The sequence below is a fragment of the Emys orbicularis genome, chromosome 5, assembly GCF_028017835.1.
Source record: "Emys orbicularis isolate rEmyOrb1 chromosome 5, rEmyOrb1.hap1, whole genome shotgun sequence".
NCBI classification, from domain to species: domain Eukaryota; kingdom Metazoa; phylum Chordata; order Testudines; family Emydidae; genus Emys; species Emys orbicularis.
In genome coordinates, this window is record NC_088687.1 from 137215450 (window position 1) to 137287538 (window position 72089).

At 44.2% G+C, this 72089-nt stretch overlaps 1 protein-coding gene across 3 annotated transcripts; it reads right to left on the reverse strand.

Annotated features, from left to right (window-relative positions):
- Positions 1-1268: 1268 nt before the first annotated feature.
- On the reverse strand, positions 1269-36480 carry SMOX (spermine oxidase). Of its 3 annotated transcripts, XM_065405383.1 has the most exons (7): positions 36273-36480; positions 28747-28973; positions 17016-17189; positions 14890-15106; positions 14407-14778; positions 4699-4859; positions 1269-1472 (listed from the first exon to the last, which is right to left on the reverse strand). In XM_065405383.1, exons 1-7 carry the CDS (start codon positions 36478-36480, stop codon positions 1335-1337), a joined length of 1497 nt encoding a protein of 498 aa, XP_065261455.1. In that variant the 3' UTR covers positions 1269-1334. The 3 variants fall into 3 exon arrangements, with proteins under 3 accessions (XP_065261455.1, XP_065261453.1, XP_065261456.1); XM_065405381.1 differs by having other exon boundaries at positions 14407-15106; XM_065405384.1 differs by lacking the exons at positions 4699-4859; positions 14407-14778; positions 14890-15106; positions 17016-17189.
- Positions 36481-72089: the final 35609 nt, after the last annotated feature.

A 72089-nucleotide genomic window follows, 5' to 3' on the forward strand; every position in this document is an offset into this window, starting at 1 on the left:
CTGTATTCTCATATGGGTACCGCCTACAGCGTATGAGCAGAATATTCCTTCTCACAGAGCCAAGGGAATTAGAGATGGAACAGGCCGAGGAGGGAAGCTGGTCCCTCCCCTCTGAGGATATGCTGTCTCAAATGTGCACAGGTAGGCCTGGGATGCAAAGCTTGGATCTGGCCTCCTGATGGTTAGATGCTTGGGATCTAGCTCAGGTCCATGTCTACCAGTGTATTTGGAGCATTCAGAATACTTTTAAAAACACCTGGTTTTGTTATAACATGATTGGACCCAGCCATCCACAATCCTGCAAACAACTGCTGCTGGGCATGGCCTTTACTATTGTGAGTAGTAGTCTCAGACTTCAAATGACTTTGGTCCCTTGTCTTCTTTTGTTTGGAAAGCGTATCTGGGGCACTGCCACCAAAGAAACAGAATTAAGTATCTGTCTTCACTGCAGAGTTAGCCTGGGCTCTTACACGGGTGTTCCCCCTGACCCTGCTCCCATCCACATGCAAAACGCTCTCACCTGAGTTTGGTGGTGCTTTAAACCCAAGCTAGCTGGGGATATAGGCTAATGCTGCTTTCACTCAGGCTGATAACCTGACCACTTTGCCCTGTGGATACAGGCTAAACCACTCAAGTACTCGAGGGCCTTCCCACAATTCCCCCCAGGTGCCCAGAAGGACAGACAAGTTCTCCCACAATTCACTGGGAAAAATCATAGAGCTCAACTTACGGCAGCACAAAACCCCATGGGATATGCCCCCAGAAGTCCAATGGGAGTGCAACACCAGTGAAGACACAATAACTTGGGCAGAGCTTTGCAGTGTGACTGCTCACACCTGGGCTAGGCTAAGCCGTGCCCATCACCCAAGTTAATTCTGCAGTGAAGACACACCTTAAGAGAAAAGACCCCTCCTATTCAAAATCCCATGGCAGGGAACAGAAATCCATAAACTTTTTGGAAAGAGAAAAATAAGGTATTGAGCAGAAGCTCCCAAACAAGTGCACAGGATGTACCACACCACTCAGATATTTTATTACAACATTTATTTTAGAAGAGAAGGCACTTACAAAACAGAAAAAAATTTTGAAGAGGCACTGAAAGTGCAATTAAAATGACACACACACACACACACACAAAGTTTACCATACAGAAAGAGCACCCTCCTCTGTTAACAATACAGTAAAGGAAATAAGCTACAGGTGACTATGTTTTTAAACAGTTAGGGCTTTTTTATATAAAAAGATAAAAATTGTTCTACTATTAATTTAAAAAAACCTACACACAACTGTAAAAGGTATCACGAGTTAGTGGTTCTTCTCAAACATTAAGCCTTTCAGTTCCTGCATTGTAAGAGGTCTTGGTACATTTCAATGAGGTGAGCAGCCTCTCTCTGGCCAGAAAGCAAAGCACCATGGGTAGTGGAATAATACTTCCTATGAGTGGCCTCCCCCGAAAACATCACCTGCATAGGCTGGAGATAAGAAAAGAAAGTCAGTGGAAGTTACAGCGTTCCATCCATTACAGCTCTGGGAAAGAGCCAAACATTCTATTGCTCTTCTACACTCAAAATTAACACCCAAATTCTTGTGGGCATCAGGGGCGAAATTTCCAAAGGGATGTGCCACAGCTACATGCAAAACATGCAGTTGTGAGTACCAAATATGTACTGGCTAGCGTGACTGTGTAGTACCATCCTCTGAGGGCATGGATACACCAATGCAGCTGTACTGGTGCAAATCATTTTTTATCCGACTGCAGCACATCTACACTAGAGGAGGTTTGAAAGCTTTACCTTCTCCGCAGATTCAGTTTCTGCTTCTTTCATCCCACACGATGCCATGTTCACTGTATTCTTTTTGAGAGTTAAGTTTAATTTTTCCCCAGTATGACAAGATACATCCCAAAGCCACCAGATTCCTGGACTAAGAGAACAGTGGCATCTCTCTCAATTTTATAGCGTCTCTCACCACAGTATCTATGTGCTTGTTAAGGGGATCGCATATGAAAAAGCTCTGCTTCATCCAGAGATTTTATTAATTAAATTCCCCCACACATGAGAGATATGAAAGGGGAAAAGGCTACATGGGATTTGAAGTGGTGAATTCCACAGGAAGTAGAGATGTTCACAGAATTTAAATGATTCAAAATCTCAACTTCCCCTTTTAATAGGCACCTCTGCCCCTCATAATTATACAAAAAATGTATAGCCAAAAGAAGAGACAGGATCACGGAAGTCAGCTTGACAAGTCATCATCTCTCTAGGAAGGGGGTCTAGACCAGACGTGGGCAAACTCTGGCCCGCGGGACCATCCTGCCCGGCCCCTGAGCTCCCGGCCGGGGATCTTAGTCTCCGGCCCCTCCCCTGTTGTCCCCCCACCCCCGCAGCCATGCCGCCGCGCAGGCCGCGCTCTTGCCCGCCGCTCCTGCTGGGCAGCGTGGGGAGCGCAGCTGGCTCCGGCTGGGTGTCGCGGCTGCAAGCTCCTGCTGCTGGTAAGGGGGCGGGGAGCGTGGGGTTGGGTAAGGGAGCGTGGGGTCCTGGGGGGCAGTCAGGGAGGAGGGGGCGGTTGGATGGGGTGGAGGTTCTGCGGGGGCGGTCAGGGGATGGGGAACAGGGAGGGTTGGAAGTGGGAGGCCTGGGGGGCCTGTCAGGGGGTGGGGATGTGGATAGGGGTCAGGAGGGCAGTTAGGGGACAGGGAGAAAGGGGGGGTTGGATAAGGGGGTGGGATCCTGGGGGGCAGTTAGGGGCGGGGGGTCCTGGGAGGGGGTGGTCAGGGGACAAGGAGCAGAGGGTGGTTGGATAGGGGGTGGGAGTCCCGGGGGGGGCAGTCAGGGGGCATGGGTGTGGATAGGGGTCGGGGCAGTCAGGGGAGAGGGGGGTTGGATAGGGGGCGGGGGTCCCAGGAGCGGAGGGGGTTAGTTGGGTCGGGGGTTCTGAGGGGGGCAGTCAGGGGGCAGGAAGTGGGAGGGGTCAGATAGGGGGCGGGGCCCAGGCTGTTTGGGGAGGCACAGCCTTCCCTACCCGGCCCTCCATACAGTTGTACAACCCCGACATGGTCCTTGGTCCAAAAAGTTTGCCCACCCCTGGTCTAGACCCTGAGACAAAGTAAGTAGCCTGGGAAATTGCACAGACATAGTGGACACCTCACATGTCTTCTTAGCGCCACATTCAAAGAACTGGGATTGCCTGAGAAGAACATTTTATCACACAGACTTGAACTCCCAACGCTTGAGCTTCACGACAAGGGGCAGGATCTCTTTAATGTACTAGCACAGCCACAGAAGGAGTTCTCAATACACATCCTGAGGGCTAATTCGGAATATGCCAGAGCAAAGTCACAACTGAGGCCATGTTTAACACTCATTCAGAGATGCACAGAGTCTAAGGCCGGACGGGACCACTGTGATCATCTAGTCTGACCTCCTGTATACACAGGCCATGGAACTTCCCTAAAATAATTCCTAGAGCAGAGCTTTCAGACAAACATCCTCTCCTCATTTAAAAATTACCGGTCTCCAATGGTTAATTACCCTCACTGTTAAAAATTTACACCTTACTTCCAGTCTGAATTTGTCTAGCTTCAATTTCCAGCCTTAGGATCATGTTACATCTTTCTCTATTAGACAGAAGTGCCCTTTATTATTATTAATATTTGTTCTCCATGTAGATACTTACAGACTGTGATCATAGCTCAGTGGTGTGAGCATTGGCCTGCTAAACCCAGGGTTGTGAGTTCAATCCTTGAGGGGGCCACTTAGGGAACTGGGGTAAAAATCTGTCTGGGGATTGGTCCTGCTTTGAGCAGGGGGTTGGACTAGATGACCTCCTGAGGTCCCTTCCAATCCTGTGATTCTATGATTAACCTTCTCTTTGTTAAGCTAAATAGATGGAGTTCTTTGAGCCTCTCACTATAAGGCATGATTTTGTTCTAATCCTTGAATCATTCTCGTGGCTTTATTTCTGACCCCTCTCCAATTTATCAACATCCTTCTTGAATTGTGGGCACCAGAACTGGATACAGGATTCCAGCAGCGTTTGCACTGAACCAAATACAGAGGTAAAATAACCTCTCTGCTCCTCCTCAAGATTCCCTTGTTTATGCATCCCAGGATCACATTAGCTCTTTTGGCCACAGCATCACACTGGGGAGCACATCGATCATGACCCCCAAATGTTTTTCAGAGTCACTGCTTCCCAGGAACACTACGAAAAAAGGGTTGTGTTTTAAAATGAGTAAACGATCGCTATTTAACACCCATCGTTTCAAACGGGACTTGGCATCTAGCATAGACAGAGAAAGTAGTGTTTAAAAATGCATCAGCCAATCATGACCAACCTGAGATTCTCTTTTACAGGTGCCTGCCCCGGCTGACGGGGAGCAAATGTCCAAAGGTCCCTCTCTGTGTTCAGTGCCCCCATGCCACCCCCAAAACCAGTAGTAAAAAGAACAGGCAGGTGAAGCAGGGAGGCAAAACCTCTCTGAATAAAATCAGCCCAAGAACAGGTTTAAAATATTTGAGGGCAGATTTCCAGTAGGTAAAAGAAACAAAGAACTGCAAGGAGAGGAGAATAGAGGCCCGCACAGATCAGTATAAATATTGTATCGAAAGGAGGCTACAAACCATGGAATCTAGCGAGCCCCCTTAATAAAGTCATAGCCAAACCATCTCTCTCTCCATCCTAGTGTTCAATACTTACAACCGTCTTGGAGCTTTCCGTATAAGGCAGTGGCTTAGCAAGCTTCTCCACGTCAGCCCCGCTAGACCCAACCTGGGTGTAAGAATAGGATCCTCGGAAGTTGGGATTGCTGCCCCAGGAGGACCGCAGGATGCGGCGAGGTTTCGGAATGTTTGGATTCCCTGGGTCAAAACCAAAGGAGAAAACACAGTCCAGAGAAAAGCGGCTGCAAAATCGGGAGGCGACTACTGGGGAGCTCTGCAACCTGCCCAGGCAGTTAGTTATTTCTTCACATTTTTAAAATACAACTATAAGGGCCTAACCATAGTGAGCCTGACAACCATATGTAACAAGCCTAAAATAGTTCTCTTGAGGACAGGGGCTGGTTATTCCTCTGGTTACGGCTCACCCCTTGTATGCTTACAATGCTGTAAGAATATGAGGTGGGCGTACAACAGGAAGTTCCTCCACAGAAGCGTATGTTGTGGCATAGTGGTATTATTGAACTGATGACCAATGGGACTAAAGTATAGTACAGACGGACAAATAAGCAAGACCTTTATTCTTGAACCTGCACAGTCAAGGTACATGTATGCAGCCATTTGTAGGTTTTAGTAAAATTTCAAGGATAAAACAAAGGAATTAAAAATATGCTCTTCCAGGAAAATTAGGAGCAGGAGCAAGACCAGCAATGGTTCCGGGCAATGACTTGGGTTTGAAATGAAAGGCCCGATAAGTGTCTGAGTTGTGCAGAAATAGGAAACCACATTTTAAGATATCAGATTTGTCAAGGAAATTGCTGTCACATTTTATTTTGAAAAGGTTGAGCATCAGCCCAAGGGAACATATGGCAAGTGCCATAACACAATGCAAATACTGTTGTACTCTAAAGGCTTCTTACAGAGCACATTCCAAAGCACTTACACAAAAGTCACACAATGTATTGTACAGTGCCAATCCAAATAAGAGGAGGTGGTTAGAAATGAGCCTTTGTTGCCCTCACATTGTAAAGGGTGCATGTTCTCATTTTATATTGTCAAGGTGCCCAGAGGTCTTTAGGTGCAGGCGTCAATACATAACAGAACAATAATAAAAAGTTGATAACGCTGGGAACATGACGTTGCCCTTACCAGGACTGAATTTTAAATTGAGAATCAGACAAAAGCAGGGACAGAGATTAGAAAGAGATAATTCAGAGGCTGTTAGGGAGCAGGCAAACATATTACAGAACCCAGGGAGCTACTGAATTTGTGAAAGGAAGAGAGTTTGGGGTCTCTCTAGCCTGAATGGCAGTTGTCTAAAATCAGCGGGCTTAAAGCAATGACTCAGATACTCGTGTAAAAAACAACTTTGTGTTTCCTTTTTGAAGATCTCCAAAAGTACACCCTCACGAGTTAAGCTTCAGTCCTTCTGTGACTGAAGCAGCATCATTCCCATATCACTAACTGGAAACTGAAGCACAGAGAGATAAAGTGACTTGCCCCTGGTCATACCGAAGTATCTGTGGCAGAGCCAGATGCAGATCTGAGACCTCCTTACTGTCAGCCCTGTGCTTGTGCCCAGACCATCCTCCTCTTCGCAGTACAGTGGAGGTGTAGGTAAAGAGCAGTATCTATTATGCATTTGACTGTAGCATTCACGCCACTTTAAATATTAGAAACCTGTTACATTTGGGGTGAGAAATTGTGGGGAATGCTGGCCAAGAAACAGACTATCCCTCAACTTTGCAATAGAAATCCTATGGTGTCTTTAACTTCCAGCTGGCCAGTCACGGCAGACTGATAGAGGGAGGCTCCATTTGAGGGGAAATAGACAAACTCTACAAGCCACAATGTTGCAGTGCTCCCTTGTAGGGGAAGAAAACCAATTAGAAATGCTACCTCCGCCTGGCAGGGAAGCAAAACTCAGCTGAAAATCTAACAGGATACTCTCATAACATTTTTTATAGATAACTGGATATTCGGGCTGCTTCTGTTTGTCCACAGATCAAATAAATACATTGATGTGGATGTGGAAACCCCTAAGAAAGGATCACAGATGCGCTATTCAAATAGAGAGATGATGGTTGTGCAAAGACTTTGGCTATCATTAACATAGGAGTGTGTGACCCTAGGACTTCTTGCTGCCAACTGGCAGAGGGATGCAGAAGGGTTAGAGGTGTACCCTGGGTGTGGTATTTACATACCACTCCACTGAAGAGTATCACTTCAGGTCTCTACTGAAAGCCTGTGTCACACTGGTCATCCTAATCTTTGCAAAATGTATGAGTGGATACTATGTAAGGAGACGTGTATATATACTGCAAATTATGTTCTTAAATGCTTGGCTGACCATTGTGTATTGCGTGTTTTACAACAGCAGTCTGTTTGCATACTGACTCATATGCTAACAAGGAGATTGCAGGAACTTCAGAAGAAACGAATTGGAAGAACAGCAGGGGGAGAAATCCGTTTACAGGTGAAAAGCAAAGGACTTGTCTGTTACATGGAGGGGTGCAGAGAGACACCCTGGCATCCTCCATCTGGGGAGACAAGCTGCCAGTGGCCTTGGGCTTACAAAAGGCAGGTGCTCAGCCATCCAGTTGAAAAACACTGTGAGAAGGACTTTGGGTGAGGAGGACAACTTGCTATTTATGAGATTAAGCTCTAGAATGCATGTTATGATTTTATTTTATTTGTAAACATTTCTTTCCATTAATCCTACTTGCTTCTTCTCCCATCACTGGTCCTTGTCAAATGAACATATTCCTGTTTGCCCTATAAACATATCTAAGTGCTGTGTGTTAAGTGGAGAAGTGACACTGATAGGCCGGTGCATACTGTTCCCTTGGGAGTAGTGGATCTGTGAATTCTGTGAGCGCCCAGTGGATCAGGGGCTGGATACTCCAGCGGATGCTCAGAGAACTCAGGGACTGGCGTGTATCTATCACTAATCTGCAAAGGGACGACAGAGCCTGGGTAGGCTGAGAGTGCTCATGCTTCCTGGGGCTGGCAGTGTCCAGGCGTTGACTCCGAGCAGCCACAGACAAGGCTCCCTCATGCTCAGGGCAGGTGGTAGCGAGGTACTCCTGGGAAGCGTCACAGAGCGTACCCATTATTACCCCACCAGGGTTCATATTTCTGAATCTGTGGAGGGGGAATCCATGGAACCCAAACCAGCCTCTCTTTATTCTGTTTTCATAGTACTAGTTCTGAGGCAAGGGTATGTGGATTTACAATACACAAACCAGGGTATCATAGTTTTAGGGCCTGGTGAGGGATGAATGTGTGTGCATGCACATAAGTAAGTAACTCCCATTGAAATTGAGTGGAGTTTTGCCTGTGTGTTTTGCAGAGTCAGTCAGCCTTGTAACTTGCTTAAGAGTGAGTAGGCAGAGCTGATTTACTTCCTTTGGATCAGTTCCTCCTAGAAATGGGTCTAGAGCTAACTTCCTCAGAAAGTTGGGTAGTGTTCTGATCTGGGGATTTAGGGCTCACTTTAGTCCACAGAAAGCCTCATTCATATCAGTGGGCTTTATATCAAGCCGTTTGTTTGGTCCATTGTAGAGTTAGGAGCCACCCACGAAATACAGATCAGGATCCAAGTGTTCCTGAAGACTGAGGGGTCAAGCTTTTCAGCTGTAGCTTGGAATATCTTTTGGGTCTCCATGCAGGTTGTCCATTATTGCAGGAAGTCCAGTCATGTTCAAACCCTAACCAAAAGTTAAACTGAAAAGCATGAGCACAGCTGAACGTTATTTTAGATTTTGCACTTGCAAACATTGTGAAAATGTGGAAGTCTAAAAGCTGAAGCATGTATGATGCAGAAAGAACAAAGCACATTTCACAGGGAGGTTGCAGATTTAATACAGCATGCGTCAGCATTAGAAAAAACGCTGCATGGCTGAGTGAGTGCCTTGGCCACAGGCTCCCAGAAATCCAAATTCTCAACACTGAGAGCTTAGCCAACACTGTAATGGGTACAAGGCCTCAGACTGTCTAGAGCATGGGCATAGTTGGGGGGCGGGGGGAGACATTGCCCCCCCCCCAAACAAGGCCAGCCTTATAGGGAGGCGCTGTAGTGAGGGGGAGAGGCTCGGTGCATTTAACTTAATGCACCTAGCTGGGCCCCTGCCAGCAGCTCCTGACTCCCAACTTTCTCCTCCTTGTCCCCCAGCAGCCCTGGGTACTGGCTGTTTGGTGGTCCTGGTGGGGCCCACGCTGCCGTGTGTCTCTGTGCGGTGCAGCGGGGAAGCGGGAGCCCGACATGCCGTGTCCCCTCGGCAGCAGCACCAGCCCCGGCAGAAAGGCGGCCACAGCAGCGCCAGGAGTCACCAGAAAATGGCGGCATCAAGTCCAGCGGCAGCAGCTGGTGCCAGAGTGGTCGTGGCTCCCCCGCTCAGGTCAGCACAGCAGACAGCATCAGCATCCAGGGCTCCCCTGCTAAGCTGGCCCACCCCACCCCCCAGCACCGGCAGCCAAGGTAGTGCGCAGCCCGTCGCAGTGCCCACCACTCCAGGAGCGGGAAGAGAGCCAGCGAAAGTGGGGCGAGAGGGAGAGAGAGAACATGTCTCTCCCTCCCCCGACACACACACACGGCCCTATTGGCCTGGCTGGAGCTGCCTCCCACCCCAAATACAGCAGTCAAACTAGGCCTATGGGCTAGAGGCAGCCTGTTTTAATCAGATTTAGAGGACGCTACATTTTTCAGCTACCCAGTTGTGAATTACTGGAATTGTCAATGGTTCTCAGGCCAGCAAAACCTAGAGGGCTTTCACAGCAAATATAGATAATCCACTACTCTCATTTACATGTGAAATTTAAGGTTCCAGAGGCAGATAATCTCCTCTTCTCCTCCTCCAAGAAGCATACCGAGAGCAAAATTATGCTGAGCCTAAAATAATAGAACATGAGCCTGATCCAACACCCACTGAAGTCAATAGGAAGAGTCCTACTAACTTCAATGGGCACTGGACCAGACCCTGTAACTTAAATGTACAGCTGAAGAACGGAGTCCTAGGGACTCCTGTATTCTGTTTATAAAGGCGCATGAGATAGCACTGCACTGTCCCTCAATGCCCATCCCTGTGTGAAAGCTACCCAGAGGTATAAAAATCAACAGCATTAATGATGGGGCCTGATGGAGCAGAGGGTTATGGTTATTTCCAGATTGCTGGTGGCAAGTTCTGAGTTAGGTCACAAGTAGTCCTATTCCCTGCAACAGTAATAATCATTTGGACTTATAGAGCATTTTCCTCTGAGCATCTCAAAACACTGATTATGTCTCTCAAGTCTCTTGTGAGGCAGGGAAGTATTGCAGAGGGGTGCAGTCATTTTAAACAGACACAGAGTGGTTAAGGCCCAAATCTCCAGACTTGGGTGTCTGAAGCACCTGAATAAGTCGTTTGACTGTGAAAAGGGTGAGCTTCAACAGTGGCTGAGGGAGCTCAGGCTGCTTAGTTAGCTATCCAAGTATGGGTTTGGAGCACCAAAATTCACCCAGCAAACACCAATGAAAAAAACGCCCTGTTATCCCAGGGAGGTTTAGAGGAACAGCTATGGGCATTGTGAAAAACTTTCTGGCAGATAAAAAGACTTGCTTGGGGGGAATGAATCAAACCATGAACATTTCACCGGTGGAACTGGACACAAGGCATAATGAAAGTGCTCCAAGAACCCTCTTTTCCCTGCAGTGATGAGTGCCCGAGAGAGAGATCAGATCAGTTTGGCTGTGGGGATCTGGCAAATGTAACCAGAGATTCTGACCCAGGATTAGATCACTACACAGCACGAAGATGGGTCACAGCTGGGATGGTTGAGGAACCTGATGGACACTGAGCAAGTGTTGGATCATGCAGAACAGCAACCGTAGTGGACACCGAAGATCCAATTTCAAACTATTTTCCCCTGAAAAGAGGAGTGAGAGGGAGGAGAGAGAGTTCGGTAACTAACTTTACTTGTAAGAGGGTAGGTGCAAAGTAGGAGAGGGGGAAGCTAAAGAATTTAGTTCCCACCGAATAAAATAATTTAGAAAAAGAAGCTCAACAGTTTTAAATAGGAGGAACGATGGCAATCAAGATTATTTATAAGATTTGGAAAGCATCATCGTGGAGCACTAAGACAACTTGATGTTAAGAAAAGAGCCTTCTCTTGTCTTTATGGAAGGTTGGAGCTGACCTGCTGTAATTAGTAAGAACAGTGATTTCGATTCAATTTATATGGATGTTTTTAATGTACCACTGCACTCTTGTTTATAATCTCAGTGGAGGCTAGGATGGGAACAAGAGAAGGGTGGAGTGCAGTGGAGTGGAGTTCAGGCTGGATTAACCTTGCAATTCGAAGGTCCCGAGGATGGAAAATTGAGCCTTGTAAGCATTTTCCCCCTAAACAGATGGAGGTGGGAAATAAATAATGAGTTGCTCAGACTTCACTGGGCCCCAAGCAGGACCTTTGTCTTGCTTGCGCTTAAGGCAGTTCTGGCTGCAGATGGAGTCAAAGAGGAGAAGGAGGAAGTGGTGATGATAGTTGGTGTTGGTCCTACTTTGAGCAGGGGATTGGACTATATGACCTCCTGAGGTCTCTTCCAACCCTAATCTTCTATGATTCTATATCACAACGATTCAGGGAGGCAATGTAGCTTTAAATCCCTATTTAAGGGCATAGTATTTTCCAGTACCACACATGACTGTTTTTAATGCTGTGCATGATGAGAAATGTTTCTTGCCATGTGAACTTTCAGACTGCTGAGCAAAAGGTCATAGATTTCTCTTAAAGTTAAAGTTGCCACAGGAATTTAATCTACTGCCAGAAATGGCTCTGAGGTATCCTGGTGGCTCAACCAGCAACAAACCACTGGCCAAGAGAACGTGCTACAGTACATGCAAAATAAAGCAACTAAGTCATCAGTTAACTTCTGCCCTGTTATTGTCAGTAACAAGTCCCACTTATTATTAGAGTTAACAGTTATTGATTTACATTGGTGTGGGTATCAAGATTTAGTTCCCAATTCAACTCCTATTGACTTCAATGGGCACTGGAGCTGGAGCTCAATGACTGGAGGGATAAGGATTGACAGAGGAAGTCTAGGCCAATATTTATCTTGAGGAATAATAAATCCTGACCCTCAGTAAAATTGCAAGTCAAAATCTGTATTGTTAAATACATTCTGAATGTCTTCACCTGAAGTGTTGGAGAAGGTCTCTAGCCAGGGATTTTAAAAGAAAAAAAGAGTAACGGCTGTCCTTTTCCGCTAAAAAGTCTATTATGGGAATGGTGAGAAGGTACTCCATGATGTACAAAACTAAAGAGGAGACATGGGGTGAAATCCTAGTCTGAATGAAGTCAAGAGGAGTTTTGCCATGGACTTCCATGAGGCCAGGATTTCACCCCAGGTCTCTACCCCAGGAGTTTAGACTATACGTCTACATGTGCAAGTGAGGCTACATCCACAAGAAGCTATTATTTGCCTCTTGAATGGAAGCAACTAATTAGCAAGTACTCATCAGCATAGCTGATCCAACTAACATTGCTGAAGATCTGAATATGGTTCATAGCCAACAAACAGGTAAGAGAACTTTGCTAACTTGTCATCTTCCTTCAGCTAAGCTGTAAACCATGATTGGCTGGTATGCACAGCAGAAACCTGACCGTTCATACCATGTGAAAACACAAACTATGTTCAAATGTCTGGGGGTCAATAGAACAGGGAGACATGATGGAAGTTAATCAAAAACTAAGGTTTGGATCGCATGGGATGGATGTGTGGATACGAATATGTTAATAATAAGAGAGAAGCTTCTGGAAGCATAGAAGGATTTCTCATCTTTGATAGCACCTCTTTTTTAAAAAAAAATATAATTCAGTACGGAGTAGTCCCTAAAACCGAAAATCCTTGGACCAAGAGGCATTGTTCTGCAATGCTCTGTTCTGCATTTCTGCAAAGTATTTTTCATAGCTTCCAAGACTAGAAGGGACCACTGTGATAATCTAGTCTGACCTCGTCTATAACAAGGCCATAGACTGTCCCACAGATAATTTCTAGAGCAGAGCTTTTAGAAAAACATCCAATCTTGATTTAAAAATTGCCAGTGATGGAGAATCCACCACAACCCTTGGTAAATTGTGCCAGTGGTTAATTACCCTCACTGCTAAAAATTGACGCCTCATTTCCCCTCTGAAGTTGCCCACCTCCATCTTCTAGTCATTGGATCAAGTTATACCTTTGTTTGCTAGACTGAAGAGCCCATTATCAAATATTTTTCCCCATGTAGATACTTATAGTCTGTAATCAAGACATCCCTTAACCTTCTCTTTGTTAACCTAAAAAGGTTGAGCTCCCTGAGTCTATCACTGTAAGGCATGTTTTCTAATCCTTTAATCTTTTGCGTGGCTCTTCTCTGAAACCTCTCCAATTTATCAACATTACTGCTGAATTGTGGACATGAGAACTGGACACAGTATTCCAGCAGTGGTCACATCAGTGCCAAATACAGGTAAAACAACCTCTCTACTCAAGATTCCCCTGTTTATACATCCCAGGATCACATTAGCCCTTTAGGCCACAGGATCACCCAGGGAGTCCAAGTTCAGCTGATTATCCAACCATGGCCCCCGAATCTTTTTCAGAGTCACTGCTTCCTGGAATAGAATCCCCCATGGGGGATTGTATGGGAAAGTATGGCCTGCATTCTTTGTTCCTAGATGCATATGTTTACATGCAACTGTATTAAAATACATATTGTTTGGTTGTGCCCAGCTTACCAAGCATCCACATCGCTCTATATAACAATGAGCTGAGTTCTTCATTATATACCAGTCCCGAATTTTTGTGCCGTCTGCAAACTTTATCAGTGTTGATTTTATGTTTTCTTCCAGGTCACTGATAAAAATGTTAAATAGCGTCAGGCCAAGAACTAATCCCTGGGCATCCCCACTAGAAACACACTGACTCAGGGATGATTTGCATATTTATACAGCACCTTTCCTCTGAGTATCTCACCGAGCTTTTCAGCATGAGTGAGCTACACCTCACAAACATACCCCTTCCCTCAGCTAAGCTAGACAGGTAATGCAGAACTGACAAATAGACTTGTTACAGCCTGAATTTTTAAAAGGTCACTAATTTGGGGTGCCTTCATTTTTGGGTGCTCCCTGATTTTCACTGCTGTAAACTATTGGCAGCTAACATTGAACAGAAGTGTGCTCAGAGCCTCTGAAAAAGTGAGGCCCGGGGTGGCTCATTTTTGAAAATTTAGTCCTATGTGACTTACACATGCAGTGAGTGGGAGTCAGAGACAGACTCCAAATGTCAGACTCTCAGCTGGTTTCAACTGGTGTAACTCCATTGTCTTTAATGGAGCTATGCTAATTTACACCAGCTGAGGATCTGGCCCTGGGAATCCGGACTGTCAGTGCATCGCTGTAACTGTTAAAGCTGATAAAATGAGAGTGGAGATTTTTTAAAAAAGCATTTGGAGTCTGACTGCACTCAACCCACCATTTGATGTAGTGTGCTCCAGTTCTTCATCATCATCTCTATATAAATGAGTCTCAAAACACACTCAAGCCTTTAGAGCAGTGGCACTTAGATAAGTACATAGAGTGCATCTCTGCAGCAGGTGCTTCTAAAGCATTTGCACATCCTTTCAAAAGGAACAAAAGGCCAAGGAGCTATTGACTACTTCACTGCATTTCCTTCCTCTCTGTCCCCCCTTTCTTCTCCACCAACAAAAGGAACGAGAGCATTGCTGACCTGTAAATTTACGCAGCATCTCAGTGCACGTTTCTGCCACAGTTTCATCGTCGTACTTCTCCATGATCAAAGCCTCCTCCCCGCAGATCCAGCCACTCAGCACATAGCCATACCGCTCCGGTGGGTACAGGACATCAAAGCTGCAGATCTTCTTGTACCACAACTCCTCAGGGTAAGTCAAACTCTCACTCTCTGCCTCATCCTCCCAGACGAACTGGATGCTGTTGCATTCAGGACTCCAGAAGGGCTCTTCAAACTCCAGGAAGATTTTGTCGGTGGTGCTAATGCCCAGTTTCTGAATGGCCATCACCTTCTCCTCAGGTAGGCCAGGGTGGAACAGGCTCTCATGGTACTTCTTCAGGACCCCCAGCGATACGGTCACGATGACGTGGTCGGCGAGGATGAACTCACAGTCCTCACACTCCACAAAGACATGGTAGCCCTGGTCCTCCTCGGGGCGGTCGCTGTTGTGGTCGGCCACACGCTCAATCTCCTTGCTGACCGACTGGTTCCAGTGGATGCACTTGACTGGCTTGCGGAGCTGGATGACCGACTCTGGAATGGAATGGGCCAGGATCTCCACAATCTTGATAAAGCCACAAGGAATGACGTGATGGGCCCCAGGGATTTCAGTCCATTCTCCAAATTCACTGAGCGAGACCTCGTCCATGCTATGGGAGCTGCTCTCACAGCTCTCCACCTAGCGAAAGCAACACAAAACCAAGTTTCCAAAGAGCTACCCACCTCACCACGGTACAGACAGAATAGTGCAAGTTAACGACAGAAAGAGGAATGGAACCCAGGAGTCCCGAGTCCCAGTCCCTTGCACTAGGCCACACTGACATTTACCGATATAGCACCTGAAAGCCAAAGAGCTAGACAAAACAGATCACTTGTTATACTGCTTACCAACTCTCTCTCTCTCTAAGGACCAATTGAGTGTGTTCTGCTATAGTACTCTGATGCCCCTTCTGCATGATGTTGGACCAAGGCCCTGGCCACTTTTGATCACGTACAAATCCCATTGAACTTCTCTGCTAGAGAAGGGGTGGAGCGCTGAACACGGATCAGCTCTGAGGTGCTGCTCAAACTGGTGCCATGCTTATTTCAACACTTTTTTCACTAGCCAACGTTGACAGATTCACATTCCATACGGAAATATTAGAAGAACAAAAGGGTTTCAAAGCCACCCCCTCAGAGGCAGATCTCAGCACGCCATGAACATTAACATTCAACTAGCTAATGATCTGCAGCTGAGAGGTCCTTGATGGACTTTAAAGTCTCTGCTCTTCTCCTTTCCCTGGTTATAGGACAATCTACAGTCTGGGGCTAGCGCAGCGGTGGTAGTTGTATAAGTTGTTCTGGCTATGGTAGAAAAGCTTTATCAAATCTAAATAAATAAAAGCAAGTTATTACAATGATTCAGCACCAAAATTACAGAAGGAATCTTGGGGAGGCAAAATGCAACTATCCAGATTAGAATTTGGCCAAGACACCAGAGTTAACGCCCATTTTCTTACCAGAAAGGCCCTAGGTTCTTTAATGACCACGAGTGACTATTACTCATTCAATAATGACTCAGAGGGAAGAGTGTCACAGCAGCTGTCAGACTCCCTGTGTGACCTTAGGTCTCTCTTTGCCTCAGTTTCCCATAGGTAAACTGTGGATACGTATACTTACCTACTGCGCCAGAGTGTTGTGCGTGTGGCTCCCCTGCCTTCCTTCATAAGCCTTTAATTCACATGACAATTTCAAAGCACAAACTGCCCAATTATGATTAACATTTATTCTGTCAGGTTTCAGAGTAGCAGCCGTGTTAGTCTGTATCCGCAAAAAGAACAGGAGTACTTGTGGCACCTTAGAGACTAACAAATTTATTTGAGCATAAGCTTTCGTGGACTACAGCCCACTTCTTCAGATGCATAGTGTTGACTGCTTGGTGCTGCACAAGTCCCATCCTCAAGATAAGATACAGAGAAGGCAGGATCTACTTGGCAAGTAGCATGGAGGTACTAATTAATACAGTTTACCTTTGATTTGATTCTCTCTCCCCTTACAAATGAATGTTAAGATGCTTTGGGATTTTTTTTGGGGGGGGGGGAGGGGGGGGAATGCTGGCTGGGATGATTTAGTTGGGGATTGGTCCTGCTTTGAGCAAGGGGTTGAACTAGATGACCTTCTATGATTTATTTTGCAGGGATTGCCCCCAACAGCTCTGTATTATCAGAGTTAATTTTCCTGGTTTCCAAGCTCTGGAGAAAGGCAAAAGGGGATAAATGACACTCTGCCTGCAGCACATGGTCCATGGTATGGGGCAAAAAGGTAGCATTCCTAAATGGAGCTGGCAGTATGCTGTCTTTGGCTGGTAAGTGGCAGGATAGAGGATTGAATGTTATAACACCACACAGAGGAATTTAACTGAACTGATGAGACATCTCATAACTTGCCAGCCCATTGTGGAGATGTCCAGCTTATGAGGAAAATTTAATATATGAACTAGAAATATCCCAGCTGCAAAGACGACCAATGTAAGTAATTCCCTAGTGATAGGACATAACTCTTAGCCAGCTTTCTAATGTCCCATGATTGAACTGCCTTTTTAAACATACCTTAAGATATTGCTGGATCATGGCTAGTTTTAGCCTCCTGGTGGTCTCCGAGTCATCTGGATCGGCTTTGATGCGTTTGCGCACCACATCCCGTGTGAAGACGCCCACACTATTCTGGCTCTCAGCATTGACTGGTTTACCACGTTGAAAGAACTCCTGAGTCAGGTTATAGACCTGCCAGAGACAGGACAGAAAGAGGGAGAGAGTCACTCGCAGCAAGTAGCTCGAGTGTGCAGAATCCAAGCCCTGAGCAGCGTGCGCACTCCTCTTCACCCAGGATCGGTAAGCTCAGGCCACCCCACTGTGTGGGGGAACAAATTGCATAGCTGGAGGCGCAAGCCTAAAAGTTGCCAAAGGGCGTTAGGAATTTATTTGATCACATGTTGCCCTTCACAAGATGTACCAAGAGTACAAGGAGTAATGGTCTCAAGTTGCAGTGGGGGAGGTTTAGGTTGGATATTAGGAAAAACTTTTTCACTAGGAGGGTGGTGAAGCACTGGAATGGGTGACCTAGGAAGGTGGTGGAATCGCCTTCCTTAGAGGTTTTTAAGGTCAGGCTTGACAAAGCCCTGCCTGGGATGATTTAGTTGGGGATTGGTCCTGCTATGAGCAGGGGGTTGGACTAGATGACTCCTGAGGTCCCTTCCAACCCTGATATTCTAGGATTCTATCCACAGCTCTGCCAGTCAGCAGAGGATAGGAAATCAGAGGGTCAAAGACAAATTGGAAGAACTCTGACCTGCCTAAAATGTTCTATAGTAGCTATTTAGGAACACACTATGTCTGTCGGTCCTCCCAAAATATGAGCGTTTCACCATTACCTTCCACTGGAGGAAGGGACAGAGCTTCTTGTGCAATCATGGCACCCTCAAGGGGCTAAATCCTGCTACTCCAGCTACAGTACCAATATTGTTACTGTCTGTGGCCCAGTTGCCCTCTAATGGTGGCAGACCAGGGAGCACCTATACCCGAATACTACTTCTGTACAGGCAGGGTTGAAGTTTGGGTTTTTGTTAGGGTGAGAATGGAGTTGGAGAATGTTTGGTTTGGGGGATTGGCTTCTTTTGTAGGGCGAGTGACTGGGTTTGCTATTTCTGATTTTGTGTTTCTCAGACTGTCACATGCTTTGGACAGATACCAGTCTGCGTGAGTGGATCCATCAACTCAATCCCACACACTTCTAAGCCTCCTGGGTCCAGACAGTGTCTGGCCACTGTACCTAGCTATGGGTCTCTCAGGTATAGACCCCATGTCTGACACTCTCCTTAGGCAGTGGGATCCCACAGTTCAACAGCCTAGACCCTGGAACCAGCGCCACGGTCCTCCGGAGCCCCCATGTTATCTGCAGAGTCCACCTGGTCAAGGAAGGTCTGATGCACACACGCACACTTTACTCTTAAAAAACACAAGAATTACAAATCTATCGTTTTCCATAAACTCCATAAATACAATTCCCCTTCAATGTCCTCACGACCCTTGAGAGTCCTGGCATTGGGCTCAGTCCTTTAGGCCAGGCAGCCTGACCTTCCTTGGCCTGACTATCCTTGCTTCTGGCAGGAGAATGGCTTCCTTTGCATACAGAGCATTCCAGTTTTAAAGACAGCCTCTGACACCTTTCTTGCCCCTGCTAGGGAATTCCAGGTTCCAACACCCCCTCTTCGCCAAGCTTCTAGGCAGAGAGTTGTCCAAAATCAATGGCACTGCTCATAGCAAACCCATTGTTCCACCAGGGTATAAGCCATTCAGTGTTGATGGCCTTTAATTACGCTGTCACAGCTTCCTAGACACAGCCTGCCCTCTATGGTGTCAAGTTCCTGCTACAAACGAACATTCAAAGCCACACTATAGGTTACATTCAAAATGGTGGTTGAAATACAACATGGCATTCACAAAACAAAAATGGAATCCATAGGTTGACCATTACATATCCCCCAAATTCTAACAGATTGTATTCTTACATTATTTATCCAAGAGTCCAATATTCTGGAACAGGGGCTCTTATGTTGAAATCAATATATACAAGCGTGAATGATTCACAAGTAAGGAGGCCGCTCGTCTGATTTTAAACCACAGTCCCCCTTTTTGGGTGGTTTGTCCCCCATCCCGTACTGAGACCAAACTGCACATGGTTTTGTCTGGGGGACACCATTCTAAAGAGCACGCTGCCCCACCCCTGCCAGCATGACTGGGGCGGCACGCTCCTCAAAATGAGGTCCCCCATGCAGCATGACATTGCGTGCACATGCCAGCAGGGGCGGCTCCCTCCCCATTCCCAGAAGTACTGGAATGTCTGGTATTCTGGGAATGTGGGAGTGGCCACCCTATACACAAGTGACCACTCATATACGGTCATGAAGCACCCAAGAGTTCCCAGTTGAGATTGCCCAACTGGCTGACTCTTCCACCATTTCATACATTCAGAGACTCCAAGGACAGAAGGGATCATTGTGATCATCCAGGCTAGCCTTCTGTATAACACAGAACTCCCCCCGCAAAAATAATTCCTAACGCATAGCTTTTAGAAACACATCCAATCTTGATTTTAAAATTGCCAGTGATGGGGAATCCTCCACAACCCTTGGTAAATTGTTCCAGTGGTTAATTGCCCTCACTGTTAAAAATTACAATTTATTTACAATCTGAATTTCTCTAGCTTCAACTTCTAGCCATTGGACTGTGTTACACTTTTCTCTGCTGGACTGAAGAGCCCATTATTAAATATTTCTTCCCCAGGTAGGTACTGTAATCAAGTCACCCCTTAACCTTTTTTTTGTGTGTGTTAAGCTAAATAGATTGAGCTCCTTGTGCCTACCACTATAAGGCATGTTTTCTAATCCTCTAATCATTCTCATGGCTCTTCTCTGAACCCTCTCCAATGTATCAACATCCTTCTTGAACTGTGGGCACCAGAACTGGACACAGGATTCCAGGACTGGTCGCACCAGTGCCAAATACAGAGGTGAAATAACTTCTCTATTCCTACTCAAAATTCCCATTTATGCATCCAAGGGCTGCATTAGCCCTTTGGCCACTATATTTCACTGTTCAGCATGTCCCATGTTCAGATGATTATCCACCACAACCCCCAAATCTCTGTCAGAGTCACAGTTTCCCCGGATACAATCCCCCATCCTGTAAGAATGACTTACATTCTTTATTCCTAGATGCTTGTGCCCAGCTTACCACGCAATCCACATCGCTATAATAATGACTCAAGTTCTTCATTATTTACCAATCCCCAAATTTTTGAGTCATCTGCAAACTTTATCAGTAATGACTTTATGTTTTCTTCCAGGTCACTGCTAAAAATGTTAAATAGCGTAGGGCCAAGAACCGAACTCTGCAGGACCCCCCCAGAAATACACCCGTCTTACGATGATTCCCTATTTATAGTTACATTTTGAGACCTATCAAATAGCCAGCTTTTACTCCTTTTAATGTGTTCCGTGTCAATTTTATAACTTTCTCATTTTTTAATCAAAATGCCATGCAGTACCAAGTCAAATGCATTACAGGAATCTAAGTACATTACTTCAGCACTATCACCTTTATCGACCAACCTTGTAATCTCATCAAAAGAGATCAAGTTAGAATTCTTTTTTTTTTTTTTTTTTTTTGGAGAAGGTGTTTCATATAACAAGATGACCCAACAAACTGTGTCATTGTTACTGTTGGTGAGGAGCAAGCGGTTATTAAAACACAACCATCACCACCAACCACTTGTGCCCCTCTGGAATAATCAAGTCTTTTGTTTGCATGATTCCAAGAACTGCTCAATTGTGAGTAATGGTACTTTATATCAAATGAAAAACTTACCAGAACAAAGACAGGCAGGAAAGCCCTTAAAGATAAATCACAGACGTACAACCAATCCCAGGAATAACTTATTTGTCTAGAATCTGTGCCACCTTCTTATTTATCTAGCGCCACAGGGAAGCATAGTGCTTTATAAGCGGAGAGACAAGATCTCTGGTTGGAGAGTTTTTCCCATCGAAGGTATTTGGATTAAAACTACTGACCTCTCTGACAAAACTGGATAGTCATGATTTCAACATACCAGTGTTGAGGAGTAATTATGGAAAACGGTTTAAACTAATTGCCCCCTGCACCTTCCATATAGCTGCAATTCCCAGCCAGAAGAGAGGTAGGAGGATCCTGGCACGTCCATCCCTGTGGCTTGTAGTAAGAAGCTGCAGGGGCCACTAGAGGCCACATGCTTTCTCCCACCCACCACAGCTGGTCCCCGTGTTCTATTCCAGTCCCTCGGTGCACTACAAAGGCCTGTCTGCCAGTGGGCAGCGTGAGGGACAAAACACAAGACAGCGGTTGCAGAGGGAGAGAAAGGATCTGTTGGCCTCAAAACTCAGAGGTCTGCTGTCACGTGGCCAGACTTGTAGACAACTGCCTTTTGGAGTTTTCAGGCGCCAGGGGATTCAGCATCTACCTGGATAAGGAAGGACAGACATTTGCCATGTATTTTCCTTGAGACCCTCGCAGTTGTTAATGCAGTAGTTGCTGTTTGGCTGTTTCCAGGCACAGGATGACTCACCTGAAACTGTACTTCGAGCTATTTGTGCAGTCATTCGGCTGCTAAAAACGTCTGAGAAAAAAACAATGAGTCTGGCAAAATGGCAATCGGTATTGGGGACTATGGTATCAAATTGACCTTTTAGTTCTCAGGACAAAAAGTCAGGGGGAGGGGATTGGGTGTTTCCTTTTTGCCTCTGTGTACTGCCCCCCTGTTGTGACTATAATTTGGGGGGGGTTGCTTTGAAGTTTTATTTAATAAACATGAACAGAGAGAAAAGAGACAGGAAGTGAACTGGGGTGAGAGAAAGAGAAAATGAAGGAGCAGTACCAGAAAAAACCAAAACATAGAAAAAGAAATGATGAGACGGGAAGACACACAGAAGAGAATAAGGAAACTGGTAGAAAACAGGAAAAGAGAAGGGTACTGATTGAGGCACAGAGCTGTCCCAAAGCATAGGGATTTCAAAACAAGAGAGGTTGGGAGTCCTTAGCAGTGGAGGGGGGAAAATGGTCTCTCTCTCCCCCGCCCCCACATCAGAAGTATTGTGGAATTTCAGCAGGCGGCAGTTCATGGGCCTACACTATGGCACAGATTTCTGAGGTCTAACCACTTCCAACAAGTACTGCTAAAAGCTGCCGCAGACCTTGCCTCAGCATAATGCAGCTCAGCCTTCATAAGCCGATTGCAGACTATAAGCAGATAACACATTCACAAGACAAGCAAAGCTGTATTAAAATCCAGTTACCACTTGGCCCAGAGACTAAATTAGCCATCGGCATGTTTTCATTGTCCATTGTAGTATTCACTGGGCACCAGAGGAAAGAAGAGAAACACACATTTCTCCCTCAGTGGGGAAAACACCAAATGAGTTTTTTCCCCCTAAGTATGTGATCCAACTGGTCAGACAACAGGAAAATATCATCGTCTGTATGTATTATGGTAGCACCAAGGAGCCCCAGTCACGGGCCTGCACTGCTAAATGATTTTGTGAATGGCAGCTCCTTCATGCAAAGAAGCAAGATTGGAAATGCCAAGAGAATCTTACAACGAAGTATCTCTTAATAATGTATCAAGTATTGACTGAGTTTAAGACTGAACACACTTCCTAAATCTACTTGTGGAAAGGGATATTTATACTTCTAATGATGGAAAGAATATGCGTGCACACACACACAAACAAAAAAACGGAAGTGTATCCTTTATATATACACAAATACAGCAAAATCTGTTGTAAGTGACCAGACAAAGGTCAAACCAAGACTGTGCGGTTAATGAGAATTTTTAATAAAGGGGAGACAGAACTGTATTCATCCATTTGGAGATACTTTGAGGCTGTTTCTTGAGACAAAAACCTGAAAAAAACTATAACATCAACGAGTGTACAAGACTCCATTTAAAGTTACTGGGAAATGGCATTTTTGAAATACGGGACATAGAAAAACACCTAATTTTATTTTTTTCCTACAACATAGCTATCAAAGCATACCCAAGAGACTCCAAACAAGGTTTATTTCAAAGAGCTTGGCAAGATGAAGTGCACAGGAGCGTGTACAAGATTCTACTGATTTTCTTTCCATTTAGAAAGCACATGTACGCAGGATCTGACCGCACCAGGCCAATTAGCAAAAATTCCAAAGTCAAATATTAATGTCATCTTACCCCTTCCACCAAGGGACAGCTCTAAATACAAACAGTAACACACCAGCAAACAGGACGGAGTGAAGAACTGGCCAAACTCTTCTCTGAGACTGGGAAGAACAAATGGGTCCTGTTGCGTGCCCCAAATCAGCAAATCTGGGTTATTTCAGTCTAGAAACAGAAGGGCGTTCCAGAGCCTTGCGCCCTGCCAACAGCCCCTTCTCTATTAGAATGAGAGAGATAGGGCATCAGCATCTCCACTCATCGCAACTGTGGCTGCATACCACAGGGAAAGAGGCAGTCGCTCCAGGAGGCCAGATGTTGAAAAGCAAATTTTAAAAGTTATTCAGTGCTGAATTAGTAAGGCCAGGATGGCACATCTCAATCTGTGCAGTTTCCTAAGGATTGTCGGAACTCACCTCAAGCACTCTTTCTAACTCGGTTTTAAAACGAAGGGCTTGATTTATACCCCTGTCTCATGGCAGTCTTACGCTAGTGTAACCCCAGTACAAACCAGGCCCTCGGTATCTAGTGGGCCAGGCAAATGGTAGCGTGATAGACTATGATGCAGGGGAAAACAGCTTAGTCCTGAGCTGGCATAAAGCCCAGCAGAGGGTGGGAGCCTCAGGGGAAGAGAACTTAATCATTCTCCAGCTACCTCTTTAAACCCACCAACCATGCACCACACAGGGGAACGCTGACTGACTCTGAAGCCATTAACTATAGTAACCAGAAAACGGGTCATTGAGGTGGGGCTGATTGTGCTATGTTTTCAATGCACAAGGTAGGCGTGTTTTGAAACTGAAGATGGGGCTCTTAGGCACTATGGTACTTACATTATTATTGTTAAGAATGTAAAATCCTACAGAGACAAGGCCTTGTTGTTTTTACCTTGAGGTAGCTAATCAAGGTCAACACTATACCACCCCCTCACCCAGGGTTTACCTCGCCTAGCTCCATCAAGGTGGAAACTACCTGTGCCTTGTCTCCTCCAGAATTTTACATCAATGTAAAACACACCTTTCCCAGCAATGAAGACCACATCCTGGGAGACTAATGAAGTTAAAAGGGCTAAAAGTGGGTGTGATACTGAGTCAGAAAGGGTTAAGCAACTTGCAGGCTAAATGACCCAAATTCTACCTTTAAAGACATATTAGGAAAGTATGTAAATGGTAATTAGGGATATTCCTTATAAATAGCTAGCAAAGCCACGTCAGATAGACGAAAGCTTTGAAATGTAGACTTGTATTGTTAAAGAATTGGGAAAAGATAGTGATTGTACTAGTCTATGTTTACCTATATCTTGTTAGATGTTAACAATGTAACCAGACGGCTCCTGTCTATCACTATGTTTCATTGATTCAAAGATCAAAAAGGGAATATTAACGTTTAGATGAACTGTGAATGTGGTAATATCACGGTCTTCATTTCTCTTTGAAGTATGTAATAAACTACTTGTGAATGGAACAGGAGTACTTGTGGCACCTTAGAGACTAACAAATTTATACGAGCATAAGCTTTCGTGGGCTACAGCCTACTTCATCGGATGCAAATGGTGGGAGATGGGCAGTTGCCTAATGCTGATCCATGTAGCTAATTATCAGTGATGCTGAGGAAATAGGAGTTCTACTTCAAAGCCACAGTGCTTCACCTATTATTCACCTGCTGTCAAGAGGCTGCAAGAGAATTATAAAAGGAACTCTTGGGCCCTGATCCTGTTATCTCAGATCTGCTTCAGCTTCCTCAGGGGATGTTTGAGTCCCAAGACTGAGGTCCCCAGCTCCAGTCAGGATCACCCAGATATTGGACATTGGGCTATAACCTATGGAATTGATTCTGAAAGAACCATTTGCAACTCTAAAACTCACCATCTCTATTACGAAACTGACCTAAGAACTCTATTCATACCTGTATGTATAATGATCTTTTAACCTATACTCTTTTCTTTTTAAATAAATCTTAGTTTAGTTAATAAGAATTGGCTGCGTAAGATCTGAAATATTCATTGACCTGGTGGGCGATGTGTCCGATCTTTTGGGATTGGTAGAACTTTTTATATGGTGAATAAGATTTTCAGTAATCCTCATCATATTTGATTTGGCTGTCTGTGTGGGAGCCCAAGGCTGAATTGTTTTAAGGGAACTGTGTTTTGGGCTTCTGGGTAACCAGTAAGGTTTTGTAGAAGCTGCTTTGTTGCTGGCTTGGTAAATCTAAGTATTAGAACAACCACCAGTTTTGGGAATCATCTTCCCCATTCTTTGCAGTTTGCCTTGATTAAGCAATTTCAGTGTGGCCCCCCTGGGACCCTGATCAGAAAGTAGCTTGGAGATCACCCTGTGAGGGAAAGGTATGTCAGGACCCTGGAGAGGACTGTGAGGAAAAGCTAAATATGTCACGTGCATCCAGTTTTCAGATTCGCCTTATTTGCCACTGATTTAGTGTAGTGGTTGTTTGCTCAGAGTGGTTTTAGGGATGTTGTAAAATGCCCCAACATACAATCCCACCAACTAATAAAGAGGAGATTCAAACTGAAGCAGGCTGAATGCCCACTTTTCATTCCCCCTCCCCTTTAATTATAAACGTGGCACAAGAAGCTGCAAATCATCCAAAGCAGTAAAACCATAAGGAACCAACACAACCAAAAATATAAAAGCTAGAAGTAATGCAACATGCTAACTCAGTCTGTGTGTAAAGAGACACACATTCTCGTCTGTGCATTATGCAAGAGTAAAGTTCCTGAAGCCACACACACATACTACGCACTTTCCTATTTACTTCATCCATCAGCGAGTGATATTGCACATTTGGTTTCTTTTGCAATTTGGGTTTTCAAAAGATCATAACAACTTCTCTTATTTTTGTTCCCAAAAATAGAGAGAGGGGAGAAACACAGGACTTGCCTTAGCCGACCGGTACCAATCATCCACCTAATCCAGCATCCACCTTTGAGAGCAGCCAGTACCAGAAGCTTCAGAGATGAGTGTGAACTCCCCCACTATGGGCAATAATGATGCAACACGGGTATGGGGGAAAGTTACTTCTTAGTCCCAGACAACTGAGGGTTGGCTTATGTCTTAAAGTAAGAATGCTGAGATCCCTAATACATTTTTATCCCAGCACATGTAACAGCAGATGTGTTTACTACCCATATAAACGTCAAATCCTTTTAGGACTCTTAGCTATTGGCCACAAGGTTATATTCTGGTAGTAACAAGCTAATTATGCATTGCATAAAAAAAAAAAGATCAGCTTGACGTTTGTTGCTTTCTAGTTTCGCTGGCAGGCCCCTTGTTATTGTATTATGAGAAAGGGTAACCCCAAGTGCAAAACTAACTTTTCTTCACCATTCACTTTGTATCCCTCTGTAAACTTGTATTAGTCTTCTCTCTAAACTGTATTCTCACCTCTTTTTGTTTCCTTCTCATAACAGGTCATTCTAGGCCTCTAGTAATTTTCATTCCCCTTTGGAAACACTTTCTATATTTCTATATCTTTGAGATGGGATGATCAGAACTGAAAACAGTATTCAGAGCAGTGGCATGCCGTTTTCTTATATAATGTCATTCATTACAGCATTTCCAGTGTTATTCCCTCTCTCTTTTTTGATCTGGCCCAACATTTTATTTGCTTTTTTGATCACTGCTGCACTCTGAACTGAGGTTTTCCCATCATCATGGTGATGCCCGGCTCTTTTTTCTGAGGGGCTACTGTTAATTTTAAAACCTAGTAATAAGTAAAAGCAGCTCAAACTATTCCTGCCAAAGTGCATCACCCTGCACTTGTCCAAGTGGGATTTCATCTGCCACTGTGTTGCCCAATTGCCTATCTTAACTAGACCCCTCGGATGTTCCCCACAATCCTCTCTATTAACCCAATTACTTATAGGCCACGTATTCATTAGCTCTAGTCATGGCACAATGCTCAACGTTTTTCTATGTTGAAAATCAGCATTTCCACTCTGTCTCTGATCCACGATAGCACTTTAGCTCTCACCCCATAACTATTTTGTTTCCTTAATGGCCTCCGGTGAAGGATTTTACCAATGTCAGTTTGAATACCCATGTACATATTTTTAAATATATATTATACGATGTCCGGCTGATCCCAGGGGTGTGACATTATAAAAAAGATTTACCCAAACAAGTGTTGGTGAAGTTCAGATCCAGTTGCAAACTTTGAGGGCTCTACAAATGGCTACAACTTGGCAAGGATAGTTCCCCACCCCCACCCCCATTTTATTTAACCCACTCGGAGAGCATTTTGATTGGGGAAATTTTATATTGGCCCCTCACCCAAATATAATTAGAAATAGAGGAAACCAATCAGGAGAATAATTAGAGTGAAATCTGGCAAGCAGTCTTAGCATTGTTTAAGTCCCAGGGCAGGTCTACACTATGGCAGGGATCGATGTTCTGAGATCAATCCACCGGCGGTCGATTTAGCGGGTCTGGTAAAGACCCGCCAAATCGACTGCAGATTGCTCTCCAGTCGATCCCTGTACTCTACCCCCGACGAGAAGAGTAAGGTAAGTTGACAGGAAATTTTCTCCCCTCGATTCCCCGCAGTAACTCAATCTAAGGTACGTAGCTGGAGTTGCATAGTGTAGGTCGACTTACCGCGGTAGTGTAGACACAGCCTAAGTCTTAGTATTATAAAGTACAAAAGTAATGCCATTTTACATCTGTTCAACCATTAATTATCAGGGACCACATTCACCCTGAGCAGAAGCAGGCATCACTCCACTAGAATCAGTAGAATGGTGCCCATTTACACCAAAGTGAGACTGACCCTACCTATCTAGGAAACCGAAGATGGCTTTTTCCTTGGGTATTTGCTTAGGACACGTTTCATTACTGAACCTGTATTTCCACTTTTATTCTGCAATTTTCCATTTATTAATTTTTTTAGTGCTTTCATTTCTATTTTTCGTTCGTCTGGAGTCTCTACCATGAGCTTAGACACTGTTTTACATAGCTCTTTGGAGAAAATCACTTAAGATAGAGGAATGAACATTACAGGTAGCTTCCAAATCATAAAAATGAAAGCTCTCTCCAGGAGAGAAATTATATTTAACCCTTGTAACATTTGTCACAGCACCTGTGATGCAATCGAGCTTGTAATTCATATTAGGATGAATGTCATAGCTTACACAGCACAATGTAGTAGTTATAATGTCAATAACAATGTCTCACTGCCACATCTTTTAGTTGGATCTTTCTAAGTTATTATGTTCCACCTCGTTTGGGCCCCTTCCTTATTATTAGTTAAATGGCAAGTCTACAGCTATTGATTAAATTATCCCACAATATTTGCTGGAAGTGATGAGAATTGATCATATGACAGGACGGAAGGGGTATTCTCCTTGAGTGTGATTTGGTTCCAGGAGCTCTGATCACATTAACCAGTGACTGAATTAAACCATATTGGTTTTTAAAAAAATCCAAAACTTATTTTAAGTAGAGAAACTGAAGGCATTAAAAGTTTTTCTACTGTCTCGGCACTGACAAGTGTCTAGTGGTTTTCAGACCAATGTGCAACCGGAGGGGGCTGCTAAATACCAACCTCGTTGTATAAATCACTGAATTCTTCAACCACATCTTTCGGAATCCTCTGCCCATTGTTGGTAAGGTGATAAGCCACCCCATTCTTGGAGTAAAGACTGATACGGCCAATGCTTCTCTCACCATCAGTAGTCTCTTCAAGTAAGCCATTGTCTTCTGCTAGATGGTAGACTGGGTTTCCATTTGAACCATGGATCCACGTAGCTCCCAGTTCAAAAGTGGCGTTCTCTAGGGGGGAACAATCCAATTAGACCAGTACGATGAACTCGTTTACACAGAGATGTTGTATGTCACATCCCAGTCTACAAATGAAGAGCAGTAAATAGAGCACAAATAGGACATTTGCCCAATGATGCCACGTTACCAAAAAAACAACACTGAAGCACTGAAGAAGTGCTTTCACTTAAGGACAAGTTTAAGTGTCATACTAATGTTTGTTCATCGTAGGTCTCTACGGAACAACAGTGTCATACAGTGCTACAAAAGGGGAACAATCACAAGAGGGGTGTTCCCTAAAGAGATTCCAAGGTATGCAGCAGCAATGGTGTCTAATAGTTCAAGAACAAAGCAGAATCCCTGACTCCAGGTCCTAATCCATGATTGTCACTAGCTCAACAGGTGCCACTTAGCCTCTCTACTTCATCCTTCCCACCTATAAAATAGGGATACTATTCGTTTACCTACCACAAGGATGCTGGAAGGACCTCTGCACAGAGCTTTATATCTTCAAAAGAGCTATGTGAGTATTTTCTATATCCCGGTATCAGATTCTGAGCAGTGTAACAGCAGAATGCAATGGTGTCTACCCTACGAACATCATTAGAATTTAGTGCACCAGAGAGTATATTGATCTCTCTTGCTCAGAAAGTGTGAGGGGTTAGGGGAGGAAAAGAGGAGTTGGCTCTCTGTACTGTACTACTGCAAACAGAATATAAATGAATACTTACATAAATATTGAAGAAGTGGTAGGGAAAGAATAAGAGCATCGGTAGGCCACCCAAAGCCTTCAAACATCAAATTTAGTCTGAGGGAAGGGGAGGGAAGGTGATTGTTATTCAAGTACAGGGCAAAAAGGCATCTGTTCCACTAAAGCAGAGGAATGCAGGAAAGACTGAGACTGTCCTGTAATGGCAGCCTGAGGCTGCTTACTTTAGCATGCAGGAAAGCCGCCTTCTGCAATTAAACGTGTGTGTTGTTTACCAAAAGGACTCAAGCTACCTGCATTTCCATAAGGTGGAATTAGATCATATTTTATTATTTGTGCCTTTGAAAGATTTCTTTAAAAAGATGCACTGTCACATTAAAAAAAAATCATTTATTTTTCACTACCTATGCTGTTTGTTTGCTTTTTGCATTTCTCAGTTTGGACAATGCAAACTGATTAGTCAGTTACATGGTTCTCTTTAGTCTAGGTCTAATCAGTTTTGCCCTCAGACTCTCACGTATTAGCCCAATTCTGCAAAGTTTAAGCTGATAACACAGGGGCATGTTTATTAGGTTAAAAAGAAACACTGTTTCTAACAGATTTTAACTTAACTTATGGGACTATTTCTTATTACAGTTAGGTTTTGTAAAAGCTCATTTGTACACAACCAAATTTGGACTAAATCTGACCCAACAATGTCCCTTTAATATCATGGTCAACCCCATGCAATGCAGCATGTCCTGTAGTTTACGTGGATATTTTATTAGGAATTAGCAGGTTAGCTACTAGCCTAGATGTTTTCACTCTTAATAACTTCCTACTGAAGAAGGTAAGAATCACGTAATTGATTACACCAGGGGTTCTCAAACATCACTGCACCGCAACCCCTTTCTGACAACAAAAATTACTACACAACCCCAGGACGGGGGACCGAAGCCTGAGCTCGCCCGAGCATGGCCGTCCCAGGTGGAGTTGGAGGGCAAAGCCAAAGCCCAGCCCCACTGCTCCGAGTAGGGGGGCCAAAGCTGCAGCCCAAGGGCTTCAGCCCCGTGCAAGGGGCCTGTAACCTGAGCCCCACCACCCAGGGCTTAAGCCCTCGGGCTTCGGCCCTGGACCCAGGCAGTGGGAGTAGGGCTTCAGCTTCGGCCCTGGCCCCAGGCAGTGGGGCTAGGGCTTTGGCCCCGGGTGGTGGGGCTTGGGTTTCAGCTTTGGTCCCAGGCCCCAGCAAGTCTAATGCCAGTCCTGGTGACCCCATTAAAATGGGGTCGCGACCCACTTTGGGGTCTCGACCCACAGTTTGAGAACCGCTGGATTACACCATCACATAGTGCTTAACATGTAAATACAATCACAATGCCATCCAAATATGCTAACATTTACAGTGGGTTCACTGTTAGAAGTGATGCTGTCAAGTTGTACGAATGAGTCACTATTTCAAAGCAAATCCCAAGACATTTGGGTTTCCAAACCAAGAACAATTTCAAAAGGAAGTAAAGTGCCAGTGGAAGTTATCCGTCAAGGTCCTGAATGTGCAAAGACTTACATGGGCACATAAAGCATGTGCTCAAGTCTATGCAAAATCAGGGCCTAAATGTGTTAATATTTAAGGCATTGCAACTTCTGAACATACCCATAGATCATGCAGTCTGGTGGAAATGATTCAGTCCAGCAGTCAACGGTATAGTGCTCATAAATATTTCAGGTTTAAAGTGACAGTGATCTTATTACCTGGGATCTTCATACAATCCATAGCATACAAGGTTATTAGCAGGAGTAGTATATAAAACATGTAGGCCAGTCTGTGGTCGCCGTTACACTAGTGTGAATTGGCATTAATACTGACTTCCAAATAGAATCTGGCTCTTTTTCTTTCAATTATCAGCATTTTTTAAAGTAACACAAAATACTAGCATATTCTTCTTTATTTTTACCCAATAGCATTTACTTTACTGTCACAGCACAAACAAAAAAGGAAAAGCCATTTTCTCCTGTGTTCTATAGGAGCCGTTGTGAGGAATGTAATTAAATACTGTACAGGGAAACTAAAAATAGTCTAGCTCACCTGTATATTTAGAAACCCATTAACTGACATTACTCAAAGCAGATAAGCCAGTTATTTCCTGGAGTAAGTGGCATGATAAATTCTTTAAAGTTGTGAAGTTAATCACATTCTTTTACACAGATACTCCATTTAGTTCCAGGGCCCTTCAGGGCTTGAAAAATTAAGTAGTTCCAATACCAATCTCATTTGAATAAGGCCTTGTCTACACTACAGGATAAAGTCAATCTAAGCTACGCAATTTGAGTTATGTAAATAGCATAACTCAAGTCGCCGTAGCTTATATCTATTTACTGCGGGGTCCACACTATGGGATGTCGACGGGAGACGGTCTCCCGTCGATTCCCCTTACTCTTCTCGATCCGGTGGAGTACAGGAGTTGACGGGAGAGCGATCTGCGGTCGATTTAGCGGGTCTTCACTAGACCCGCTAAATCGACCACCAATGCATCGATGGCTGTGCGTCGATCCCCCGGTAAGTGTAAACAAGCCCTTAGTAAGAGAGTAGTATACAGTCCTCATAAAATGGGTCTGCTGGTCCCATTAACATGGTTATTTAGCTATAATATGTATTTCTCATGCATCACTGTGATGTAGCACCTGGATGTTATGATGATTGTTGCAATACATATATCAGACCAAATGATTGTTGCAATACATATATCAGACCAATGCAGAGGCCGTATATATTATATATATATATATATATACACACCTCTACCTCAATAAAACGCTGTTCTCAGGAGCCAAAAAATCTTACCGCGTTATAGGTGAAACCGCGTTATATCGAATTTGCTTTGATCCACCGGAGTGCGCAGCCCCACCCCCCCCCCGGAGCGCTGCTTTACCGTGTTATATCCGAATTCGTGTTATATCGGGTTGCGTTATATCGGGGTAGAGGTGTATAACTAAAGCAGAACACTCCATCTCTTCTTTGTTATTGCCCTGAGTGAAATTCTGAAAAACTTGTCTATGTTGAGTTACAACTAACTCTATGAGAGGTCTCATTGGAACTGCAGATACTAAGTAAGTGTATCTGAATTTAGACCTTAAGTTAATATCTTCAAGGGTATGTCTTCACTGCAGATAACCCAGGTAATCAGCACCCAGATCTATGCACACAGCTTAACCTCACCCAGGTGTGAGCAAACACACTGCAAAGCCTGTGTCTTAACTGGTGCTATGCTCCCCTGTGTGCGTCACTAGGTCTTCAGGGGGCATATCTTTGTGCTGCAGGAAGCTGAGCTGCTCTGATTCTTTCCCAGTGGACTTGTGGAAAAACTTGTCTGTCCTTCAGAGAACATTAGGGGAATTGTGGGAAGGCACTGGAGGACTATCAGCAATTGAATGGTTTAGCTTGCATCCTCATTGTCAAGTGGACGGGCTACCCGCTCAAGTGAAAGTGGCACTCAAGTTCTAGCCTACACCTCCAGTCAGGCCAGCTAGCCCAGGTTTAAAGCACTACCAACCTCAGATGAGAGGGTTTTGTGTGTGGACACACAGGGGGTTGGGGCAACACTAAAGTAAAACCCTGAGTTACCTCTGCAGTGAAGATATACCCCAAGGAAGAGATCACTAGACCACTCCTTAGCTTTGTCATTGAGGAGAAGGGGCTGCGTATAAAGGCCTTGTAACCTGTCCTAATAGGAGGAAAACTTGGGCTCCTCCTGATGACCAGTAACAAAGAATTCAACACCAAGAATCCTCCACCAGGAACAATATGTCCTCAGATACAGCGAGCCAGGTCACCAGCTAATACACACAGGCGTGACTCCAATGAAGTCAAACCTAAACCCATTTATACCAGCTAAGGATGTGGCTTTGAATATTTAAAACATGAGGAATGTTTTCAAAGAGACTGGAGATCTGGAGATGAAAGGCCCTCTGAGCCAGAATCTGCCAGCCTTGCTCTTGTACAGAAGCAAAGGGGATACTCACAGGTGCATCTACATTAGATAAGAAGGTACATTCTGTGCTACCAGTAGGTAAATGAACCTCATCAGTCTTATGGAATCACCTCCCTAATGCCAACTAACTAGTTTAATTTTTGACCATGTTCTCTGTATTCATTAACTTGGGCCTCTAGCTGGTCGTCTTTCACTTTATTTAGCCCGGCCTTACGTCACTTACTGTATTTTACTCTATAAACTCACCACAGTAAATAAACATGAGTGCCTGTGACCTTTCAGAAGGGAAATGAATGAAAAGGCTATTTGACAAATCTAAACTTTGGAGTCTGAATAGGGCATTTCAAACGCTGGCGAGACTTGGCACAGAGATTAGAATGGGAAATGTGTCATTTACTCCCCATGGGCTGTGTCCAAAATATCCTTGATAATGCGTGTGAGTGGAGGGAAGTGTTAAAGGTTTGAATATTAAGGGGCCAATATTTTCCCTGTGGAATATTTTGTATAATACTAATATAGGGCCTAATTTTGCCTTCCCTGTTCACTATGTTACTCTGTGGTCTTTCCTTCTCTAGGAAGAAAAGGGAGTTATTACCTCATGTTAGCTAACACGTGGTAACCAACACAAGGAAAAATCCTAGTGAAGACAGGAAATTTGGAGCCTACGGTTTACCTCAACCAACTAATACACGTTATACTCCTGAGGGCATTTTGCGCCAAAAAATTAAAAATTCTGCGCATAATATTTTAAGATTCTGCAAATTTTATTTGTCAAATAAATGTGGAGGCTCCAGCATGGCATTGGGGAAGCACAGGCCACTGGCTGCACGAAGGTGGGAGATCATCCTGCAGCACCCCCACCCCTGGGAAACGGACTCAGCAGTGAGGCTGCACCTGACCCTGACACAGCACAAGGATTGGGCCTGCCCTGGAAACACCACCCCCCTCCATGCCAGTTGCACCAGGTGTGGGCAGGCAGGATCCAAGTATGGAGGGGCTTAGTGTGGGGGAATCCAGGTGTGGGTTGAGAGGGTTCTGTGTGGGGTAATCTGGGTGCAGGGGGGATCTGGATGCACAGGGGCTTGTTGGGGGGGTTCTGGGTGCAGTGGTAATGGGACTTTGCAGGGGGGTCCAGGTGAAGGTGGTTGGGGCTCAGCTGGGGGGGTCTGTATGTGGGGGGGATAGAGCTAGGCGGGGGAGTGTGGGGGACTTAGTGGGGGATCCAGGTATTGGGGGGTGGGGCTCGGTGGGGTGGGGATCCCGGTGCGGTGGCTCATTGGAGTGGTCCAGGTGCAGGGTGAGTGGGGCGTACTGGGGGGGTTCTGAATGCGGGGGGTGAGGATCGACGGGAGGGTCTAAGTATGAGGGGTCTGGATGCATGGGGGTTAGGTGGATGTGGGAGCAGCTCTCTGTACAGGGATCCCTCCCCCTGCAGCTGAACAGCGATGGGTGCAGGAAGCGGGGGAAGTTTGCAAAGCTTCCTGCAGCTGGGGGAGAAATCTGGGGGTGGGTCTGACCCCGCCCCAGATGCTGTGCAGGGGAAGAGCAAGTCCCGTCCTCCCCAGACGAGCCAGGACTAGCTGCTGAGCTCGGAGCAGGGTAGGGAACTGGGTCTTTCCCAGTCCCGCCCCCTACCCCACAGTGATTTACCTCTTTGCCGGCTGCCCTGGGCACCCAAAACATACTGCTGGGGAGGGTCACATGACTGCTCTTGTGGCTACCCTTTGCTTCCCTGTCAGAAAGTCATTTTTCTGCGGGGAAGCAAAGAAATCTGCGGGGGACATACATTCTGCGCATGCCCAGTGGCACAGAATTCCCCCAGGAGTAACGTTAATGCTACACACTGCCTTGTCTTCACTAGGCATTTTCTTCACATTACTTACCATGTATTAGCTAACGGGATGGGAATACTAATTCTAATCTAATCTCATCCCAGCCCAGGTAGACAGACATGCACTAGCTCTACTCCAGCTAGCACGCTAAAAGTAGCAGCATGGATGATGTGGCTTGGGCAGCAGTCCAGGCTAGCCACCTGAGTGCCGAGCCAGGGGGTCAGGTGGCCTTGCACTCAGGTGACTAGCTCGTGCCGCAATGTCCACACCACTATTTTTAGCGTGCTAGCTCAAGCAGAGGTAGCGTGTCTGTCTACTCGGCCTGGAAAACTCATTCCCCGCTGCAGTGTATGTACTCCAAGATACCTACGTTCTGTGGTCAGCAGATTACTGAATGTTCTTAGCCAAGAGCAAAGGTTGGATGCCACAGAAGAAATCTTCCTAGTTCATACACTCAAGTTACTGGAGAAAAATACGCTTCCCCACCCTCAGCCACGCTGAACTCTCTTTATAAAGCCAAATGATCACCAACACCTTCACTTCAGAATAATACTTTACACTTCTGCAGAGCCTTTCATCTAAAGCTCTGAGTGCTTGGGAAGCTCTGTGCCCCTCACATGCACAATAACCCATTGCACCCAGAAGCCTGGTAATTGCAGGCTAAAATATCCATTTGCAGGTGCAAATGGCCAGGAAATGGCTTTAAGAGGATATCTAACAAATTAACCCTCGTAATAATACGAACCCTTGCCAGAAGCGCGAGATCAGAGAGTCCGATACAACAGTACAACAACATTTTCCTTACCAAGTTTGACGCTTTGCACTCTGCCTCCAATTCGGTCAGACGCCTCAAGGATTGTTACATCCGTGAAACCGTTTTCCAGGAGAGATTTTGTAGCTGACAGGCCCGCAAGGCCAGCACCAATAACTACTATTCGAGGCTGTCGTTTTCTCCGTAGGCCACTACTAAGAGGATCATCAGTGCTGTCTGAAGATGTTTCACAACTTTGCATGCCGTCCAAGCTCTCTTTCTAAGGAATCTAAGGAAAAGCAAACAAACAGGTTCAAGGAACTAAACCAACAACTCTTCACCCTTCAGGAGGATTCCTTCTCTCAGCACAGAAGCAAATTTGGGGGAGTCTCTAGATATATGACTAGCAGAAAAGAAAGTCAACCTATGAACTAGAACAAGTCCTTTCAAATGGGAACCACAGAAAGGGCAAAGAAGGATGTAAGAGTTTCTGGTCTCGACTCTGGAGCATCAATCGTTGAGCCTACTGCAGTCTCCACCCTCTACATTGTAACTACGTAACCATTTCCAGCAAATTCATAGGATTTCTGACCTCCTGTCTCTTTATATAACCTACTGATGTGGCAATTTTGTGGTAGAGCAAAAACACACACCCTGTGACAACTAGCTGTTCAAAGAAGTAACGTAACTTTATTCTGCTTCTGTGGCAACCACAAGGCATAAGCTTTAGATCATATAAATACGATACTAGGTAAATGGGACTTAGCTCAAAGCAGGAAGACCGGCTATCAAACCAATAGCTGAACCAAAAGTGGGGGTGGGGAGGAGAATCTAGGGTTTGCTCATTAGAGGGCTATTTGATTATTGCATTGTTAAGAAATGTGACTAAATGCACTAATGATCACAAAACAACCACACTGCTTTTCACTTCTGAGGTACCATTCATTTGAGGATCTCAAAGCACTTTGCACATATTAACTGAACTTCTCCACCTCTGTGTAGTACGCAGGGATCAGACATGGAGGAGACAGACGATGGTCCAAGTTCAGCAGTCATGTGCTCCAAATTCAGCAGCCACAGCTACAGTCCAGAACAAGCCTACAGATTTATCCATTTTATAAACTTCCTCTCATCTTATCAGACTTCTGCCAGCAAAATCCTGCAGTACACAAGTGAGACAATTATATTCCAGCACTGAGCCCAGAGGATTAAGGTAGTCCATAGCTGCTTCCTCACTGTTTTCTTGGAATGTGGCACTCTCCTGATAAGGCCTTGTTTCTCTAGGACCCTGAGGGGAGCGGGCGTCAGAGAGAATAGTAAAACAGTAAGCAAACTTGGCAGGAATATCGCCAAGGGTCAAACAAAATTAAAAAAGCAAACAAGGCAATTCTGAGCCAACGCTGGCACAATGTCCTTAACTCACCTAAAGTAGACTGTAGAATAGGCACTAGCCACAGGTAGGAGCTGCATGCTGAAGTACCTGCATACTACCGTGCTGTAATCATGGACAAATGGGACACATTCTGAGTTGTGTGTCCACATACTATTCCCAGGCTCATTTGTGTGGGTTAGGTTTTTTAGACACTATTCTCCAATGAACGTTTTAGCGCTTATGAAAGGTGCCTGTTGAGGTGCTAAAATTAACAAAAGCTATATCCAGCCAGCAGGGGAAAAGATCCCTCCTGACCCACAGACTCCCTCAAGCGCAAAAGGACAAATTTAACACAGTCAGTTGCACAGAATATTTTTTAATTCCAAGGAAACAGGATTTAAAGGTTATCCTGCCCTGGAAACCTAGACACCAGCACTGGTTTGTGTGGAACAGCAAAATGAAACAGACTAACTCGGTTTTCATTGCACAGGCCAACGGAAGAACAAGAGATAAACACAGTACGCATAAGACAAAAAGAAGGACCTTACATTTAAGTAATTTTAATGATCTAAGACATCATCAATACTGGTAAAGACACCACACACACATACATTTTATATACTGCATAAGAGATGCTTTGGTCCAAAAATACACCTCTACCCCGATATAACGCTGTCTTTGGGAGCCAAAAAAAATCTTCCTGCGTTATAGGTGAAACCACGTTATATCGAACTTGCTTTGATCCACCAGAGCACACAGCCCCACCCCCCCGCCCAGAGCACTGCTTTACCGCGTTATATCCGAATTCGTGTTATATCGGGTCGCGTTTTATCGGGGTAGAGGTGTACCTACATCGTGTGAAGATTTCTGATAGCAGAGGATTCTTTAACCAAGCAGACAGAGGCATAGCAAGTGGCTGAAAGCTGAAACTAGACAAATTCAGACTAGGAATATGACCTGTATTGTATCACTGTTTACTTGTGCTCCCCGGCCGGTCTGTATTCATCTGCTGTCTCTTGGTTTACATTTAGATTGTAAGTTCTTTGGGGCAGGGACCATTCTTTCTTTCTTTGTTTTTGTTCTGTGTTTGTACAGCACCTCGCACAGTGGGGTCTTGGCCCATGATTAGGACACCAAGTTGCTAAATAATAACTAGTAATGGTAACTGACCATTGGAACAACTCCCCTGAGGCTGCAGTGGATTCACCATCATTTTAAGTCTTTAAATCACGGCAAGGTGTCGTTCTAAAAAGATATGCTCTAGCTCAGCCAGAAGTGATTGTCTTGATGCAGGAATTATTGGGGGAAATTCTCTGGCCCGTGTTATGCAAGTCAGCCTAGATAATCATAATGGCCCTTGCTGGCCTTAATCAAGGAAATCTATAACTACGCACACAAACGTGCATGTATGTATAATAATATACGTATTGAGTAGGGGGTTGGACTAGATGACCTCCTGAGGTCCCTTCCAACCCTGATATTCTATGATTCTATAATTTGTGTCCATATAATATACCGACACACATGGGAGTGTGTGCTGTTCTCGGTGTCCCTTAAAGAATAAAAAAGGATTACACAATACCCAGAAGCATGCTTCGTCCTCTCCAAACAATCCAAAACAATCTTAGATAAATGGATTGAAAATCCATTTTTCAACAGGCTATTCTCCTCCCGCCCTGCCAAAAAAACAGATTGTTATCTGAAAGCAGAGCTAATGGAATCCATATACAGAAGGTTCACACAACAGAAGCAGGAATGGCAACATATTTAGCAGATGTAAAGATTATGCACAGTGTGGCCATTATCTCATTAAGTAGCCTAGCGCTACTCGAATCAAGCAAACGTATAACAAGCCAGGCTCTAATGAGTAATCTTAGGGGGGAGGGATAGGTCAGTGGTTTGAGCATTGGCCTGCTAAAACCAGGGTTGTGAGTTCAATCCTTGAGGGGGCCACTTAGGGATCTGGGGCAAAATCAGTACTTGGTCCTGCTAGTGAAGGCAGGGGGCTGGACTCGATGACCTTTTGGGGTCCCTTCCAGTTCTAGGAGATAGGATATCTCCATATATAATAAAAAAAAAACCTTTATGTAATTAACTGCAGTGAGAAAGTATTCAATTATCTTCTCTAATGTACATTTTTCTTTTCTTTTTTCTTTTCTTTTTTTTTAACCAAGTAAGGGCAAGGAAGTGTTTGGAAGGATAATAAACATCTTCAGGCTGCCAAGAGTTACTTCCTTGCATACCCCCTCCTTTCTGGAAATTCAGGCTGTCCGTTGGGTATACACTGCCTGGCACAGAACAGTGTGTGCTTTTAAACAGATAAAAAATACGCCTGAAGTAGCAGGCAGAGTGGCAGGAGGATTGTACTGTTTGCTGCAACACTGCCTATCGCCAGTACCTCCCGCATCTTAATTGCAGTCATCCTGTCTCCCGGAACAATAAACAAGCATTTTGTAATTTCTCCCTCTTGTACGCTCTAATTAGTCCTCTAACAGTAAGTGCATTAAGCATCACTGCCTGTTGCTCTGAAACATGATGTCAGTGCTCTCAAAACTAAACTTGCCCAACTGAAATAACTTCCTGATTCCCCCCCTCCCCTGCCCCTTTCCCAGGCTGGCAGCCAAATTCTTGAGACCATTCACGATGCTTTTCAGCACTACTGTTTACACCAGCGCAGGTTAAGTACCAGCACCATTTCACTGCAGGCAGAATAAGGACTACAAAAAACTCAAGTATGCCACATCAATCTGAAACAAGGGTCTGCTGCTGTTATGAAATTCCTACATATCTAACTATTGCAACCTTGCACATTTGTGTTGAATTCCAATTGTAACACCACCACCACCACCACCTCACCGAGTGTCATTTCACCCTCTTCATCCTTAACCTCAGACTCTGTTTATTCAAATGTGGTTCTTTACTCTCCATTGTCAATACTCACACCCCTGTACTTAGCATTTCATTGTGGGCAATAAATAAATACACTGCAGATAGTTTCATGAGGATAATTAAACATTAAAATGCTGTTATGCTGCAGGGAGAATAAAAAGTAGCACCTCCTTACTTGAAAGCAGCACTGGCTAACATGTAAGCAAGGGAATGTGTTCCAGGATTTTCATTCCCGCCTTTCCCACCAAATATCTTACCACCGGTTAGTGTCCCATCTCCAAACTCTAATAACTCTTACCGCTTTGTAAAGTACTTTGAGATCCTCAGATGAAAGGTGATACATACAAGTGCAAAGTATTATTACTCACATCAGCTCCCTCTCTGTAGTCATATCCGCTTATTTAAGTGAAAGAAACAAGTTTTTACTCCTGATAGCACTGCGTGACGTGTTCTGCCTCATTCATCACTGGCTCGATTCCCATTACAGATGCCAAAGCAACGACTCAAGACGCAGAAACAAGGTGGCTTGATTTCTAAACCAAAAGATGACTTTCCTAAGATTTTAATCTGGGGTGAAAGTCAGCCTCCCCGCACAATGGCCAAGCAATCAGGCTTTGTGCGGGGTGCTAAGCAGATGTTGAGGGGACAGAGGGGAATGCAAATCAATCGTATTTGTATTACATTAACCCCAAAATGGCCCCTTCATGCCAGGTGCTGCACAAGTTTGCAGCAAAAAGACAGTCCTTGTCACGAAGACCTTACAGTCTTGTTTAATGACAAGACACAATAGGCGGATGAAACAAACAGACAAGGAAGGATAATGAGGATGATGATATGAACATGTTTTCACTTTGACTAGCTGTGCGCACAGCATAGCGTATGCCCCTATTGGCTGGAACAGCGGCTTCCGCTGCCCTCCCATGTCCCCCGCGCATGGGTTTCAGGTCACTGGATTTGTACACTTGCAGAGCCTTTGGCCCTGAGCCCAGCTCGCCCCAACATCACCTCAAAACCAGCCTATTTGGAGGCAGCATGGAGACCTCAGGCTAGATTCTGGGCTGTGTCACCTGAGCGATGCAGCCCAGAAGGAGGGGGGAAGGAGGGTGGCACAAGGACAGCTTTAAGCCACCTTTGTCCTGCCCAGATTCTGGACTCCTGAGGGCCTAAAAAGGCAGCCTTACCAGGACTGCATGTCACTTGCTCTGCAGCCCAGAATCCTCATAGCACTGAAGCTACAAGCATACCACCACTCCTGCCTCCCTAGCTCCAGGCCTGCCTCGGCACTCCCCCCTGTGCCAGGGTCTGCAAAGGGGGAGCAGCACAAGGCCATCCGTCTAGCGCAACCTACAGTGAATGCCCATTTTCTCTAGACCAGGACCCCCTTTTCCATGTCAGGACCCTCCCTACCCCTGAAGTCCCCCTACTTCCATCTAGCCACCCTCCACTCCCATTTAACATTATCAGAAAGGCAGGGGCACTGCAATCCCCTGACGTGTTTGAAGCTCCCAGGCTGAGAACCTGCTCCTTCAATGCATACATACAATTCCTATTAACATAGTGAATAGGGCACTAGACTGGGCTCCTATTCCCAGTTTGGCCATTTACACACTGTGTGACCTTGGGCAAGCTACTTCACTTATGTGCCTCAGTTTCCCCCACTCACCAAATAGGTATAACAATGACCCATCTTTGTAAAGTGCTTTTCTAGTTTTAAGTATTATACTAATAAACATTAGATACTATAGAGACAAAGGACCTCAATACAATACATCAAGAGTAGCACTTAAAGTCTTTAAACTTCATAGAAAAATAAACATAAATGTTTAAGTTCTTAGGCAAAAAAACCAAGATATATTTTTGTAAATGTGATCCAAGACAGCCATTCCCTTTGTCTCTTCCTACATCATCCCTTCATCGTCTTCCCTACATCATCTTCCCTTGTCTACATCATCATCAGTGGAAAATGTGAGGGAGAGAAAGCTAAATACTCAAATCCTACATTTTTAAAGGTATCTCCAGCTATGCAAACAAGATGTAAAAGGCTTCAGGCAAGCCCTACCACTAGCCAGTAAGCACTAGTTCACCCTTTCTTGGATTCTTTCACTGATTACTCAGATGCTATGCAGAATCTCATCGCAACTAGAGTTGAAGTGAGATAGTGTGTAGTATCTGACTAATCAGTAAAACAATCCATAGAGTAAGTGAAACCTAAATATAACAACATTCCCATGGGTGATGACATGGTCTTCAAAATGTCCCGGGACAGGGTGGGATTGTATTGCAATGATTCACTTCCCAGGCTTATCAAATGCTTGCAAACTTCGTCAGAGCGAGATCACTCGCACAGCTAACAAGGCTGTAGGTGCTCTCAGATAAGCAGAGTTGGCTATGGCTAATACTCGCATGGAGAAACCTCAAAGCAGTCTCTGGATACTGGTGATACAGTTATATTCATTTCCTGCGAATCAGCATGGCAATGGGTACTGGGCTGCTGATTTGCTGTCTTTAGCACAAGAGAGCAACCAGGGCTCCTGACTTTGCCATTGCTTCACGCTTTTTACAGATTCTGTGACACTTTTTGCAAGCGAAAGGCTAACCCTGGCATCTTACACAAGTCCCAGTCACGGTAATTACTTCTTCCCTACTTGAGCACGCCATGCAGTTTCAGTCGGATAAGAAACGGTTCCTCATTTGCTTCCTTATATCATTGTGTAATGTTGCTGACCATCCAAAAGAACTACTGTGTTGCAATCCACAGGTCACTGCTGAGTGAAGCAATGCCTTTATTGAGACTGTAATGTGCTTTGGGATCCCTCTAGAAGAAAGGTGACGATAGCTACAATATTCAATACTAAGCATATGGTTCTAATAATTTTCTAGTGTCTGCTAAGAAGCATTTGACCCAACAAACTTTCCCCGCTCTCCCAAACATCACCAGAAAGTTGCTAAATGTAAAATCTCTCTGCCCCAGACTGTTTTTCTTTTTTTAAACAAAGGCCACTTGATGGAGCTTTTGATCATCAAAGCACTGCACATTTTTACCACGTGTGATTGGACTTGTTTTACAGTATTCAAACATCGCTGGGGTAAAATGAACTCGTCTGAAGCTGATTCACATGAAAGCAACTTGTTAAATTCCGTTTCTGTTAAGTTGAAGATATTTAACAAGCTCCCAAGCATCTTGGCATGCAGTCTAAAGACTTTCCTGTTCGTTTGTTTGGTTTTTTTAAAAAAACTAACATATGGGCTGAGCAGGTTGTCTGCCAAAGGGCACTTCCATATAGTGCTCCGAACTAGCAGAATAGCAAAAAAATAAGTTGAAGAACATCATGCCAGGTGCTCGGAGTGTGACTCATGTCGGTTTAGAACACTCATAAAACCTGCCAGTGTGTGTTTTCTCAGCCCTTCTGATCTCAGAGAGAGAAAAAAGTAATTGGGTGGCCTACATTTGGCTCTTCAACTTGCTCCCGAGGCTAGGGAGTGCTGCGGATACAGCTTGCTCAGCCAGCTCCAGCGGGTGAGCGGAGCACCTTGCACTGCTCTCTAAATATCCCTCTTACTAGCTCCTGGAGTGGAGCTCAGTCAGAGGGGCTGCTTTCTTCATGCAGAGCTTGAGGATAAGTGGGGATGAAGTTAAACCAAGGAGGTAAATCCTAGAGGATTTCCTCCACGATAGGAAGTCTTGATCCATATGCCCAGATGTCAGTGACCATCCTGCAATGATTCCCAGAGGTATGAGCTAAGAATTAACTTAATAGGGTTTGAGGAACATACTGCAGAGGCCTCCTGCACTGGCTGGGGATGGACTAGCTGGTGTCAACCAGCTCTGGCAGAAGCTTCAATTCCACAACCCTTCAATACCATTTTACGCAACCTTTAGCTCTTTGAACATCCAAAGGTTGCTGGCTTGTCTTGGAATGAGACAACAGTTCTCCTATGCTCTGTGGCCTGGGTTACAAATGTTCCCCTGTCCACCCAGCTAATGAGGTCTGCATACTTATGCAGTGGTCCTTCATTGAATAATGTGCCAGAGGATTCAGTGTTAAACAGGATGCAGTTAAAGAGAATTTTACAATTGCAGCAAGGGTATAACTTTGGGTTCACTGTGTTCTTTCCCTGGTACAGTTCACCGAATCATAGAAATGTAGGACTGGAAGGGTCCTCAATAGATCATCTTGTCCAGTCCCCTGCACTGAGGCAGGACTATGTATTATCTAGACCATCCCTGATAGGTGTTTGCCTAACCTGCTCTTAAAAATCTTCAATGATGGAGATTCCACCACCTCCCTAGCCAATTTGTTTCCATGCTTAACTACCCTTAGCCTGGTCTACACTGGGGGGGGGGGGGTGTCGATCTAAGATACGCAACTTCAGCTACAAGAATAGCGCAACTGAAGTCGACGTATCTTAGATCGACTTAGAATCACTAACGTCACGTCCTCGCGGTGCGGGATTGACGGTCGCCGCTCCCGCCTCTCGCCGTGGTGGAGTTCCGGAGTCGACAGCAGAGCGATCGGGGATTGATTTATCGCGTTTGACGCGATAAATCAATCCCCAATAGATTGATCACTACCCGGCGCATACCCTTACAGTCAGGAAGTTTTTCCTAATGTCCAATCTAAACCTCCCTTGCAGCTCTTCTTTCTGGTTAGGTGTTCTACCATGACATCACCCTTGTTTTTTACCCCTTTTATTCTTACCCAGAGACAGTCAATAGGTCTGCCTCCCACTTCTGTCTCAACCTCAGTGCAAGTGTAAACATCTATGACATACAAGACAACACCTCTTCCCTTTTTTCCCCTGCCTGTCTTCCTTGAACAAGCTGTATCCTTCTATACCAATATTCCAGTCAGGTGAATTATCCCACCAAGTTTCTGTGAAGCCCATTATGTTGTAATTATGATTATTCCCTAGTATTTCTAGTTCTTCCTGTTTACTCCCCATACTTCTTGCATTAGGACACAGACATCTAAGATGGGTTTTAGAGTAGCAGCTGTGTTAGTCTGTATCCGCAAAAAGAACAGGAGTACTTGTGGCACCTTAGAGACTAACAAATTTATTTGAGCATAAGCTTTCGTGGGCTACAGCCCACTTCTTCGGATGCATAAGATGTTCATTGGATTTCCCCTCTATATTCCCTTTTGTCTCTCCTTTGTCCCTACTATGATTGCCCATGTTCCCCCCAAATTCTGACCCTTCCCCCAGGTCTCCATGTTTTGGTCTTACCCATGGGCTTTAGCCTCCTGTCCCCATCAAGCCTAGTTTAAAGCCCAACTCACTCTGAATGCCTTTATTGTTTGAGTGCCTTTACTGTTAATTATGTTTCTCCCACATCCTTCTATAGACGTGTCTCTTGAAAGGAAAGCAAGTGCTGCCAGTGAATCTCCCCGGCTCCCCCTCACCCCCAAAGTTCCACAACAAGGAGCAGGAAAACACAAGTAAGTTAATGCTGAGGGGTCAGAGTCCTATGCGATGGGAAGGGTACAGTAACACACAGAGCAGCCATCCCCCATTCCCACTACATCATCTCCTACTACAGCCCAATACCTGTGGTTTCCTATGGGAGAAGCAGCAGCAACAATGCCATAGAAGTGGCACTTCCCAACTCCTGGACCGTTCCAATGTGTCCCCATTGCCACAGGGAATGGGGAGCTTCCCCCTCTACCCCTGGAGAAGAAAAGGATGATATAGCCCCAGATTCCTACGCCTATGTTACATGCCTGCATGCCTCAAACTATAGTCCATGGACCCAAGGGGTCTGCTGTGAGCTCACATGGTGCTAACTCTCCTCCTCATTTCTAGCCGCATGTCTACACTACAAAAGTGTAAGTCAACCTAACTTATGTTGGCATACTGCAGTAATTACATCGCTTGTGCATGTCTACACTAGGCTCCTTGTGTCGGCAGTGCGCATCCTCAACAGGAACGTTTGTATCGATTGTACTGTCAGTGTGGGGCATTGTAGGATGGCTTCTGAAAGCCAGTAACAGTCGATATAAGCAACATAGTGTCTACGCTGATACTGCGTAGACCTAATGACATCGACATTGCCCCTACGCCTCTCGTGGAGGTAGAGTTATTAAGCCAGTGTAGCAGAGCACTTATGTCAATGGGAGCCAAATTTAAGCATCGACACTTCCATAGTTAGGTCAACAAAAGCTGCCTTGTGCCAACCTAACTCTGTAGTATAGACCAGGCCTAAGGCCACGTCTACACTACCCGCCGGATCGGCGGGTAGTAATCGATCTATCGGGGATCGATTTATCACATCTTGTCTAGACGCGATAAATCAATCCCCGAATCAACGCCCGTACTCCACCTCAGCAGGAGGAGTAAGCGGAGTCAACGGCCAGGTAAGTCAAACTAAGATACTTCGACTTCAGCTACGCGAATACCATAGCTGAAGTTGCGTATCTTAGATCGATCCCCCCCCCCCCCCCCCCCAGTGTAGACCAGCCCTAAGACACGTTAAAAGAATACAGGAAATCCCTGGAACAGTAAAGTAGGCAGATAAGCTAAGTGCTGTAGTTGTCATGGAGATGGTATGAGATCATGAATAGAAGGGAAAAACGCCTGGGAATTGCAAACAGGAGGGGATTTGGTCCATGAGACAACTTATGTAAATTGGAGAATAAACCAAGTGGGGAATATGAGAGTGGGTGGAGGGTCAGTCTACACTAGAAACTGGAACCATGTTTTGATATAAACTGGACCAGTGCTGCAGCTAGGTTCCCTTAGGTGATTGTATCAGTAGCACAGCCAGGGAACAGCTGTGCACTACCCCGCCCACGTAACCACATGATCGTATTACCCTTACTCTTGTTCTCTCTCCTGTTAACTCAATAAGATCAGTCTTAAAATGAGATCCCTGACCTCAGTTATAATGTTTATACAGCGCTGAGCAAACTGGGGTCTGCATCAAATAAATGACGATGCCCATATTCGCATTACACTTCTGAATGCTTTGGGATTTTGACTGTTTTGTAAACGAGTTACAGTAAGCGAAGCAGCGATGCCTGAGTTCTGAGTACAACTCACCAATGTAAAGGGAGGTGAGTCAGTTAAGGAAGCTATGTTCACTGTGTCTACTACAGCATAGGCAGGACCACCTATTCAGGACACGCTGCATTAAGGACACCACATCAAAAGAACCACTTCTTAGGCCTGGTCTACACTAACCCCCAAATTCGAACTAAGATACGCAACTTCAGCTACGTGAATAACGTAGCTGAAGTCGACATACCTTAGTTCGAACTTACCGGGTTCAGACGCAGTCCACACGCGGCAGGCAGGCTCCCCGTCGACTCCGCGGTACTCCTCTCGCCGAGCTGGAGTACCGCAGTCGACGGCGAGCGCTTCCGGGATCGATATATCGCGTCCAGACCAGACGCGATAAATCGAACCCGGAACTTCGATTGCCAGCCGTCGAACTACCGCGGTAGTGTAGACCTGGCCTTAGAATCTAGACATTACAGACTGCCATGAAGTAGCAGCAGTTCTCTAAACAGCATCATGTGTGCTATATTTGAAAGCCGCACACATTCTGAGTCTTTGATTGAAAACCACCCTTAAGCAGTAACCACACCTTTCCCTTGCAAACCACAGGAAAAAATAATTAAATGTAATGGAAGCCCTGGCTTCTAACCAAAGATATACATGGCCAAATTCTACAATGATTCACCCCCCACAGCAATATCATTCACACCTAGCCTATTTCTGCTGAAGTCAATCAGTGCAGAATTTGACCCATTTGGGTGGATACGGATTGAGAAGGGCTCCCTTGCCTGACTTCTTCTAGAATTCTAATTGCCCATCAAGTACTGTCATGAGAGGAAGCAGCAGAATCCTAAATTCTCACTAGCCCCACGCAAGAGACTAACGTAAGGATTATGCAACACCTACAACATAAACCTTAACACTCCACACCTCGCTTTAAAATTCCAGGTGTAAGGCAGGAAGGGAGGCCTGCTAAATATAATTAACTAGAAACAGACACAAAGCAGATGTTATTTCAAAAGTCTGTTATTTTCTTACAGAGGAAAATTATCATTAATCCAAAGCAGTTCTTGCTGCAGCGAGTGTCACAAAGGTAGTGTGTAGAGGAAGAACATACAGTACAAGGTCAATTTGTTGAAGAAGGGTGGGGTGGGATGGGAAGAGACTTCCTGAAAGGACCTGTCCACACTTGAAACGCTACAGCTGCAGCACTGCAATGCTTCAGTGTAGACACTACCAACACCATAGAATCATAGAAGATTAGGGTTGGAAGAGACCTCAGGAGGTCATCTAGTCCAACCCCCTGCTCAAAGCAGGACCAAACCCAACTAAATCAATGGGAGGGGTCCTCCTGTCAGTATAGGTCATCCACCTCCCCAAGAGGCAGTAGCTAAGTTGACAGAAGAATTCTTCCATTGACCTAGCACGGTCTACACCCGGGGTTAGGTGGGCTTTACTATATCACTCAGGGGGATGGGTTTTTCCCACCTCTGAATGACATTGCTGGGTCAACCTAACACTTTAGTGTAAACCAGACCTAAATTCTCTGGTAACACTGATGGATGGGCTTCTGAGATTTATGATACACCCATGACTAGATTCCTTCCCAATTTCTTCATGAAGTTTCAATCGAGGAGCCTCTTATTGAAGATTAAGGCATTTCCCCGGTGCTGATCAAAGGGTGTGTTTTTTAATATGAAATGCACATCCTTTTATCTTACAGATGTTTCTGTGGCAAAGGCACGTAGAAGCTTTTAGCTAGCTGATGTCTAACTTTTAACTGTTTGGTGACAGCTGTAGGAAATAAGACAAATCATCACTATGTTACCATGAAGAAAAATCATCTTATACTGAAGGAGCCAAATTTATCCCCGCTGTAACTCCAGAAGCCATTCTCCACTGCCCTCATGATTACTAGTGCCTGGACCCAGAGCAAAGAGAAGACCTAGCTGGTGAAATGAGGGAGCAGAAGAGTAGAAGAGATAGAAATGCACTAGTAATGCATGGTAACAACAGACAGTTCTTTGTTTCCATATTATTACCTACACCAAAACAGAGCATTCAGCTGAAATTCTATCTTGGGGCTCTGGTGACAGTAAAACTGCTCCAGCTGAGCTCTTGGATTGAGATCATTGGATCCCAGCCTTATGTACACTAGGATGTACATAAACCGTGGATTATTTATCTGTACAATACGGCTTTCAGTTTCCCCCACCATGGCTTAATTAGAGTGACATTGGTTAAATCAGAGTGACATTTCTTAATGATTACCAATATATACTGCATTTTAAACAAATGGAACTTTATCTTGTGTTACTCATCTTTAATAAACTGTATCCCAAACTGCCTTCCAGAAGTAACTAATTATGCAGAAAGAGAAAAGTTAAGCATAAGCTAAGAAGGAAAGTGACATTTTAGAAATAGGGGAAGTTTTAGGGGCAGGGAGAATGGTCACATGGCTTACACAGAGGACTTGGAATCAGATGACTTGTGTTTTAGTCCTGGCCCTGCCACAGATTTCCTGTGTGATCGGGGATAATAAACATAAAATTCTAACCATGAACTAGTAAGTACCCTCAATTGCCATGTATTTTGAGGAGAGTTGATTGCATTCAGCATGTCACACTTTATACTTTCTACACTTTAGTTTCCTCGTGCGTAATAAAGGGATAATATTTAGCTACATCAAAAGGGTGTTTTCATTCATATTTGTAAAGGGCTCCAAAACCCTTAAGTGTACATTTAAGATGTTAAGACTCACCTCCTTAACACAGGACCATATAATTTCAATTACTAATTCTTACATCAAGCCCGAAACTACAGGGTGAATGCATTACTACAGATCAGATGACATGTCCACAAGAAATACAGTAAGATTAGACAGATGTAAATGTCAACCAAAGTATAATGCTTAAAGAAAAGTTATTTCATAGGAGGACTCTTTTTTAAACTTAGATTAGAGAGTTTCCCTTGTGTAAGGTTCTTTTTATTTCCCCTTCCTGTTTAGCCAGTCTGACCCACCTCATTTTTCCATTGCAACCATGAGGGTTTGTCCTACAGAGAAGGTTGGGGAGGTTTTGTTTGTTTGTTTGTTTTTCCCCCTGGGCCAACTTCGAGTTTAAAAAGAAAAAAAAATACACTTGAATGAAGCACAGTCCCTGTTTTTGGAAAGCTTGTTTTGAAAACTTGGGAGGAAGCAAAGTCTCCTCAATTTATAAAAAGTCCTGATTAACATTATCAACCAAGCCTTTCTATAGAAAGTACTTGGTTGGGAACACACTATTTCAAGTTGTCCTCCTCTTTACAATGTCATCTTCAGGAATACAGGTCAATATTTAAAAAAAAAAGAGACTAGTGATTTTTGTATGCTCACATTGAGACATCTTGACGGCACTTGATTTTCAGAGGGGTGGGTGCTCAGCACGCAGTCCCTTTTAAGATGCTAGACTGGACACCCAAAAAGAGACACTCTCAAAAATCACTAGTCACTTTTGAAAATCATGACCTTTATTACATTTATTACCAAGATTAAAGCTCTAACCCCCAAGGAAGCACCTCTAAAGAATAAAGCTTGATGCGAAGAAAGAAGTGGATATTACAATATCTTTCTATTCTATAGAGATTCTTAAATTTTATGACAAGTCATCCATTGACAAACCTTTTCAAAGAGGTAAAACATAGGAACTGGCAGGGATCTCCTGAGTCACTAAGCCCAGTCCCCTGCTACCACATCACAAAATCCTGTTCAAAATCTTGTCAAGCTCTATCTGAAAACTAGTTAGGTTGTCTGTCCCCATTACTCCCATTAGAAAGCTGTTCCAGAACCTCTCTTCTCTAATGATTAGAAACCTTCTTCTAATTTTCAGCCTAAATTTATTCATGGACAGTTTATACCCATTTGTTCCTGGGCCAACTTTATTGTACCACCTTTTTTTCCTTCTCAGTAAGGAAAGCAAGACTTCTGGAGCATTCATGAGGTTTACTTTTTCTGAGTACTGAATTGTTTGTTCCAATTACTGTACTCTGGTCTTTGCAAGATTCCTGACCCTGTTTACACTACATTTTCTTCCATATTATGATATAGCTTTTTGAGATCATGTTTCTGCTACCAGGGGCGGCTCCAGGCACCAAGCACATGCCTGGGGCGGCAAGCCACAGGGGACAGCCTGCCAGTCGCTGTGAGGGTGGCAGTCAGGCTGCCTTTGGCGGCATGCCTGCAGGAGGTCCACCGGTCCCGCGGCTTCGGCGGCAATTCGGTGGCGGGTACGCCAAAGGCGTGGGACCGGCGGACCTCCCGCAGGCATGCCGCCGAAAGCCGCCTGCCTGCCGTGCTTGGGGCGGCAAAATACATAGAGCCACCCCTGTCTGCTACATGTCAGAGTTCCGTGTTACTATATGGTAGTTTCCCAGGGTTGAAACGCCCTTGGGTCTAAACTGAGTTTTAACCATTTTAAATAGCTAATCTTTTAATAAAAGATTTTAAAATGGGGTTTAACGATTACAACAGGTAAGCACTTTTAAACATAATTATGCTGCTAGCATAGACAGGGTCTATTATTATTGGCAGTCCCAACGTTGGAGAGACTTATTTGAGAGGTCTGCCCTTCCATCCTGGTAGTGTAAATGTGAGCTAAACCAGATTTTTCAGAACTTTTTCATAACAGAACAGCTGCCATGTGACAACTCGAAAGGAAACAAACGTGATGCATTTATGGGCCTAAAATGAAATTAAACTGTTATACAAAAACCAGTCTTCAAAGCAGTCTTTGAACTAACCCTAAACCACTTTCTGCAAGTGCAGGAGAAATAAGGAACATGTCTAGTCTGGACCAGCCTACTGTCCTCTGTGCCTACGTGCTGCTACTCACATATAGCTAGTTGTTTAATTGGATAATAGAAAGTACACTTCATAACTGCATCACTATATCACATTCAATCTGCCTTGGAATAGGGGCATGCAAATGGTAACAAATAAACCAGACAAGCCAGGCAGCAGAGTACTAAGTTATGGCCCCACATCCTCCACCACTTCACTTTCTTCTCCTGTGTACTCCCTAGGGAAGGGACTATATGCCTTTGTTTGCACAGCACCCAGCAGAATGGGACCCCAATCCTGAATGGGGTCTTTGGGCACAACTGTAAAAAAAGTTGATTAATTATCAGTGTTTCTTTATAAAGACGGAGGCCTGGTTCTGATCTCACTTAAACCATTGTAAATCGGGAGTAGATCTATTGAAGAAAATGGAATTACTCCCAGTTCACACCAGGGTGAGATGAGAATTGGGCTCCGACTGCCTGTGTGTAATTGTGTCCACTCAGGGTCTGGTTGGGAAGCGTGGCCTAGTGGTCACGGCCACAACCCCAGACTGCCAAGGGGGTTGTGGGGAGGGGAGCCCAGGCCCTCCCACTCCACCGGGCTCTGACCCAGGGCCCTTTGGGCTACCAGTAACCTGGCAACCAAGACCCTTCCTCCCTGGGCCTCTTCCTCTCGTCTCCCCCACCTGGGGTCACCTCAGTCCAAGGCATTCACCTGGTGGGAAAATCCAAATCAAAGACAAGAAAAAGGGAGTCGCCACTGTCCAGTGCCACAGGATACTTTCCTCTCTCCTTGTCTCTGCGGAGGGTCCTCCCTTCCCTCATGGAGGGCCCCTTTGGGCAACTGCATCAGAGCCTTTAGGTTTCACTCTGCTCTGCTGGAGCTGTGGGCTGCAGGTCTGCTCACCTTCAGCACCGCTCGCCAACTGATCTAATTCGCTGCCTTTTAATTCCTCCAGCAGATGGAGCATTTGCTGCAGGTGTGGCGGGGCGGAGCTAGCTGAGCCCAAAATGAGCCCTTAAGCCTTCGTTGCTCAGTGTGGGGTTTGTACACCCCATCACACTGTGGCTTAAGAAGTCAACTGCTCCTACCTTTTATTCCCATATTGAAAATCATAGTTATTTATGGACAAATTACAGCTGGTGGGAAAACAGAAATTCCTTCCCATGGGAAATTCTGACATTTCGAAAAAACTTCAACCCGAATTGGTACGAAAAGTCAAAATGTGCAGTATGAAAATTCCAAAAATATTTCAGTTAGAAAACATGAAAAAAACCCTGACAGAAATGTTTTGTTCTGATGTCAAAATGTAAATACAGAAATATTAAAATTACATTTTAAAAAATAAATTGAAACAAGGAAGCTGAAATGAAATACTCCCATTTCAATTTCAAATAATTTAAAAAATTTTACCATCAAAAATTATATTGAAATCAACACTCTCCCGCAAAAATTTCAATTTCAAAGACACAGCCTTTTTCAATGGATATCTGTTCCATCAAAAACATTTCAACTAACTCTAGGACACTTCCCCAACAGCCTATTGTTGTGGACATTTCAGACAGACATACATTGGTCTAACAGAGAACAGAACCTGACCCAGTGACTTCAAGTGAAGTTTACACAACAGAAGCAGATAAAGTTATTCTTTCTCTCGCTCCAGCCAGTGGGAGTTTTGTCATGGACTTCATAGATCACAGAATTGGAAGGGACCTCAGGAGATCATCTAGTTCAACCCCCTGCTCAAAGCAGGACCAATCCCCAGACAGATTTTTTACCCCAGTTCCCTAAATGGCCTCTTCAAGCATTGAACTCACAACCCTGGGTTTAGCAGGCCAATGCTCAAACCACAGAGCTATCCCTCCCCCTTCAATAGAAGCAGGACTGGAACCTTAAGTAGCAAAGACATGGTTCTTACCACCACATGACCTATGTAATTATAGGCCTGTCAGTCTGACATCGATCCCAGGCAAGATAATGGCGTGGCTGCTATGGGACTCAGTTCATAAAGAATTAAAGGAGGGTAATGTAATTAATGCAAATCAACATGGGTTTATGAAAAACAGATCCTGTCAAACTAATTTTTTTTTTTTAATGAGATCACAAGTTTGGTTGATAAAGGCTATAGTGTTGATATAATAGACTTCTGTAGGGCGTTTGACTTGGTACAGCATGACATTTTGATTAAAAAACTAACATGATATAAAATTGGCACATATTAAATGGATTACAGATCGGTTAACAGACAGGTCTCAAAGCGTAAATGTAAATGGGGAATCGTCATCAAGATGGTGTATTTCCAGTGGAGTCTCACAAGGTTGTTGGCCCTACGCTATTTAACATTTTCATCAATTACCTAGAACAAAACATAAAATCGTCAATGATCAAGTTTTCAGATGACACAAAAATTGGGGGAGCAATAAATAACGAAGAGGCAAGGTCATTGAACAGAGCAATCTGGATTACTTGATAAACTGAGCGCAAGCAAACAATATGCATTTTAATATGGCTAAATGTAAATGTATACATCTAAGAACAAATAATTTAGGTCACACTTACAGGTTAATGGACTCTATCCTGGGTAGCACTAACTCTGAAAAAGATTTGGGAGTCGTGGTGGATAATGAGCAAACATGATCTCCCAGTGTGATGCTGTGGCCAAACAAGCTAATGTGATCCTGGGATGCATAAACAGGGGAATCGCACATAGAAGTAAAGAGGTTATTTTACCTCTGTATTTGGCACTGGTGTGACCACTGCTGGAACACTGTGTCCACTTCTGGTGCCCACAATACAAAAAGGATGTTGATAAATTGGAGAGGGTTCAGACAAGAGCTACAAGAATGATGAAAGGATTAGAAAACCTGCATTGAGTGTATCTATTAAGCTTAACAAAGGGTACGTCTTCACTACCCGCCGGATCGGCGGGTAGTGATCAATCTATTGGGGATCGATTTATCGCGTCTAGTGTAGACGCAATAAATCAATCCCCAATCGCTCTGCCGTCGACTCCGGAACTCCACCGCGGTGAGAGGCGGAAGCGGAGTCGACGGGGGAGCGGCGGCAGTCAATCCCGTGCCGTGATGACGTGAGGTAAGTCGAACTAAGATACGTCGACTTCAGCTACGCTATTCTCGTAGCTGAAGTTGCATATCTTAGGTCAATCCCTCTCCCCCCTCCTCCCCCCCCCCCCCCCCGAGTGTAGACCAGGCCAAAGAGAAGGTAAAGGGATGCCTTGATTACAGTCCGTAAGTATCTGCACGGGGAAGAAATATTTAATAATGGACTTGTCAGTCTATCTGAGAACACAATCCAATGGCTGGAAGCTGACGCTAGACACATTCAGACAGGAAATAAAGCATAATTTTTTTAAGTGAGTGTAATTAACCACCGGAACAATTTACCAGGGGTCAGGATGGACTCTCCATCAATGACTATTTTTCAGTCGAGACTGGATGTTTTTTTCTATAAGAACTGCTCTAGAAATTATTTGGGGATGATTCTATGGCTTGTACAGAAGGTCAAAGTAGATGACTGCAATGATCTCTTCCCTTGGAATTATATGGCCATAGGTGTATGCATGGAGTTTAAAAAGTAAGACAAGGTTCCATTCCCATGCAGCTTGAAATCTAAATATGATCATAAATAAGAACTACAAGATCCTGGTGGGATGGGACAGATGGGTAAAAAGAAGAGACAACAAAATAAGAAGGAAAGGGTTGAGAAAAGAACTACAAGAATGATTGAAGGGCTGGGAAATTTGCCTAGCCATGAGAGACTAAAGCAGCTCAATCCATCTAGCTTACCCCAAAGAAGGTTCAGAGAGGTGACTTGATCACAGTCTCCAAGTACCTACATGAGGGAGAGATTTCTGATAACAAACAGTTCTTTAATGTAATAGAAAAAGGTATAATTAAATCCAATGGTTGGAAGCCTAAACTAGACAAATTTGGACTAAAAAGAAGGTGGAAATTTTTAATAGTGAGATTAATTAAGCATTGAAAAACTTACTTAGGGATCTGGTGGATTCTCCATTATTTGAAGCCTTTAAATCAAGACGGGATATCTTTCTAAAAATGATGCTGTAGCTCAAACAGAAGTTATTGGCTTGATGTAGAAATGATTGGATCAAGTTCTTTGGCCTGTGTTATGCAGGAGGCCAGATAAAATTATCATAATGGTCCCTTAAGGCCTTAAACATTTATAAACAGGTTATGTGTCCAGACAACAGCACAGGCAGAAGGAGAAATTCTTTGCCAGTATGTAGAATCAATAAGGGAATGCATAAATGAAATTGATTTTTAAATTGTCCAAATGACCTAGTTTCATTAGCCTAGCTGGAAAGAGCGTTTCTTCTCTTCTCTTACTAGCACTGTAGACGAACTGCTCAGAGTGTACTACATTACTACTGAGAGTTGGCGTGGGGGCTGAGCGAGGCAGGCCAATTAGTCAGGCTTGGGTGGGGGGCTGCTGGGAAAGAGAGGGGAGAAAACGATCAGACAAAATTATGATGGCAAATTGTGTAACCACCATCTGCTCAACCCAATTCAGACAAGTTCACACTGCCAGGGCTGGCTCTGGCTTTTTTGCCGCCCTAGGCAAAAAAGCCACTCGCCGCCCCCACCCCCCTCCTCCCCTGCACGGCAGGGAAGGGCGCCGAGCCCGGCCGCTGGCCCGCAATCCCCGACCGGCCAGAGCGCCGGGGGGAGGGCGGCGAGCCCGCCACGGCTCCGCTCTCCCCGGCGGCCAGAGCGCCGGGAGCAGGGCGGAGAGCCCGGCCCAGGCTCTCCGCTCTCCCCGGCAGCCAGAGTGCCGGGGGGAGGGCGGCGAGCCCGCCGCGGCTCCGCTCTCCCCGGCAGCCAGAGCGCCGGGAGCAGGGCAGAGAGCCCGGCCGGGCCTCTCCGCTCTCCCCGGTGGCCAGAGCGCCGGGGGGAGGGCGGCGAGCCCAGTCGCGGCCCCGCTCTCAGGCCGGAGCGCCCCGCCGCGCCGCCCCCCTCCAGGCGCCGCCCCAAGCACATGCTTGGTGGGCTGGTGCCTGGAGCCGGCCCTGCACACTGCACAACAAACAGCTATAATTCACTTGTATTGTAGGTCAAAAATTCAAATCTGGCCAAGTCAGCTGCAACACAGTCTCATGTATCTGACAGCTGTTCAGTGGCATATATAAGAATGTATATATGTGGTCTTAAGGCTTGTCTATACAGGGAAATTGTGGTCTTAAGGCTTGTCTATACAGGGAAATTGACCAGAATCCACTTTATGGATTAAGCTAAATCAGTAAAAGGCATGCTTCTTTTTAAGTATCCACATCGGGAGCCATTGCTTTTTAAATTCACATCCTATTTTATTCCAGAATACATTCCCTGTGTAGACAAGCCCGGAGTTGTTTTCCTGTCACATATCCTAACGGACACCCTTGTTAGCAAGTCTCCAGAGGCATACGGTTTGAAAATGTCAGAGATACTCCACCCAACCTCTCCCAGCAGATCAGGGTAAAGACACATTGGTGAGGAACTCTGCACAGCGGCTGCTTGTGCTGTACCTATTCAGTGAGAAAAAGAGAACTTTGGTGTCGAAAGTCGTCAATAAAATTACTTTTGCCAGCATTAAGTTCACTTAAAAGAATTTTTTTGTAAGGAGAAAATATAGTGTATTTGTTGGCTACCACAGCCAGATGTTTCAAAGTCCAAGGAAAGCAGGAGACACACATTGGACAAGGTACCATATAAAAGATGTATATGAAAAGCTTACATCTGCTCAGACAAGACAGGTAAAGCTCCATAAGAACTAACAGCAAGCAAGGTGGATTAAAAATAAAAGAACAAAAAGGAAAAAAAATTCAAAACTTTTAAATCAGATTTTTTTATTTAAATTAAATAAAAGTTTATTTTTTAAAATACACATATTTCAAATTTAATTTTAAATTGACAACCTATGATAAGATCTCAACTTATTATAATCCATTAAAATCATTTAAATTAAATACAAAAAATATTAAGCAGTACATGTTTGCTGTTGAAGCTTTAAAGAAACTCAAGCCACTGACCTGGTGGAAGTCACTGGCTAAGTACTTGCAACCATATTTTAGTGAAGTGCTAAACCAGCTTTTGACAGCAGTAGCCGCTTCTGCAGGTGCAGAGAGAATATTTTCTTCATTTCAGTTTATTCAACTAGTTCAATTCAAGGACTAGTTCAATCACAGTTAAGAGACTAATTGGGAGTTGAAAAAGCAGGAAAGCTTGTTTTCCTCTTCCTTTCTATGAATAAAAACTAGGTGTGAGAGACTATGACATCTTCTATTTCTAAAATCTTGAAGGACATGGGGACCAGAAACAATCAGTTCAATTCAATAACTTCCTTTGTTCAGTAAATCAGTTACTTTTAAATGCAAAACTTGTTTTAATAAACTCTTTGATAAACTTTTTTTCTTATGTATCCAGCACTTTTAGTTTTATTTAATAATAACATTTTAAAATGCTGTTTTTGTGCATTTTTTAAGGAATTTGAATGTCCAGCCAAATAGAGCTTGACACAAATACAAAATTAATCATCTTGTCAATAAGAAATGCATCATTCACCATTTTCTAACATAATAATAATGTAAAAATTAAGAATTTGAATAAATATATGTTAAGCTATAGAATTATTTAAATAAATGTGTATATTCTCCTGGTTAGCAAAAAGAAGCACCAAATTTAGTGTAAAGACTATATTTAGTTGCAAATCAATATTTTTAATAGCTACCAACCAATGAGAATCCACCTTTCTTTAGGAAAATAGCTAAAAGTACAAATGCAAAACAATTAAAATCAATTATTTAAATCAAGGTTTCCTGCTTGCTGATGGAAATCACAATTAAAATTGGTGATTTAAATTGCTTTGATTTAAATCAGTCCTCCCTGATAGCAAGAAGGGGGGAGGGGGTAAGGGTGGAAGTAAGTGATGTACATAAACTAATCCCCAGGGTAAACCACAAACATTTGTCACTTGCATGTTTCAGGAATATCCAGGCTAGCCTTTACAATGGGGTTAGCTCCCCCAGTTAACCCCATAAAAACACCCTTTGTACACTGTTGAGGCTTGTCTACACAGGGACACATAGGAAAATTAATCTGAATTAAAGGTTAATCTTGTAAATGGGAGCAGCTAAATTTCAGCTGGGATAACGACATTCTGTTATATAAACTTTCCCCTTTAGTTTCAAATGAATATATCTAAATTTTTCAGTTTACAGTGGGGCTATTGCCTTGTGCATGAATAATTAATATTCTTTTTAAAACTCCATGATAATTGATATGAACATAATATCCAAGATGTCCCATATGGATTTCAACTAGTGCCACTGAAGTGTTGTGTGATGTGGACACGTGTCGGTTTGGAACCAGAAAAGACCAAATTAATTTCACATAGAACCACCAACAGCCATCAAATGCCAATCCAATTGCTTCCTTTGTTACTCAATTGCTTCTCAGAATCATTTTACTAAGGACATAATAATCAAGCAATGACAATTATAAAACACCAGTTAAATATGTTACTATTGAGATTGGCTGACATTTTAAGTTACTAAGGACATAATAATCAAGCAATGACAATTATCAAACACCAGTTAAATATGTTACTATTGAGGTTGGCTGAGATTTTAAGTTATCATGTATATTTAAAGGACAGCTGTGATTTCAAATGATGTGCTTAAATGTAGTTTAACTGCAATTATATGTTACAGATTTCATACATGCCTTAGTTTAGTAGCTTATCTTCATAAATAACGTTTCTAACATTTGTCCCCGTACATTTTCTATGTAATAATGCCTTCTGTTTAAATAGCATCTTTCATCCCCAAATGCCCAACTATTACCAACTGTACATGCAAAGCAGTAATTTTACCCACCACTGAAATGTACTTCTGGGGTGAAATGCATCAGCTGTTTAACAGCACTTGGTGACACTATGGTTCATAACAGTTTAGGATAGGAAGTGAAGCAGAATATCATTGTCCAACTAAAATTGAAGGGAGAGATTAGATGGGCAGAACATAGGTATCCAAACTACAATAGAACCTCAGAGTTACGAACACCTAAGTTACGAACTGACCAGTCAACCACACATCTCATATGGAACCTGAAGTATACAATCAGGCAGCAGCAGAGACCAAAAAAAAGAAGAAAAAAAGCAAACACAGTACAGTCCTGTGTTAAACGTAAACTAATAGCAGCAAGGGAAAGCAAATTTTTTCTTTTGCATAGTAAAGTTTCAAAGCTGTATTAAGTCAATGATCAGCTGTCAACTCTTAACATTTTGGAAATGTTACGGAAAGAACCATCACATTTTGTTCAGAGTTACGAACACCTCCATTCCCAAGGTGTTCGTAACTCTGTGTAATTTGGTCCACCACACAGTCTGAAGAGTGCCAGGAGATCCTAACTGGCCACAGCTGGTCAGGGCCTACATTTTACATCCCATAAAAGTGACAGCACCTCAAGCAAAAGAGGACCACGTTAAGGAGTTGGTTCAATACCAGTTCATAAAGAAGAGCGTTACCAACACTATTTCCTGCAGCACCTGGCTCCCATGAATTGTGAAAACCCTACCCACTCCGTGCATTGATTTATAATGTGTCAAAAGAAAGATATATATATATACACCCACACAAACACAGCAGCAGTGACACCAGAATAAAAGGTTTCTCCTCAACATTTCTATAGTAATTCATGCAAACGTCTATGCACCATATGAAAAGAAGTGTGGAATAGTTGTTGTGTGTGACCAAACACTGGGAGTTACTCTTTCCCCGCTTCCCAAAAGAGGAATACAGGAAAAATATCCTCTGCAATACAAATGACCTAAATTTGTGAAATCCTGCAGTTGAATACCAGGAGCAAAATTTAGCATGCAGCTCCCACTATTCAATTAGAAAACCAGCAGCTCATGAGTGCCCCCTCCTTTTATTACAACAATTTTCATAGGACCATAGTAGTCAGGGCACTCTTGCACCACTGTTCCCTCTCTCTCCTTCTCCTACCTTTGATCTGGAGCCTATTTCCACACTACACCCTGTGTTTGGAGCAACTTCCCTTTTCCCATGCACCAAGCAATCTCTTTTCTGCTCCTTCTTTAAATATTTCAGCATACAAGGATCTACGGGACTGGGACCTTCTTTGTGTCTTGTACAGCCCCGAGCACGTTGTCTGTGCTTAACACATAACTGATCATTTGCTTAGCATTGCATCACTGACCTCCCCTCCAGCAATGTCTGCAGCCTCACTTGTGCCAGAGTCTTATGTGTTTCTATCCTATCTGTCTAAACTCTTGGCGGTGGAGCCCTTATTTTCTTTCCAAACAATAAAGCACCATATATAGGTATGGAGCTTTATAAATAATAATAGTAATTAAATCCATCCCCTGTAAATGCAGGATACATGGGCTTACTAGAACAAATGAATGCGTATATGGACACCATAATTTCATTCCTGGCTGTCCCAAAGACTCCTCTGGAAGTTTGAGCAAATCACTCAGCTTCTTCACAACTCCATTTCACCATGTGAGGGCTTGTCTTCATTACTGCGCTACATCGGCGCAGAATTACTGTGAGGCTGAATTCATTGATTGTTACAATGCGCTTGGAGAGCCTCTGATGGAAGAGTAGCTCTGGGAAAGCAGGAAATGCCATACTAGATCACCCTCTTGTCTTAGCACAATGGGACCCTGGTTTATTACAAATAATAATCACCCAGTATCCTGTCTCTGATGTAGGCCAACACCATAATGTCTCAGAGGAAGGTGCAACAAAACCCAAAGTGAGCATGTGCTGAACAATCTACCCACAGAGGAATTTTCTTCCTAACCCCCGCCAGTTAGTACTTGGCTTAGGGTCTGATGGAGTGTTCAACATCCCTTCTAACAAGTTCTTTCCTATCTAATGTAACTGTGGACGTTCTCAATATCTATATGAAATGTCTAATCATTTAAAAAACCCTACTGTGTTCTTGGCCTCAGTGATATTTCAACAATAACCTCCACAGGTTAATTATGTGTTAAAAATTATTTCCTTTTGTCAGCTTTAAGTTTGCTGGCCCTCAATTTCATTGAAGGTCCATTTGTTCCTGTACTGTTAAAAAAATGTCCTAGGAGGGCCCTGTTTATCGCTCACGTCCCCTGATATTCATCATATTTCTAAACTAAGCAACCCCAGTCTTTTCAATCTCTACCCATGAAAATATATCTTCCTGTCTCTAATACTTTTTGTCACCTATCTCTGAAGCCTTTCTGTTTCTGCATTTTTTATTTATTTTTTGTCTTGGGATGACCTGAAATGAACACCGTATTCCAGGTGAGAGCGTATCAGGTGAGGTAATATTTTTTATTGGACCAATGTCTGTTGGTGGAAGAGACAAGCTTTCGAGCTTACACAGAGCTCTTCTTCAGGTCTGGGAAAGGTACTCAGAGTGTCACAGCTAAATACAAGGTGGAACACTTAGCAAGAGAGACCATTCAAGAAGAAGTGACCAATTAAAATCTCTGCAGTCAGAGGACAAAAAGGGGAATTAGCGGGTTATAGATTGTTCTAATAAGCCATAAATCCAGTGTCTTTATTAAGTCCATGATTTTTACTGTCTAGCAAAGTTATGCATTTAAGCTCCCAGGAACATCTTTTTAAGGTATTGTTGGTCCTATGGATCATGAAAGGTGTATTGTGGGGGGTACTGTTCATCACAACAGTGGAGATATATCTGCAGGTTTTGCATCTGTTATTATGGTAGGGTCTGGTGCTGCTTTGAGTTGGTGTGTCCTGATCTGTGGGGAGCTTGCATCTAATAATGAGCTTGACATAGTTGATTGGTTGTTTGAAGGCCAGAAGAGAAGGTTCAGAAACGATTTCTTTCAGGATGTAGTCCCCATCAAATATGGGTTTTAACTGTTTAATGATACCCAGTATGAATTGCAGTGTAAGGCGATAGGTGACCAGTAGGGTGTGTGGTCAGAGTTTTTTTTTTTCCTGTATTGAAGCAAGTTCTCTTGGGGTATTTGGGTGGCCCATTCCATGATGCAATCTACTTCTCTGATGGAGTTTCCTTGTTTGGTGAAGGTGGTTTTTAAGTGTGTTAAGGTGCGTATCCCAGACTTTCTCCTCAAAGCATATTCTGTGGTATCTGAGTGCCTGGCTGCGTTTAACAGATTTCTTTGTGTGTTTGGGGTGGTTACTGGATCTGTGAATGTAAGCGTGGTGATCCATGGGTTTCCTGTAAATAGGGATCCATTGTTGATGCTGCTTGTGGTGTCCAAGAAGGTGATGCTGATGTGGGAGTGTTCTAGAGAGAGACTGATGGATGGGTGGTGGTTGTTGAAGCTGTGGCGGGAATCTCTGAGGGACATTTGCACTAAATGCGTCAATAACAACTATGTGGGTGAAATAGGACAATCACTACACTCTTGAATGAACTCACACAGAAAAAAGATAAAAGATAAAAACACCCTATCACCCATCGGCGAACACTTTTCACAAAGCAATAACGCCACATCAGACCTCTCTGGTATTGTTCTCAAAGAAAACCTGCACAGCACCTTCAAAAGATGAGCTTGGGAATTTAAATTCATAACCTTGCTGGACACTAAAATCACAGACTTAATAAAAACACTGGATTTATGGTTTATTACCATGGGTGGTGCGTAGCTCTTCCATTTGGAGAGGCTGGACATGCCCAGACCGTGGCCATGCCCTGAGGCCTGCCCCCACTCGGCCTCCTTCTCCCAAAGTCATGCCCACACTCCACCCATGGCCCCGCCCTTCCCCCAAAGGCCCCCCGTCTGCCTCTCCCCCCGAGGCCTCCCCCACCCTCCGCTCACATGTCTTTGACCCCTCCCACAAGGCTCCCCCGCCCACCAGCTGCTTCTGCCTCCTCACCCGCCCCGTTTGTGCCTCTTCGCCCCCTCCTCTAAGCCCCCCACCCACCTGCCAGCCACTCATCGCTTGCATGTGCCTCTTCACCCCCTCCCCTGAGGCCCCATGCGGGCAGAGCAGGGACAGGAAGAGGCAGAGCGAGGGCGGGGCCTCGGGGGGAAGAGGATGAGCACAGACAGGGCCACAGCCCTGGTGCCCTTTCGGAGGCAGTGCACTTCAAAGGCGGCCGGTCAGCTGTTTGGGGAGGCTCTTATACCCGCCACCCACGCTTGTTACTACAATCTGTAATCCACAAACATCTCCTTTTTGTCCTCTGACTGCACAGGTGTTAACTGGCTACTTCACCTTGAATGGTCTATTACAACATGTGCTAACTACTTACGCCACATGACCTGAAGAAGAGCTCCAAAGCTTGTCTCCTTCACCAACAGACTTGGTCCAACAAAAGATATTACCACACCCACCTTGTCTCTCTAAGAGCAAATCTATGCTACTAACTTGCAGCGGCACAGCTGCAGCGCTTCTGGTGAAGACGCTCTAAGCCGGGGTAGTCAACAGGTGCACCCCGGGCAAAATCAGGACTGTCAGAGGCTTTTGCCCGGACCACAGGGCATGCCGAGACTCGGGGCTTCAGCCCCACAGGGTGCGCCGGAACTCAGGGCTGCATCCCCGCTGTGACTCTGGGCTTCAGCCCTACGAGACTCGGGGCTTCCGCTCCACGGGAGACACCGGGGCTCAGAGTTTCGGCCCGTGGGAGGCACCAGGGTTCCCACAGGTTTGAAAATATTTACTGGGGCTCTGGCTGAATTTAAACCCCGTGTAGGGCTGACCATAGGAGCCCCGTTGCCCAGGGCTGACAGCCTGGTAGCTCCTGTAACCTAGAGTTGCCACCCATCCAGGTTTTACCCGGACAATGCGGTTTTTGGCTTCTGTGTCTGGGTGCCATTTAGGGTTGCCAAGTTCCTGTTTTTTGACCAGGAAGTCTGGTCGAAAAGGGGATGTGGCAACCCTAAATGGCACCCAAACCAAAAATCCCATTACCGTGGGGCTGTCTCCTACCTGCGGGCAGATTCTTTGAGACAATCCAGCAAGCGAAAGGGGGAGAAGGAAGAGGAGCGAACGATGGGGGTGGGACCTTGGGGGAAGAGGAGGAGCAGGGGCGGGGCCTTGAGGGAAGAGGCGGTGCACGCGCGGGGCCTCGAGAGTCCGGTTACCAGCAATTAGAAAGGTGGCAACTCTATGAACCACAGTTAAAGTCACCGCCCTTCGCCCCAATCAAAATCTGAAATGGCGCCCCTGGGTCACGGACCCTGCTATTAAAATGTCCACAATTCCACCTAAGCTTCTGAGGGGTGCCTATTTCCTGTCTGTCTTGGAGAAACCTCCTCTGATTGGCTGCTTTTTCTCTTGCTGCCAATCAGGGCTGCTGCAGGAAGTAGGCAGTGCTCTCTGCCCCTGTCCCTCAGCAGGCGCCATTCTTACATGAGACAGGAAGGAGAAGACAAAGTTCAGAGGCTTCCGGCAGCTCTGCTCTTCCCTTCCCTCTACTCCTATGACAAGGAAAGGGCTTGTGCCTCTCCCTCTTCTTCTCTCCCTCCCTGCACCCCCCCTCCCTGGACTCTGGGGAGGGGGGTGAAGAGCCGGAGGAACAGCAGGAGGAGCAAAGGTGAACCAAAGTAGTCCCACCTCTGGTGCTTTCAATGTTTAATGGCACCGTGTTTAAACACGGCATCCAAAAAAAGAAGAGTGGACTGACGCTTACTATTTTATTTTGCCACAACATCCAAATGGTCGACTAGTATGTTTAATTTGTACAGAGACCGTGGTTATCGTTAAAAGCGGCAACATCAAAAGGCACTACGAAATGAAGCACATGGATTTTGACTACAAACATCCACTGGGCTCCCATTTAAGATCAGACAAGATCACTTCATTAAAGGATGCATATTTTCAGAGCACAAATATTATTTCAAAGGCTACTCGTGCTTAGGAAAAGGCTACTGAAGATTCACTGAGGTGTGTGGGGGTAATGGCAAACACAGGAAACCTTTTCCAGATGCGGACATTATTAAGCGGTGTATCATCTTCCTGTTTGTAAGGAACCCATTCATGGTACAAGCAAATGGCACTTGGAGTGATCAAGCAAAAGCATCCTTTCCAGATGTTGAAAAAAGCAAAACCACAGCCAGAGCGTACTGATTTACAAGCGGATGAAGTGTGTAAGGTGCACATCTGAAACTTTCTGGACAACTCTTGTGCTGGATTGCAATTATACACATTTAAGGAAGATGGCATTTAACATTTTGACTATGCTTGGTTCAACGTACATGTGTGAGTCAGCATTCTCAACAATGAATAACATTAAATCACGTAATCATAGAATCATAGGATTTGAAGGAACCTCGAGAAGTAATCTAGTCCAATCCCCTGCACTCATGGCAGGACTAAGAATTATCTGGACCATCCCTGACAGCTGTTTGTCTAACCTGCTCTTAAAAATCTCCAGTGATGGAGATTCCACAACCTCCCTAAGCAATTTATTCCCGTGCTTAACTACCCTGACAGTTAGGAAGTGTTTCCCAATGTCCAATCTAAACTGTCCTTGCTACAATTTAAGCCCACTGCTTCTTGTCCTATCCTCAGAGGTTAAGGAGAACAATTTTTCTCCCTCTTCCTTGTAACCTTTTATGTCCTTGAAAACTATCATGTCCCACCTCAGTCTTCTCTTCTCCAAACTAAACAAACCCAATTTTTTCAAACTTCCCTCATAGGTCATGTTTTCTAGACCTTTTGTATTTTTTGTTGCTCGTCTCTGGATTTTCTCCAATTTGTCCACATCTTTCCTTAAAAGCGGTGCCCAGAACTGGATACAATACTCCAGCTGAGGCCTAATCAGCGCAGAGTAGAGCAGAAGAATTACTTCTCGTGTCTTGCTTACAACACTCCTGCTAATACATCACAAAATGATGTTTACTTTTTTTGCAACAGTGTTACACTGTTGACTCACATTTAATTTGTGATCCACTATGACCCCCAGATCCCTTTCTGCAGTACTCCTTCCTAGGGTCACTTCCCATTTTGTATGTGTGCAGCTGATTATTCCTTCCTAAGTGGAGTACTTTGCATTTGTCCTTATTCAATTTCATCCTATTTGCTTCAGACCATTTCTCCAGTTTGTCCAGATCATCTTGAATTATAATCCTGTTCTACAAAGTACTTCCAACCCCTCACAGCTTGGTATTGTCCACGAACTTTATAAGTGTACTCTCTATGACATTATCTAAATCACTGATGAAAATATTGAACAGAATTGGACCCAGAACTGATCCCTGCGGGACCCCACTTGATATGCCCTTCCAGCTTGACTGTGAACCACTAACTACTCTCTGGGGATGGTTTTCCAACCAGTTATGCACCCAATTTATAGTAGCTCCATCTAGGTTGTATTTCCCTAGTTTGTTTATGAGAAGGTTATGCAAGACAATATCAAAAGCTTTACCAAAGTCAAGATATACCAAATATACTGCTTCCCTGTCAAAGAAAGCTATTAGATTGGTTTGACAGGATTTGTTCTTGACATATCCATGCTGACTGTTACTTACCACCTTATTATCTTCTAGGTGTCTGAAAACTGATTGCTTAATTATTTGCTCCATTATCTTTCTAGGTACTGAAGTTAAGCTGACTGGTCTGTAATTCCACGTGTTGTCTTTATTTCCCTCTTTATAGATGGGCACTATATTTGCCCTTTTCCAGTCCTCTGGAATCTCTCCCATCTTCCATGTTTTTTCAAAGATAATCGCTAATGGCTCAGATATCTCCTCAGTCAGCTCCTTGAGCATTCTAGATGTATTTCATCAGGCCCTGGTGACTTGAAGAAATCTAATTTGTCAAATTTCAGAGGGGTAGCTGTGTTAGTCTATATCAGCAAAAACAAGAAGGAGTCCTTGTGGCACCTTAGAGACTAACCAATTTATTTGGGTATAAGTTTTTGTGGGCTATAACCCACTTCATCAGATGTATGGTGTGAAAAATACAGTAGGCAGGTATAAATATACAGCACATGAAAAGATGAGAGCTGCCTTACCAAGTGGGGTATCAGTGCTAATGAGGCCAATTCAATTAGGGTGGATGTGGCCCATCCCCAACAGTTGACAAGAAGGGGTGAAAATCAACACAGGGAAAATTACTTTTTGTAGTGACCCAGCCACTCCCAGTCTTTATTCAGGCCTAATCTGATGGTGTCAAGTTTGCAAATTAATTCCAGTTCTGCAGTTTCTCGTTGAAGTCTGTTTTTGAAGTTTTTTTGTTGAAGAATGGCCACTTTTAAGTCTGTTATTGAGTGTCCAGGGAGATTGAAGTGCTCTCCTACTGGTTTTTGAATTACAATTCTTTCACTCCCAGCTATCTTCGAGACACCACTGACTTCCTGAGGAAACTACAATCCATTGGTGATCTTCCAGAAAACACCATCCTAGCCACTATGGATGTAGAAGCTCTCTACACCAACATTCCACACAAAGATGGACTACAAGCCATCAGGAACAGTATCCCCAATAATGTAATGGCGAACCTGGTGGCTGAGCTTTGTGACTTTGTCCTCACCCACAACTATTTCAGATTTGGGGACGATTTATACCTTCAAGTCAGCGGCACTGCTATGGGTACTCGCATGGCCCCACAGTATGCCAACATTTTTATGGCTGACTTAGAACAACGCTTCCTCACCTCTCATCCCCTAGCGCCCCTACTCTACTTTTGCTACACTGATGACATCTTCAACATCTGGACCCATGGGAAGGAGGCCCTTGAGGAATTCCACCAGGATTTCAACAATTTCCACCCCACCATCAACCTCAACCTGGACAGGCTACACAAGTGATCCACTTTCTGGTCACTACAGTGCTAATAAGTGATGGTCACATAAACACTACCCTATACCAGAAACTTACTGACCGCTATACTTACCTACATGCCTCCAGCTTTCATCCAGACCACATCACACAATCCATTGTCTACAGCCAAGCCCTGAGATACAACTGCATTTGCTCCAATCCCTCAGAGAGAGACAAACACCTACAGGATCTCTATCAAACACTCTTAAAACTACAATACCCACCTGGGAAGTGAAGAAACAGACTGACAGAGCCAGAAGGGTACCCAGAAGTCACCTACTACAGGACAAGCCCAACAAAGAAAGTAACAGAACGCCACTAGCCGTCACCTACAGCCCCCAACTAAAACCTCTCCAGCGCATCACCAAGGATCTACAACCTATCCTGAAAGACGATCCCTCACTCTCACAGACCTTGGGAGACAGGCCAGTTCTCGCTTACAGACAGCCCCCCAACCTGAAGCAAATACTCACCAGCAACTACACACCACACAACAGAAACACTAACCCAGGAACCAATCCCTGCAACAAACCCCGTTGCCAACTCTGTCCACATATCTATTCAAGGGACACCATCGTAGGACCTAACCACATCAGCCACACCATCAGGGGCTCGTTCACCTGCACATCTACCAATGTGATATATGCCATCATATGCCAGCAATGCCCCTCTGCCATGTACATTGGCCAAACTGGACAGTCTCTACGCAAAAGAATAAATGGACACAAATCAGACATCAAGAACTATAACATTCAAAAACCAGTAGGAGAACACTTCAATCTCCCTGGATTGGCCTCATTAGCACTGACCCCCCCACTTGGTAAGGCAACGCCCATCTTTTCATGTGCTGTATATTTATACCTGCCTACTGTATTTTTTACTCCATGCATCTGATGAAGTGGGTTATAGCCCACGAAAACTTATGCCCAAATAAATTTGTTAGTCTGTAAGGTGCCACAAAGACTCCTAATTTGTCTAAGTAATTTTTAACTTGTTCTTTCCCTATTTTATTCTCTGCTTCTACCTCATTTTCACTGGCATTCACTATGTAAGATTTCCAATCCCTATTAACCTTTTCGGTGAAAACTGAAACAAAAAAGTCATGTAGTACTTCTGCCATTTCTACATTTTCTGTTATTGTTTCTCCCCCCATTGAGTAAAAGGCATATCCTGTCCTTGGTCTTCCTCTTGCTTCTAATGTATTTGTAGAAGCTTTTTCTGTTACCCTTTATGTCTCTAGCTAGTTTAATCTCGTTTTGTGCCTTGGCCTTTCTAATTTTGTCCCTACATACTTGGGCTATTTATTTATATTCATCCTTTGTAATTTGACCTCATTTCCACTTTTTGTAGGACTCCTTTTTGGGTTTCAGATCATTGAAGGTCTCCTGGTTAAGCCAGGGTGGTCTCTTGCCATACTTCCGACCTTTCCTACACTCCATTCTGACTGATAATCGTCTGTGCAATTGCCTCCATCTTGTCTTGACTGAACTCACGCCAAACTTCTAGGCCCTTGTCTGGTAGAGGACCTGTCACTTTTCCCACTGATGGCAAGTCGTATAATTATACATTATTCACACATATTTTATTTTAAATTTCTATTGCTGTATAAAATTACATTTTCAGTAGTGATACTACAGTTTTAACAGGTATTTCACAGTAATTATTCATGATTCTTTTGCTTAATACACATGTAGATGGGTGTGTATTTGTTATTGGAAAGACCCGAATCATAAAAGATAAAGAGTTCACGTGTACTAGGGGTTATTTTCTTTCAAACCCTGATACTTATATTAAATAAACCACAAAAGTCTTGAAAGTTTTGAATATGTTTATCTATCTCTCTATATACACATATGGATACAATAATTTTATTTGAGAAAACACATTCAAAACTTAAAACAGTTGTCTGAAAGTATTTTAATGCTAATATTTGCATCTTATCTACGTACTTTCTCAAAGTCTCAGATGTAATTTATTACATATTTCTTGGAAGTTATTTTCAGGTTATACAGTGGTTTGATTTTATTTTTCATTTAACACACTCAAAAATAAGCAATAGGCCCTGGGTATATTACACAGCAATGTATGCATTCATTGAACAGGGGCACTTGCAGTGTGAAAAATATTTCTCTGGAGGCTGGATCTTGACTATACCTTGACCAAGAAATTTGGACCTTGAAAAAAAAAAATTTGACTACACCTGCTCTAAGCCAATGGAAGAGAGCTCTCCCATCAGCTTAATAATTCCACCTCCACGAGAGGCGGTAGCTATGTCGGCGGAGAAGCTCTCCTGCCGACATAGCGCTGTCTACACCAGCACTTAGATCAGTATAACTATGTCGCTCAATAATCCACACCCCTGTGCGACGTAGTTATACCAAAGTAATTCTGTAGTGTAGACCAGGGCTAATATCCTCAGACCAACACAACTACAACAACATTTGTATTTTCAGTGTTATTTTCTATGCTATTCCTTAAGCAGCACACCATTTTGGTTGCTTTGGGGGGCAGGTCTACACTAAGGGGTTAAGTCGACATGTGCCCTGGACTCCAAGACAGGAACAGTGCTCAACCCACTCCCCAAGTGGGTGTTAGAGGTATAGCTTATTACGATCGCTTTCCTCCAGATCTTTGTTATATTTAACATTTGTTCTAACAGCACCTTGGGGCATCTTGTTAACATTCTGCCATATTGAAAGCTTACCATTTAGCCATCATTTGTGTTCTGCCTTAGCCTGTTTTTTCTCCAGGATAGTACTTTGCCTCTCACTCCATGACTTAGTTTTCTTAATTGTCTCTTATAAGCAACTTTGTCAAATGCTTTTTGAAGGGCCAAATAAACTAGAAATGACAGAGGCACAAAGTCTTATCATACAACTTCTACGAGGCTTTGCTAACGTCATTCGGGGAGGTGGTGGCATAGGTGCCGACTCCATGAGTGGTCCGGGGCTGGAGCACCCAGGGGAAAAAAAATAGTGCTCAGCACCCACCGACAGCCCCGCGG

Bases quoted from the DNA above. Each gene is read 5' to 3' on its own strand.
- SMOX (XM_065405381.1), bottom strand. From the start codon at position 36,480: ATGCAAAGTTGTGAAACATCTTCAGACAGCACTGATGATCCTCTTAGT. The intron at 4,860-14,406 runs GTCAGCAATGCT...GTTTTGACCCAG, and splicing joins GATGCTGCGTAAATTTACAG to GGAATCCAAACATTCCGAAA. The intron at 1,473-4,698 runs GTAAGTATTGAA...TCTTATCTCCAG, and splicing joins CGGAAAGCTCCAAGACGGTT to CCTATGCAGGTGATGTTTTC.